This window comes from Magnolia sinica, chromosome 2 (genome assembly GCF_029962835.1).
Source record: "Magnolia sinica isolate HGM2019 chromosome 2, MsV1, whole genome shotgun sequence".
Lineage (NCBI taxonomy): Eukaryota > Viridiplantae > Streptophyta > Magnoliopsida > Magnoliales > Magnoliaceae > Magnolia > Magnolia sinica.
Genome location: NC_080574.1, coordinates 105431159 through 105501934, shown reverse-complemented (window position 1 = coordinate 105501934; position 70776 = coordinate 105431159). Strand labels below are relative to the sequence as shown.

The 70776-nt window shown below is 39.6% G+C and overlaps 1 protein-coding gene and 1 long non-coding RNA gene across 4 annotated transcripts; both read left to right on the top strand.

Annotated features, from left to right (window-relative positions):
- Positions 1-31068: 31068 nt before the first annotated feature.
- LOC131237345 (uncharacterized) lies at positions 31069-36416 on the top strand. Of its 3 annotated transcripts, none has more exons than XR_009167189.1 (5): positions 31069-32036; positions 32373-34309; positions 35111-35728; positions 35787-35817; positions 36266-36416. It is a non-coding gene; the product is annotated as an uncharacterized LOC131237345 (long non-coding RNA). The 3 variants fall into 3 exon arrangements; XR_009167188.1 differs by having other exon boundaries at positions 31069-34068; positions 34161-34309; XR_009167187.1 differs by having other exon boundaries at positions 31069-34309.
- A 15796-nt stretch (positions 36417-52212) lies between these two features.
- Positions 52213-54204, top strand: LOC131237343 (small ribosomal subunit protein uS4m). The gene is given in 2 exon segments (XM_058235050.1): positions 52213-53012; positions 53015-54204. Coding segments are annotated over 2 exon segments (1143 nt in total). The 5' UTR covers positions 52213-52912; the 3' UTR covers positions 54058-54204.
- The last annotated feature ends 16572 nt before the right edge of the window (positions 54205-70776 follow it).

Sequence of the window (70776 nt, the reverse complement as noted above, 5' to 3'; positions counted from 1 at the left end):
CACCGTGATGTATGTGTCTCACATCCACGCGGTCTAACAGGCCGTGGGACCTACCCTGATGTACATGTCTCATCCACCGTCCAGTAGCAAATTGGGACACTGCTGGACAGCAACGGATTAACACCTACTGTTGGAACCTCCCTGGAGTCATCGTGGACGTCCATGCATGCTATCCACGCTGCCATCCGTTTCTACAGCCCTTAAGGTGGACACGTGTGAAAACTCCACACCGTTCATCCATTTTTTTTTCAAATTATTTTAGGGCCTGAACCCAAAGCGAGTCAGCAAGCAGTAAGTGGCTGGCCGCTGGCCCTTGCTGCATGTATTTCATAACCATGTTGTCCAAATACTTGGGGCCCATTGTTAGGTGTGAAGTTCACCACCATGTTGTATGCATTAATCTAGGTTGTCCATCCAATTTTTCCAACTCATCAGGTCGTGGGCCTGGATATGAGCCAGATCCAAATCTCATTGGACCGCACCACAAATAGTAGGGGTTGCCGCCCAACCATTTGGGGCCTCCTTAGGCCCACTGTGATGTTTGTGGGAGGCCCAACGGCCGGCCCACTCCTCTAGGTGGCCCACATCCAGTGGGACTCACAATGATATGTTTTATCCCACCGTCTAGATTGTTGGACCGCCAGCAGGGCCGAGGCGCTGTTGGACTATCTGTCTAGCAGTAGGCCGCCCTAATTTCAACCACGTTGTTCACCTGGTGGGGCCCAACGCGATGTGTGAGGCCCAGGGTGATATATGAGCCCATTAGTGCCTGGTGAGGCCCATGTGCAGGGCCCACATGTTATGTATTTAAGGCCCATATGATGGTCCCCACTGTTTGAACCTGAGGACTATGGGCAAGGCACATTGTGAGGTATTCGTGGCCTATGTGCAAGGCCCATTGTGATGTATATACGGCCCAGATATGAGGCCCATGTGATGTATTTGAGGCCCATGTGCAGGGCCCACATATTATGTATTTGAGGCACATATACAGGGCCCACCTGTGGTGTATATGAGGCCCATTAGTGTAGCCCATTGATGCAACCCACTTGATGTATATGAGGCCCGATATGATGTATGTGGCCCTTGAGTAAGGCTCATTGATCTATATTAGGCCCTTGTGCGAGGCCATGGGCCCACAATACGTTTGGCTCTATGTTTGCCACTTTTTGGGTGCAATGATGGTTAAATGTCCACATCGATGGGCAATGATGGTTGAACGTCCACATTGTGACCTTTCCTTAGGTCTTGTTAGGATCATCCCCATCATTTTCTAGTGGTTTAACCCAAATGATTGGGCCGCATTGATATTGCTAGACCCATTATCGGTCGTCCATCTATGAACCCCGCCTTGCGTCGAGGCTGATTATTGATTGATTCCATTTGTCGTGACTGATTGACCAATTAGCGATCGAGGCCGATTATCGTGACCGATTTGCCGATTCTGATTATCGATCGATTCCGATTGCCGATTTCGATTGACGTGACCGATTTGCCGATTCTGATTATCGATCGATTCTGATTGTCGTGATCGATTGACCGATTGGCGATCAAGGCCGATTATCGTGACTAATTTACCGATTCTGATTATCGATCGATTCTGATTGTCGATTCCGATTAACGTGACCGATTTGTCGATTCTGATTATTGATCGATTCTGATTGTCGTGACCGATTGACCGATTAGTGATTGAGGCCGATTATCGTGACTGATTTGCTGATTCTGATTATCGATCGATTCCGATTGCTGATTCCGATTGACGTGACCGATTTGTCGATTCTGATTATCGATCGATTCTGATTGTCGTGACCGATTGACCGATTAGCGATCGAGGCTGATTATCGTGACCGATTTGCTAAGTCTGATTATCGATCGATTCCGATTGCCGATTCTGATTGACGTGAGCGATTTGCTGATTCTAATTATCGATCGATTCTGAGTGTTATGACCGATTGATCGATTAGCGATCGAGGCCGATTATTGTGACCGATTTGCTGGTTCTGATTATCGATCGATTCTAATTACCGATTCCGATTGACGTGACCGATTTGCAGATTCTGATTATCGATCGATTCTGATTGTTGTGACTGATTGACCGAGTAGTGATCGAGGCCAATTATCGTGACCGATTTGCTGATTCTGATAATCAATTGATTCTGATTGTCATGACTGATTGACCGATTAGCAATTGAGGCCGATTATCGTGACCGACTTGCCGATTCTGATTATCGATCAATTCTGATTGTCGTGGCCGATTGCCGATTTTGATTGACGTGACCGATTTACCGATTCCGATTGTTGAGGCCAAGTATCGAGGCCGATTCCGATTTGTCGGGTCGGTTTCAATTGTCGAGGCCGATTGTCTAGACATATATGATGTACATGCAACCCATAGTTGAGGCCCCTTGTGATGTGTATTCGGTCTGTGTAATGTATATGCGGCCTGTGTTTGAGGCCCAATGTGATGTATATGCAGTCCGTATTTGAGGCCCATTGTGATGTGTATTCAGCCCGTGTTTTAAGGACCTAATGTGATGAATATGAGGCCTATGTAATGAGGCCCATTGTGATGCATTGAGGGCTAGGCAATGGAACCCATTATGATGTATATTAGGAAGATGTGAAAAGCCCATCATGATCTGTATTAAGTTCTTAAGTGAGGCCCATGGTGTTGTATAATTGGCCCTCATGTGGAGCCATGAGTACACTATATGTTAGGCTCTAAGTGGGTCATTCCTTGGGGGCAATGTTGGTTAAATGTCCACATTGTCGAGGTCGATTGCCTATGTCGGTTATTGATACCGATTATGTGATAGCATAACATCATAATACATGCCCATACGCATTATCTGCATGTTTGTTATGAGATGTGGTTGACCATTGCATATGTCATTGGGCATGTTGTTACGAGACTCCCTGATAGGCGGAGATTGTCTCACATGAGCGCACGGTATGCGCAGGACTGATGCATGCCTGGATTATATGACTCATGCATCTTACATTGTGTGTTGTGATTACTGTACGCCCTAGCGATATCAGGGGCGTAGCCTCCACAGGTATTTAGTGGATGGCTAGATATCCCTGAGTGAAAGTCCCTAAACCCTCTTGGTTCCAGAGGTTACTCCAACGTCTAGACCGAGTGGATGCATGAGCGCACGAGGGCCGTATACCGTCAGGCCGCATCTCCCACTGTGTCGTGGTCTGTTGGAATGGGGTACGGCCTTACCTGCCTGAGAGGAGGGGGCAATGCTAGGCTGTCTGACTAGCTTGAGGAATGGGTCCGCTATCGACGAGCTAGGCCCGATATTGGCAGGCGGATAGTGAGGTCTCTTCCACTCACCTTGTTGCGCGCGATGGGGTGGCAATCTGGTTTGTAGTGTAATAGACCCCGGTGATTTTCCAGAGAGTAACCATACTGATATGTGGACTTATTGAGCAGGAATTACATATTCATTCATTCATTCCTTCACTATCCACTCGGGTTGGTGGTGCGTAACTATTTGTTACGTGTACCTTCGCATGACCGGGATTTCGGTTAGGCGCGCGACTAACCTGAGATTAGGAGTTTACCACATTGAGTCCGACTATCTAAATTTAGGTATAGGACTAGTTTGGATAGAAGTCCTTTGTGGTGGTGTAAGTGCTATAGTTTCTATCCCTCTTTGTTGTCAAATTTGTAGTGCCAAAATCACTATTATACTCTGTTATATATAACTTGCATAAGTGAAGCTCTCTCAAGGATCAACATTCATAAACAAGCTAAGCTCACAACAAGCAAAGCTCTCAAGTACAAGACTCAAGATCTTGAATGAAAGAACTGCTCACAAGACAAGACTCTGGAATGAAAGAACTGCTCACAAGACAAGACTCAAGCTGAACTCAAGACTCAAGCTGAAACTCAAGCCACTTTCAAGATTGAGTTACATGAAGAGTTCAACTACATCAAGACTTCAAGACTGATACTTCAATGTCACTTGTTCCTAATGCTTCAATGTCCATACTTCATGATTGAGGTTTGTTTGACCATAGGTTGACCTTAGAAGTAGGTCATTTCGGATACATAAGTCGAATGTTATTTTTCATGTGATTGGTCTGTTCTTTGACTAGTCCTAGGCCTTCTTCGACTAGTCCTAGACTTACTTCGACCAGTCTAAGAAATTCCTTGACTAGTCGTAAGTTTGTTATAAATTCCGGATAAAATCTGTTAGCCTTCGACTAGTCCTGGAATCTGTTCGACCAGTCGTAGGAACAGTGTCGACTGATCTTCGACCAGTCGTACAACCTTCGACTCGAAGTCCAGCGATGGTTTATAGGTTCTTCGACCGATCGAAGGAAACCTACGACAATCGTAGGTGACCTACGACCACTCGTAGAACGGTCAGAGCATATCCCGCCGGATTTTTCAAATATCTGTTGTTGCTTCGACTAGTCGAAGAGCACTCTAGACCAGTCGAAGACCCGATCTTCTCACCTATAAATAGTGCACGAATCTCAGAAGAAATTATCGATTTAATTAAAGTATTCAAGCCAATCTTCGTCGAACTTCTGAGAGATAATTCTATGCTCCATCTAAGCTAAGTGTGCTTATTTAATATTCTCTTTCCTTAGCTTTATTTAATTGATTTTGTTTCTTATATTCCAATCTGATTTGATAAGAGGAATTATTATTCCCTTTCTTTGGAATCAAAATCAATTAAGGCAAGCCCTATTTGGTTTAATTTAAAATCTATTAGAACTAGAACCATTGTAATCGAGTACTGGACAATGAACTTGGACATTCAATCATCTACTTTGATTTGGTTCTACCGGGCTGCTACAACGAAGGAGATTTTCAGGTATTTTACATATTGTAAATTCCTTTCTATTATTTTGGTTTCTTTTAAGATTTGCCAGAAAAATCTTGTTATTTTGGTTATCTGAGGAAAGCCAGGAAAACTCAGAAGTGGGGTTTTTTTAATTGTGTAAGCCCACATACAAAGACACAATTGTAAGGGTTTTGGGTGAACCTGGGAAAACCTATTTTTAGTGAACGCTAATATCCCCTGTGTGAGGATATTAGGAGTGGAGTAGCATTTTGTGTGGCTGTTGTATAACAGTTGGTGAACACACAGGCGAACCACTATAATCTCTTGTGTTGTGGTTGATTGATTTATTCTTCTAATCTTTTAATTAATTTTTGTGGTATGTATGTATAGTGGTGAATGTTATAATTATTTCAAGCTTTGTGAGAATGTTGTAATAGCTTAGAATTTACTTTTTGCTATTCCTTTATAAGCTTGATTTTCAATTTCATTTGAAAGTTGTTCCAGCAAGGTTGCCCTGCCATTTTTATGGTGTATGGCTATCCCTAGAACAATACATCTTTAATTACAAGTTATTTCAATTCAGTTTATATTTATTTTTGTATTCCTCTTCGATTTGAGACTTGATACAAAGACCTTTCTAGAAATAAGGTTGTCCTACCATAAACTCTGTTTTTGGTGTAAGGTTGTCCTTAGAATAACGTTTGTATCAACCTCTCAAGATCTGAATTTTGAGGTTGTTTTTCTTTCCTACATTGTTATTTAATTTGGCTATCATTTTCTTTATTATTCCGCTGTTATAAGTTTTTATTTGGCATTGTCCTATTCACCCCCCCTCTAGGACATATAGCTTGGCCTTTTCAAGTGGTATCAAAGCCTAATAGCTCGTTTTTCGGATTTAATTCCTGAGCTAATGATTTAAGCTATTTAAGATGTCAAATTTTGATAGCCTTTCAGTCACTAGGCTTCCACCCTTTGATGGCTCCAACTATGCTTATTGGAAAGCCAGAATGAGGATCTTCCTCAAATCAATGGATGAAAATGTGTGGCAAGCCACAGTGACTGAATGGAATCCTCCTATCATGGAAGTTACTGGGGTTGATGGTTCAAAATCAATGAAAGCCACACCATATTACCAATGGACCACCCTTCAGAAAAGTGAGAGTAGTGTAAATGCTAAAGCACTAAATGCAATTACTTGCGCACTATCACCGGATGAGTTCAAAAGAATCATTTCTTGTGATACTGCAAAGCAAGCTTGGGATATATTAGAAATGACACACGAGGGTACTACAATTGTCAAAAAATCTAAAGTCCAACTCCTCATAACCAGATTTGAAGAAATTCATATGGAGGAAAATGAAATGTTTATGGACTTCTACACTAGATTGAATGACATTGTAAACTCAATGTGGGGTCTTGGCGATAAAATCCCAGAAAGTAAAGTGTGTGCAAAAATACTACGCTCACTTCCTGAACAGTTCAATTTTAAAGTAACCGCAATCCAGGAACTTCGTGATACGGATAATATGAGGGTTGAAGAACTAGTTGGTTCTCTACAAACCTACGAGTTAAACTTTAAAGCTCTTAAAGGTAAATCTATCGCGCTAAAATCTTCTAAATGTAATTCAGAAGAAAGATTCAGAAGATGATATGGCTCTTTTAGCTAAAAAATTTTACAAAATTTTCAAAAGCAAGAAAAGGGTTGATTTTCAAAAATCAAATGACAAAAAGAAGTTTAGACCCAAATTTTGAAAATCTTTGAAAGATAGTCAATGTTACAACTGTCAAGAATATGGGCACTTAGCAAATAAATGTCCTAAAAGGGACAAACCCAGGAAGAAGGGTATGTTGGCTACATGGGATGAATCATCTGATCCTGAAGGTTCTTCTGAATCAGAAGATTCTGAAACTGAGTCGGGCAATGAGGTCAAAGCTCTTATGACTCTAGCCAAATTCACATTTTCAGATAATGACTCTACAAGTGAAGAAAATCTGAATAGTGAATGTGAAAATGAAGATGATCTTCAAGACGCTTACAATGCCCTATATAAGGAAAGTTGTAAAATTGCTGTCAAACTTAAACTTCAAAAAGAAAAGTTTTCTAAACTCAAAAATTGTTTTGAATCGCTTGTTTTAGAAAAATCACAAATTTCAGATTGTTTTAAAAAATCGAAATGTGATTTGGAATTCAAAAACTCCCTAATTGTTGATTTAAAATCTGAAATTAAGAAACTTACAACTGAAGTATCTTCTCTTCTGAGTTTAAAGGACGCATGGAAATATGCCCAAGGTGATCTAAAGTTAGAAAAACTTTTATCCGGATCTAGAAAATGTGGCGATCGATCCAGGTTGGGCTATGGTAAAAATCTACCTCCTAAACAAAAGTATACTCCTCCTATGTTTGTTAAAGGAGAGTCCTCAAACTCAAAAGGGAAAAGTACTTATCAAGATTTTTCTAAAAATTCAAAAACTTTTCAAAAACCTAGAAACAGCCATGTCAACTTTAATCAGAAATGAAATCCACTAGCTGAAAAGATAGTTGATTTACTCAAGGAGCTATTAAAATCTAACTCTATAGGTCATTCCTACAAATATACACAAAAGAAGACCAACTATGTTCCTAAACCCAAAACAGTTATGAAATGGGTTCCTAAAGTCACCTGCTTGGTTGCTCACACTGCTTTCAAAGCAACAAGTCATTCAAAGTGGTACCTAGACAGTGGATGCTCCAGGCATATGACAGGTGACAAAGCTTTATTCACCGATCTGAAAGATATGACTGATGGTTCAGTCACATTTGGTGATGGTAGCAACTGCAAGATTATAGGCCAAGGTACGGTTCAACTTTTTAATCTTCTGGTGTTTAAAAATGTTTTATACGTTGAAGGCTTAAAACATAACTTGCTTAGTATATCACAAATATGTGATAATAACCATAATGTTCGGTTTTCTAATCAAAGCTGTGAGATAATAAACAATAAGGGTTCTGTAATATTAACTGGACGTAGAACGTCTGAAAATTGCTATATTATTAGTGAATCCAGCTCATCTAATCAAACATGTTACATGGTCCATACAGACGAGACTGATTTATGGCACAAATGTCTTGGACATGTACATTATCGAAATTTATATCGATTGAGCAAACGAGAACTTGTAAGAGGTTTACCCAAACTTCAGAAATTAGATAAAATATGTGGTGAGTGCCAGATAGGCAAACAAACAAAGAACTCACACAAAAAGGTGAATTCAAATACCACATCAAGACCACTCGAACTTCTCCACATGGACCTGATAGGACCTACCAGAACGGAAAGTCGTGGTGGTAAAAAGTATATCTTAGTAATAGTTGATGACTTTACCAGATTTACTTGGGTAGTCTTCTTAAGGGATAAATCTGAAACCCTTGAAGAAGTAAGAAAAGTTCTCAAAAGGATTCAAACTGAAAAATCTTCTCAAATCAGTAAAATTCGTAGTGATCATGGATCTGAATTTGAGAATAGCAATTTTGAGAAGTTCTGTACCGACCAAGGAATATTACATGAATTCTCTACTCCCAAAACTCCTCAACAAAATGGAATTGTAGAAAGGAAGAATAGGGTGCTTCAAGAAATGGCTAATGTCATGTTGAATAGCATGAAGCTCTCTAAAAATCTTTGGGCTGAAGCAGTTAACACAGCTTGCTATATTATTAATCGAGTATACACTAGCAAAGATAATAATAAAACGGCTTACGAATTGTGGTTCAATAAAAAGCCTACTGTTAAATACTTTCGAGTTTTTGGCAGCAAGTGCTATATTTTACGTGATCGTGAAAATTTGGGAAAGTTCGATACGAAGAGTGATGAAGGTATTTTTCTAGGATTTTCTTTATACAGTCGAGCTTATAGGGTCCTGAATAAAAGGACTGGTGTGATTCAAGAATCCATTAATGTTGTCATTGATGATCACTTAAACACACCAATCTCTAATTCAGATAATGATGAAGTACTAATCATTGATAAACCCGATACTTCATCAAATCAGACTGATTCTGAGTTAAGGACTGTTAAAGATCATCCAACCACACAAATTCTTAGAAACCCTCTCACCGGTGTTCGCACCCGTAGACAACTTGAGGATATATGTAATTATGTATGTTTTACATCCCAAATTGAACCATCTAATGTAAAAGAAGCTCTCGCTGATGAAAACTGGATTGTTGCGATGCAAGATGAACTCAACCAATTCGTAAGAAATGATGTTTGGTATCTCGTACCAAGACCTAAAGATAAACACATCATTGGAACAAAATGGATTTTCAAAAACAAGTCTAATGAATGTGGAAATATAATTAGAAACAAGGCTAGACTGGTGGTACAAGGTTATACTCAAATTGAAGGGATTGATTTCGATGAAACCTTTGCACCAGTAGCACGTCTTGAATCTATCAGACTATTTATATCCATTGCATGTTTTAGAAAGATAAAGATCTATCAGATGGATGTGAAAAGTGCTTTTCTAAATGGCGATTTACATGAAGAAGTCTATGTTGAACAGCCAATGGGATTTGAAGATTCCAAAAATATTGATCATGTATATCGGCTTTAAAAGGCACTTTATGGATTAAAACAAGCACCTAGGTCATGGTATGAGAAACTAACAAAATTTCTTTTAACTCATAATTTTCAAATGGGATCTGTTGATAAAACTCTATTTGTTAAGAAACATAATGATCATATCTTAATGGTGCAGATTTATGTTAATGATATCATTTATGGATCAACTTGTACTGACTTGACTACTGAGTTTGCAGATTTGATGAAATCACAGTTCGAAATGAGCATGGTTGGGGAATTGACTTATTTCCTTGGATTGCAAGTAAAGCAACAACCTGAAGGAATATTCATTTCTCAATCTAAGTATGCCTTGAATCTAATCAAGAGATTTGGATTTGAGAATGGCAAGAATTTCGATACTCCTATGAGTACTACCCTGAAACTATCAAAAGACTCTAATGGTAAAAATGTTGACTCAAAACTTTATCGGAGTATGATTGGTAGTTTGTTATATTTAACTGCTAGTAGACCTGATATTTCTCTAAGTGTTGGTATTTGTGCAAGATATCAATCGATCCAAAAGAATCTCACTTGATTCCTGGTCCAGCGAATTATTAGATATGTCGCAATTTTGTAAATCTCGGTCTCTAGTATCCTCATGAAACCAATGTTCAATTAGTTGGGTACTCGGCTGACTGGGGTGGTAATCTAGATGATAGAAAATCAACCGGTGGTGGTTGTTTTTCATTGGAAATTGTCTAGTTTCTGGTTTAGTAAGAAACAAAATTCTATATCACTTTCAACAATTGAAGCTATAGCTGGTAATGCATGTACACAGCTTGTTTGGATGCAACGAATGCTAAGTGATTATGGAATTAAACAGGATTCTATGTTATTACATTGTGATAATTCCAGTGCGATAAATATTTCAAAAAATCCTATTCATCATTCTCGTACTAAGCATATTGACATTAGATTTCATTATATAAGGGAATTAGTAGAAGAAAATGTTATATCTCTAGAATATATTCCTACTGAAGATCAACGTGCTGATATTTTCACAAAACCTCTTGATAAAAGCAGGTTCAAAAAGATGAAATCTGATCTTGGCATGTGCATTTTAAATTGATAATTTATACCTTCTTGTATAATATTGTATATATTTGCTAGATTATATTTCAATTTTTGTAAAATTTACAAGTATATTGAATTTTTGGGGTTTATACGACCAGTCGTGAGTATACATGACCAGTCGTACTACGACCGGTCGTAGATACCCACGACCAGTCGTGGAGCACGGGTTTCACTTCAAATTGGGGATTTTTCACTTTCTTCCTCATTTCTTCTTTCTTCTCCTTGGAGCCGAACTTCGACTCGTCGAACCCATCCTTCAAGTTCTTCAAGGTTAGTGTTCCAAATCCTTTTTTCTTGCATATTTGTGTCAAGATTGCTTCCTTTTCTCTCTTGAAGCTTTCTATCTTGAAAATCATTGAGATTTGGGGTTTGGGTTGTGAAAAATCTGTTTTGAGCAAACCCACTTCTCAATCCTTTGCAACTTCTTTATTCCTTTAATTCCTTGTTGCAAATGGCTTCTAGAAGAAGAAAAACTACTTCATGTGGTCCTTCTTCTTCCTCCAGATCAACCCCTATCTCTAAACGTCATCTTCTTATTCCCAATGATGATCCATCATTTGTTAGGGACATTAGATCTCGTAAGATTATCGTTGAACATCCTGTTGATGTCAATCACATTGTTCCATTTGACATCCTTCCTATGCTTGAAGCTGTAGGTTGGACTAACTTATTGCATTGGGGTGGGCCTGCATACCGGTCCATTGCCCAATCCATGTTTACATGTATTAGTGCATTTTCACAGGATAATTTAACTTTTCAAATTTCTACTAGAGAAGGGCCTTTTGACGTTGATCGTCATTTAATTTCAGCCCTTATGGAAATTCCTGTGAATGATGAGGGTATTCCAATTCATAATTTAACTGATAAACCCTCAATGGCTAAAAAACGCATGCTCACTAGAGACTTGTGCAATATGGATGTTCAATGGACTCAAAAAGGGAATGCGCTCCCCGCAAGGTATTTGTTACCCAAATACAGAATTCTCCACAGAATCTTTGTATCTAATTTGTATCCTCGTTCAGATAATAAATCTGACCTGACTTCATTTATGGTTCGTGTTATCCATGCTATCTCAAATGGTACTCAGATTTGTTTGTCATCCTTAATCTGTCATTTCATTCTTCAGTTTCGACTCCATCCTGGTCATAGTGACATTCCATTTGCATATTTTATGACTGCATTGGCTACTCATATGTTAGTCGATATGCCTGTTGATGAAGCACCAATCCATCATCTGATCTTCAACAATACAAATATTAATAAGATGAAGTTGGATCTGCTTCCTGAACAAGGTGGTGGTGGTGATGGTGGTCCTGAAGTGGTCGGTGTTGACATTAATATGGATGACATTTTTGAGGAACCGGATTCTGACTCAACAAATGATTCTTCTTCTTCATTTGATGCACGTCTGAGTGCATTAGAAGGTAAAGTTGAGAATATAAATGTTAAGTTGGAAAACATGTCTATTGCTCATGATTTGTAATTCAAGTACATGCACAAATATCTTAGGCGCTTGAACAAAGGCATGCACCAACTTGATCCTTCTATTCCTGCTCCATCTTCAAGTTCTAGTTCTGACTAGTTTCTATGAGACTTTTTGTATGTAATAACTTTCTTACTTAGCACTTGGCTGATTTTGATTTGGATTCTATCTATGTTTAATGCTGGATATTTGTTCTTGATGTAATATTTATACTGGATATATGTGATGCTATCTTGAGTATCTCTATAACTCTTTTACTATACTCTATTTCCTCCTTCTGTTTACTCTCATTCCTTTATTTAGTTCTCCCTTGTCATATTGTGACAAAAAGGGGGAGAAGGTTTGTTCTTAATGTGATTATGAGAGGAGTAGCATTGGTTATGTTACTCAGGGGGAGTGGGGAGTCAAGGGGAGTATATGTTTGATCTTGAATATATGTTTGATCCTGTTGAATGATAATGGTTAAATGTTGAATGTTGAATATTGATTTATAGGTATTAACCAGTTGTTTTACTCTTGTTTATCTTGATTATGTGTTTTGTCACTAATTTGACAAAGGGGGAGATTGTAAGTGTTATAGTTTCTATCCCTCTTTGTTGTCAAATTTGTAGTGCCAAAATCACTATTATACTCTGTTTTATATAACTTGCATAAGTGAAGCTCTCTCAAGGATCAACATTCATAAACAAGCTAAGCTCACAACAAGCAAAGCTCTCAAGTACAAGACTCAAGATCTTAAATGAAAGAACTGCTCACAAGACAAGACTCTGGAATGAAAGAACTGCTCACAAGACAAGACTCAAGCTGAACTCAAGACTCAAGCTGAAACTCAAGCCACTTTCAAGATTGAGTTACATGAAGAGTTCAACTACATCAAGACTTCAAGACTGATACTTCAAGGTCACTTGTTCCTAATGCTTCAATGTCCATACTTCATGATTGAGGTTTGTTTGACCATAGGTTGACCTTAGAAGTAGGTCATTTCGGATACATAAGTCGAATGTTATTTTTCATGTGATTGGTCTGTTCTTCGACTAGTCCTAAGCCTTCTTCGACTAGTCCTAGACTTGCTTCGACCAGTCTAAGAAATTCCTCGACCAGTCGTAAGTTTGTTACAAATTCCGGATAAAATCTGTTAGCCTTCGACTAGTCCTGGAATCTGTTCGACCAGTCGTAGGAACAATGTCGACTGATCTTTGACTAGTCGTACAACCTTCGACTCGAAGTCCAGCGATGGTTTACAGGACCTACGACCAGTCGAAGGAAACCTACGACCAGTCGTAGGTGACCTACGACCAGTCGTAGGAGAGCTACGACCAGTCGTAGAACGGTCAGAGCATATCCCGCCGGATTTTTCAAATATCTGTTGTTGCTTCGACTAGTCGAAGAGCACTCTAGACCAGTCGAAGACCCGATCTTCTCACCTATAAATAGTGCACGAATCTCAGAAGAAATTATCGATTTAATTAAAGTATTCAAGTCAATCTTCGTCGAACTTCTGAGAGATAATTCTGTGCTCCATCTAAGCTAAGTGTGATTATTTAATATTCTCTTTCCTTAGCTTTATTTAATTGATTTTGTTTCTTATATTCCAATCTGATTTGATAAGAGGAATTATTATTCCCTTTCTTTGGAATCAAAATCAATTAAGGCAAGCCCTATTTGGTTTAATTTAAAATCTATTAGAACTAGAACCATTGTAATCGAGTACTAGACATTGAACTTGGACATTCAATCATCTACTTTGATTTGGTTCTATCGGGCTGCTACAACGAAGGAGATTTTCAGGTATTTTACATATTGTAAATTCCTTTCTATTATTTTGGTTTCTTTCAAGATTTGCCAGAAAAATCTTGTTATTTTGGTTATCTGAGGAAAGCCAGGAAAACTCAGAAGTGGGGTTTTTTTAATTGTGTAAGCCCACATACAAAGACACAATTGTAAGGGTTTTGAGTAAACCTGGGAAAACCTATTTTTAGTGAACGCTAATATCTCCTGTGTGAGGATATTAGGAGTAGAATAGCATTTTGTGTGGCTGTTGTATAACAGTTGGTGAACACACAGGCGAACCACTATAATCCCTTGTGTTGTGGTTGATTGATTTATTCTTCTAATCTGTATGTATAGTGATGAATGTTGTAATTATTTCAAGCTTTGTGAGAATGTTGTAATAGCTTAGAATTTACTTTCTTTTATTCCTTTATAAGCTTGATTTTCAATTTCATTTGAAAGTTGTTCCAGCAAGGTTGCCCTGCCATTTTTATGGTGTATGGCTATCCCTAGAACAATACATCTTTAATTACAAGTTATTTCAATTCAGTTTATATTTATTTTTGTATTCCTCTTCGATTTGCGACTTGATACAAAGACCTTTCTAGAAATAAGGTTGTCCTACCATGAACTCTGTTTTTGGTGTAAGGTTGTCCTTAGAATAACGTTTGTATCAACCTCTCAAGATCTGAATTTTGAGGTTGTTTTTCTTTCCTGCATTGTTATTTAATTTGGCTATCATTTTCTTTATTATTCCATTGTTATAAGTTTTTATTTGGCATTGTCCTATTCACCCCTCCCCCCCTCTAGGACATATAGCTTGGCCTTTTCAGGTGGACCCCGTAGTCTGCGATACTACGTAATATCATCCCGACTTCACACTCCAGTTTGGTCATTACATTCGCACCATATATTACATTGCATCCGCAGTACTTAGCATTTTGGGTTACTATGTTTCTGCATTTATATGGCCTAGACGAACTTAGCAGGATTTACATCTTGCATTATACCCTCGGTATCTGATATTTGGCTCTCTTTGACTCCTCATTTATACGGCTGATCTGAATTGCGTACTCTGACATCGTATGACTCATTGGCATACCAGTATAATTCTGCTTACTCTGATATCGTATCTTGTCAGTATTTCTATTTATTCCACTGTCTGATTCATGGCAATGTATTGTATACTTGGCACTTACCTTGTGCACACACTTTCACCGCCCTCTAAGCTTTCTATAAGCTTATGCATGATAGATGCGTACAGGTGTTATTAGGTTGCAATAGCGTTGAGCTTGGAGCGTGCAGTTGTCTTCTGGAGCTTTGATTTCGATATATGTATTTCCCTTTCAGCATTGTACTCAAATGATTATATTAGTAGATATGTGATGATGATGTTGCCTTTGTGAATTGGGAAATCTTGTGGTTATGCTTATTATAAGTTAAATGTACAAAAAAAAATCCTCCTTGTAGGATCCCAGGATCGGAATCTGGCGTATGGACGCTAGGAGCCGAGAATGGGGTACTACGGAGGCTGTCGGCACCGGATTCGGTGATCGGGATTCCTGCGAATCCGATTTTCGGGTTTGGGGCGTGACAATATAGCAGTAAGGTGGGCCCCACTTTGTGACAACGATGTGGTCCACTAAATGGACAGCATGAATAAATATCTACATCATCACGGTGGGCCATCAACAAAGAAAAAGAGAGATAGAGAGAGATGTGAGGCGGAGAATCGGTGTAGCCCCTCTTGATTTCAACACATACATCAAAGTGGGTCCCATCACAAGTGGGCCATCAAATTGATAATCAATGGTAGATCACCCACCAATCGGCCTTCTCCTTGGCTCTTATGGCTTCCTTTGTTCCTTGGCTTCCTTTTGATGGTTGAAGATGAAAATTGAGTGACTAGGATGAGAGGAATAGGAAGTGGGCCACACATAGCCTCCTCTCTCACTTGGGAGGCCATGGATGTTAGCTCTCCCTTGGGGTTGCTTGGGAGTAATGAGAGAGACATGAGAGAGTAATGTAAGAGAAGTAATGGGAGAGAGGGATGGTGAGTTATGGATGGATGAACTTATGTATGGGAGAGAGTTGACTTTGGAGTACTTGTGTAAGAGAGAGGATGGTTGCTTATACTTGACATGTGAAGTGATAGATGTGTACTTGATTGATTTATTGATGGGACATTCTCTTGGGATTGCAATCGCGCAGCGTCTTCCTTGAACTGAACGCGGGCCCGCATCTCTTGGTTCGAGTATCGCCTCGGCGCACGAGACGCGGCAACGGCGTAGTCGCAATGATACAAGTCTCGGGCCGAGCCAACTCAGATCGGTAGGATGCAATCAGGGTCACGCGTAACTACCGATAACAGATCGCTGGTCACCGAAATTCTACCTAGAGGATCGCGGAAGCCTATGGAATGGTACAGGCTAGGATACGGGTCTCACAATAGGACTCTGATTCCAGTTGTGCCTCTTGAATTAATTAAGGTAACATCTTGATAGGTACAAGTGGATCCTTACCACCCTAGTTCCCACGTTTAAATTCACAAGTTTTAATCAACCTTATTCATAATCACTTTCAACTATTCTAGAATTCAGATTTAGATCTTCTTCTAGTTATAGTTCTAGTTCTTGTCAGAATACGTACAAGTTTAGTCCCTATGGATTCGACCTCGATCTCACCGAGATTATTACTACATCATGACCCTACACTTGGGGTTGTGAACAAGTTTTTGGCGCCGTTGTCGGGGACTATAACTGCGTTTTTCTAAATTTAATTAGTATTCGAATTAGTTTAAGTTTAGGATTTTCTTTTCTGAACTTGTTTTTAGAATCTAACTTGGTTTTCTGTTTTCTCAGATTTTAACATAGCAATCTCCAATCCGATAACCCCTTTCTAATTCTCTCTCTTAATTTTTTTAAATCTCATATTTGTTTTAGTTTCCCTAGTTTTCTTTCTTAGGTTTATGTTTAGTTACTTGAAGGCTTCGAGTGTTTCATGCCCAAGTGGGTCCATGACAACACTCGACGTCTCTTAAGTGTAGTAAGATTAGTCGAAGGGTTGCCCAATCATTACAGGATTAAACACCACTAGAGATCCTCTGAGTCAATAAAAGTGATGGCTACAAATCAACCTCAACCTTCACTTGAGGAAATTCAGGACGAAATGAGATGCATAATGCACCCCCTGCCTCATACTTTACGAGATTATTTATAACCAGTGGGGGTGAGCACACCTTCCTTTATGATTTTTTTAAAAAATATAGAAAATATGGATATTAACTCAGGGGTAATTCACTTCATTCCAAAGTTCCATGGACTTGAATCTAAAAGTCCATATTTACACATGAAAGAGTTTGATGAAATAATAACCACTTTACACTTTCCTAATGTGTCTGAGGACACGGTCAGGCTGAAAATCTTTCCCATCTCTTTAAAAGAAAAAGCTAAAACGTGGTTGCATTTACTACGTCCACGATCCATTGGCAGATGGAATGCAATGACAAGGGAGTTTATAAAGAAATTCTTCCCATATCATAAGACGAACACCATCAGGAAGTCGATTATGAACTTCACCTAAAAGGAAGATGAGACATTCTTCCACTGTTGGGAGCGGTTCAAGGATCTTGTTAGTTCATGCCTACAACATGGCTTTGAAATGTGGCGCATAACAAATTTCTTCTACGATGCACTGACATCTTCTATGCACCAATTGGTCGAGACGATGTGCAATGGGAAATTCATGAACAAAGATGTCGATGATGTGTGGGATTACTATGACAAACTTGCTGAAAACACAAAGTCATGGGACATCTCCCTAAGACCCAGCACCACTTCTAAGCTTACTCAATCAAAAGAGAAGGGCAGAATATATATATTGAAAGAGGAAGATGATATCAATTCTAAAGTGGTTAATCTCATAAGAAAAATTGAAGCCATGAAACTTAATAAGGATAAGGCTAAGAAAGTTTTTGCGGTATTTGTGCTTGCAACATACATACAACTGAAAATTGTCCAATAATACTTGCCTTTCAAGAGGTATTGAATGAGCAATCGAATGCCGTAAATAATTACCAAAGACCTTTCAGTGGACCCATCTCAAATATATACAATTCTAATTGGAGAAATCATCCAAACTTCAGTTGGAGGAAAGGACAAATTGTTACTCCTTAAGGATTCCCTAACCAATTCTTAAATCAAGGGAAACCTCAAGAGGATCTGGTCTTAAAACATATCCAAAATCAAGAGCTTTTTCAGTAGGGTATGCTTCAAGCCTTTTAAGGCCATACAAAGGCCATATAAGGGCTTGAGACAAGCAAATCAATTGGGGAAAATGGAATCCTTCCGACTTAGCCTCTCCTCAATCTAAAACCATAATATGAAATTAGTGATATAAGCTCTTCAAATCAAATGGAGCAAGCCAAGTTTATCACCACTCTTTGGAGTGGAAAACCAATTAACAAAACTATTCCGGTAAGGGCTGAAAAGTCTAAGGACCTAGAAGAAGACATGAATGATAGACCTAGCATTGCTCCACATAGGTTAGAACTGGAACCTTAAAGCAAGCCGATTGCTCCATTCCCCCAGTGGTTGATTGCATCAATACCTCTAGCCAACTCACAGGATATTCTAAAGGTAAGGGCTGAAAAGTCTAAGGACCTGGAAGAAGACATGAATGACAGACCTAGCATTACTCCACATAGGTTAGAACTGGAACCTTAAAGCAAGCTGATTGCTCCATTCCCCTAGTGGTTGATTACACCAAAACCTTTAGCCAACTCACAGGATATTCTAAAGGTGTTGAAACAAGTGAAGGTCAACATCCTTCTTCTGGATGTTGTGAAACAAATTCCTTCATATGCCAAATTTTTAAAAGACCTATGCACAACTAAGAGGTGGCAAAGTATCAAAAAGAAAATTTTCCTGATAGAAAAAGTGAGTGTTATCCTTGAGTAAAATGTGCCAAAATATAAAAAGATGCTGGTAGCCCAACTATCACTTATATAATTAGGAATTACCAAATTGAAAACACGCTTCTTAACTTGGGGGCGAGTGTAAATATGATCCCTTACTCGGTCTACGAACAACTGGATCTAGGTGAATTAAAACCCACTCGGACCACATTACAACTTGTTGATCACTCAGTTCGTATACTAAGAGGGATAATTGAGGATGTATTAGTCCAAGTTGATAAATTCTATTATCCAGTAGATTTTATCGTTTTAGATACTCAACCCATCACAGACATGAGCACTCAAATCCCTGTCATACTTGGCTGCCCGTTCCTTGATACATCTAATGCTATCATCAATTGTAAAAATGAGGTCATGAATTTGTCTTTTAAAAATATGATGTTGGAGCTTAATATCTTTTTCAACATGAGAAGACAGGCAGAGGATGATGCGAGGCCCAAGACATTAATATGATAGACTCTTTCATGGAAGATAGAGCTCTAATGACGTTATCCTCTGACCCTTTAGTGACGTGCTTAGCACACTCCCCCAATTTGGATGATGACACGATTAGGAAAATGGATATCATACTTGATACTGCATCGGTACTTGAAGTTAACCAGTGGAGGCCACAATTTGAGAAATTGCCCCAAATCGACGTAGTACCTCTACCGTCTAGCCTCAAAGCATCAAAGCTTGATCTAAAACCTTTGCCCACTAATCTTAAATATGTCTACTTAGGTAAGGATGAGACATAGCCGGTGGTGATTTCTTCCCAACTTGAGCAAGAACAGGAGAGTATGCTTATCGCTACTCTCCTTGAACATAAAGGAGCCCTTGGATGGTCAATTGCGGATCTCAAGGGAATCGATACATTGATTTGTACTCACCATATTTATCTTGAGGATAATACGAAAACCTCTCGATAACCACAACGTCGACTCAATCCAAATATGAAAGAAGTGGTTAAAGGAGAAGTACTTAAATTGTTGGATGTGGGTATCATATACCCTATATTCGACAGTCAATGGGTGAGTCCAACTCAAGTGGTTCCTAATAAATCCAAAATCACCATAGTATCCAATGCCGACAATTAACTCATGCCAACTAGAGTTACTACTAGTTGGAGAATGTACATTGACTATAAAAAAATGAATACCATCATGAGGAAGGACCAATTCCCCTTACCCTTCATTGACCAAATCTTAGAAAGGTTAGCTAGTCATTCTTATTACTGGTTGATGGGTATTCGGGCTACAATCAGATAGAAATAACCCTTAAAAATAAAGAGAAGACAACGTTCACATGTCCTTATGGCACCTTTGCTTATGGAAACATGACATTGGGACTGTGTAATGCCTTTACCACATTTTGCAATGCAGTTGAGTATTTTTTCTGACATGGTAGGAGAATATTTAGAGGTCTTCATGGACGACTTCTCTATTTTTAGTCCATCCTTCAATGAGTGCTTGAAAAATCTTAAATGTGTTTTGAAGCGATGTGAGGAGAAGAATTTGGTTCTAAACTAGGAGAAATGTTATTTCATGATTCCCAAGGGAATTGTTCTTAGACATATAATTTCCTCTAAGGGAATTGAGGTGGATAAGGCCAAAATCGATCTTATCTCTAACCTATGACCTCCCAATAACATACGCGACGTGCGATCCTTCTTAGGACACGTCGCATTCTACAGACGATTCATAAAGGACTTTAGTCACCTCTCTTGTCCTTTATGTAATCTACTTCAAAAGGATGTACCATACGAGTGGACTGAGTAATGATAGGAAGCTTTTACTAAGCTCAAAGGCATGTTAACTATCGCACCTATTATGCAGCCACCTAATTGGAACATCCCTTTTGAGATTATGTGCAACACGTCTGATTATGTTATTGGGGCAGTGTTATGCTAGAGAAAAGAGAAGAAGCCCTACGTTATTATTTATGCGAGTAGAACTTTAAATTCTGCCAAATGAACTACTCTACTACGAAGAAGGAACTCTTGGGCATAGTATTCACTTTAGACAAATTTAGATCCTACCTGATCGGATCTAAGATCATAATCTACAATAATCATGTGGCGCTGAAGTATCTTTTTTCTAAGAAAATGATGCTAAGCTCCGCTTGATAAGATAGATCCTCCAACTCCAGGAATTTGACTTTGAAATACGAGACAAAAAAGGAGTAGAGAACGTAGTGGTTGACCATCTCTCGAGGCTTGATCTACTCGATCCCCTTGAGACAACACTAATAAATGACATGTTCCCTAAAGAAAATTTGTTCAAACACTCCCAACTACCTTAGTTTGCTGATATTGCGAATTATCTTGCTACAGGTTTCACACCGACACATTGGACTGCACATGATAAAAGAAAATTCTTTGCCGAGGTACGTAATTTCTTTTGGGACGATCCATATTTGTTTAAATATTGCCTAGACCAAATTCTAAGGAGATGTGTGGAAGAAAAACAAGGTAAAGAATGGATCTTAAGAGACAAAGATTAAAGATTTCAAGGTCCTAAGATTCAAGAAAACCAAGTGGAGAAGGAACAAAGTCGAAAGAACAAGTACAAAATACACATTAACTGTATCATCGAGCAACTGTTTGATGACATCGAGGAAACATTCAATGACATCAAACATGGATTGATGACATTGAATTTATGAAGAAAAATTGAGTTGGTTGTTGGACAGATGTTTTTCGATGACTCAAGAACTTGTTCGATGACTCGAAGCTTTACTCGATGACATCGAATCTTTTATGGAATTTCGACAAAACTCGCTGGACATATTGGGCACGTTTTTCGATTACTCAAAGCACTCCTCAATAACATTGAAGATCTGCTCAATGACATCGAATTTATTGAAGAAATTGGAATAAATCTCTGGACTGTTTTGGCCACATTATCAATTCCTCGAACAATGTTCGATGACATTGAAGGCCTCTTCGATGACATTGAAGGCAGGTTCGTTGACATAGAAGGTCGCAGAGTCTGGATGAAGTTATAAAAGCATGAAAAAGCACATATAAAAGCCACCTTCGATGACATCGAAGTCGGTTCGATGTCATCAAACGGATCGCACGACGTTACGTAGAGTTACGCGAAGTGCATAAATTTGAGGCAGTTTTCAAATTTTTCCAAAGAGGTGTGAAAGGAGGTGTTGTACAACTATAAATAGGAGTCCCCACGGCATCTCTGGGCATTATTTGGGGTTTAAGGAGTGGAACAAAAGCATGGAGAAGTCGTCGCTAAGAGTTTTTCTTCCTCTTCCTTAGTCATTTTTATGCTTTTCTTAAGAGATTTTATTTCAATCATGTCTATGGTTGGCTAAACCTCTTAGCTAGGGCTAAGAGGTGAAGTTGTAGCGTGATAGGATGTTTCTTTTACTTTGATTTATGTTTATGTTGAACCTTCTTTGATTCTAGTTTGATTTTAAAGGAATACCTTCAATTCTTAATGATTTATTGTGACTCAAATTATAGTAGATCAGTAATAGCTTTGAGTATCTTCTTTTCCTGATTTTGAGATTCTGGGATTAGTAAATCCCGTTGTTAGCCATCATCTCATGGGCATGGTTTGGTGATGGAATCTCTTCCAATTATCACAATTCTTCTCCATTGAGAATTAGGTCAAGGAAAGTTCAGATTGATCTTAATTGTATATCTTCCAATTGGATAAGATAGGACTCTAATTCCAATTATGTGACTTGAATCAAGTAAGAGGGCTCCCTGATCTTTACAAGTGGATCCTTGAAAACCCTAGTTACCACCTTTAAATTTCTTAAGTTTTAGTTAAATAATTCACAATTACTATCTCTACACTTCCAAATTTAGGTCTACATCTTCTTCTAGTTCTACTTCTAATTGCTTTCAGAATATTTAGGAAATTAGTCCTTATGGATTCGACCTCGGTCTCATCGAGATTATTACTACATCGCGACCCTACACTTAGGGTTGTGAACAAGTTTTTGGCGTCGTTGCCGGGGATTAACGGTTGCGTGTTCTGAGATTAACTAGTTTTGAAATTAGTTTAAGATTAGGGTTTTTCTATTTTCTATTTTTAGGTTAGGGTTTTTTCTGAGTTATTTTAGAAACTAACTTTGCTTTCTATTTCTAGGTTTAGAAACTTTCCTTCTCTATTTTTAGATTTAGTTTCTAATTTTAGGATAGAAACTTCCTATTTTATTTTTAGAAACTAAATTTTTCTCTTTTTAGAAACTTTCTATTTTCTGTTTTTAGAAACTTTCCTTTTTCGTTTTTAAAAACTAAGTTGCTTTCTTATTTCTTTCTTTTTGTTTTTTAGAAACTAATTCACTTTCCTTTTTCTTTTGTAGGATCCTAACATAGAACCTTCTAACTTGGTAACTTCTTTCTAATTCTCTCTTTCTAATTTTGGATTTCTATTTCCCTTCTTTCTTTTAGGTATAGGTTAGAATATGAAATAAAGGGCTGAGAGTGTTTCATGCCCAAGTGGATCCGTGACAACACTCGACGTCTTTTAAGTGAAGGAGGATTGGTTGAGGGGTTATTTATCCATCAAAGGATTAGACACCACTCGAGAAACTTAGAGTTAATTGAGGTTATGACTGCAAATCAACCTGCAAATCAATTGGTGAATCAGCCGCAACCTCGACTTGCGGAAGTCCAAGATGAGAATGAGGTGCACCATACACCCCTGCCTCTTAGTTTTCGAGATTACTTGCAACTGGCGGGAGTGAGCACCCCTTCTTGTATGATTTTTCCAAGAAACACAGGAAACATGGATATTAAGCTTGGAGTGATCCAACTCCTTCCAAAGTTCCTTGGACTTGAATCTAAAAGTCCATACCTACACTTGTAAGAATTTGACGAGCTTATAACCACTTTATACTTTCCTAACGTGTTTGAGGACACGGTCACGCTGAAACTCTTTCCTTTCTCCTTGAAAGAAAAAAGCTAAGATATGGTTGCACACTACGTCCGCGATCTATTGGCACATGGAATGATAAGATGAAGGAGTTCATAAAAAAATTCTTTCCATACCATAAGATGAACACCATCAGGAAGTCGATCATGAACTTCGCCCAAATGGAAGATGAAACATTCTTCTAGTGTTGGGAGCGGTTCAAGGATCTCGTCAGTTCATGCCCACAATATGGTTTCAAAACGTAGTGCATAACAACTTTCTTCCATGATGGATTGACATCTTCCATGCGCTAATTCATCAAGACGATGTGCAATGGGGAATTTATGAACAAAAATGTCAATGAGGTGTGGGATTACTTTGATAAACTCGTTGAAACCACACAATCATGAGACATCTCCCCAAAATCTAGCACAACATCTAAGCTTACTCAAGCAAGGGAGAGAAGTGGGATATACTTGCTGAAAGAGGATGATGATATAAATAGTAAAGTGGCTAGTCTTGCAAGAAAGGTCGAGGCCATGGAACTTAAGAAGGATAAGGCTAAGGAAGTTGTTTGCGGTATCTGTGCTTGCAACATACCTACAACTGAAAATTGCCCAACGATACCTGCTTTTTAAGAAGCACTAAACGAGCAATCGAATGCTGTGAACAACTACCAAAGACCTTTCAGTGGACCCATCTCTAACACATACAATCCTAGTTGAGCAAATCATCCGAACTTTAGTTGGAGGAATGGACAAACTGCTACTTCTCAAGGAATCCCTAACCAATTCTTGAAGTAAGGGAAACCTCAAGAGGATCTGGTTTGGAAACATATTCAAAATCAAGAGCTTATCAATCAGAGTATATTGCAAACGCTTCAAGACCTTTCAAAGGCCATACAAGGGTATGAGATAAAAAATTCAATTGGAGAAAAAGGGATTCTTCCAACCCAACCTTTCCCCAATCTTAAACTGCAATATGAAATAAGTGATCCAAGATCTTCAAATCAAATGGAGCAAGCTAAGTCTATCACCACTCTTAGGAGTGAGAAGATAATTGACAAATCTATTCCGATAAGAGTTGAAAAGTCTAATGACCTAGAAGTAGATGAAACTAATAGGCCTAGCAACACTCCACATGGATTAGAACTGAAACTTCTGAGCAAGCCGATTGCCCCATTCCCCCAACTATTGATTGCACCAAAATCTCTTTCTAACTCTCAGGACATTCTATAGGTGTTGAAACAAGTGAAGGTTAATATTCCTTTACTCGATGCGGTTAAACAAATACCTTTATATGCCAAATTTCTAAAAGACTTATGCACAACTAAGAGGCGGCAAAGTATCAAAATGAAAATTTTTCTAAAAGAAAAAGTGAGTGTCATCCTCAAGCAAGATGTGCCACAAAAATATAAAGATCCCGGTAGCTTAACCATCCCTTTTGTAATTCAGAATTATCGGATTGAGCACGCACTTCTTGACTTAGGAGTGAGCATAAATTTGTTTCCTTACTCGGTTTACGAATAACTAGGTTTAAGTGAATTGAAACCCACCCGAACCACATTACAACTTGCTGACTACTCAGTTCGTGTGCCGAGAGGGGTAATTGAGAATGTGTTGGTCCAGGTTGACAAATTCTACTACTCGGTAGATTTTATCATCCTAGATACTTAACCCATCATGGATTCCTGTCATTCTTGGTCGCATATTCCTTGCCACATCAAATGCAATCATTAATTGCAGGAATGGAGTCATGAGTTTGTTTGAAAATATGACATTGGATTCGAATATCTTTTTCAATATAGGCAAATGGGTAGAGGATGATGATGATGCCCACGATGTTAACTTGATTGATCTTTCGTGGAGGATAGAACTCTGATGACCTTGTCCTCTGACCTTTTAAAGATGTGCCTGGCCCATTCTCATGATTTGGATGATGATATGATTAGGGAAACGGGTGTCATGCTTGATACTGTGCCGGTACTTGAAGTTAATCAGTGAAGGCCATAATTTGAAGAATTGCCCCAAACTGATGTAGTGCCTCTACCGTCTAACCTCAAGGCACTGAAGCTTGACCTAAAACATTTGCCCTCTGATTTGAAATATGTCTATTCAGGTCAAGCTGAGACATACCCGGTGGTGATTTCTTTCCACCTTGAGCAAGAACAAGATAGTATGCTCATATATACTCTCATTAAGCATAAGAGAGCCCTTGGATGGTCGATTGCGGACCTCAAGGGAATTGACCCTTCATTTGTACTCACCACATTTATCTAGAGGATAATGCGAAGACCTCCTGGCAACCACAACGTAGATTAAATCCAAACATGAAGGAAGTGGTTCAGGTCAAGGTTCTTAAGCTATTAGATGTGGGTATCATATACCCTATATCCGATAGTCAATGGGTGAGTCCAACTCAAGTGGTTCCTAAGAAGTCTGTAATCACCATTGTAGCCAATGCTGACAATAAACTCGTGCCGAATAGAATCATTACTAGTTGGAGAATGTGCATTGACTACAGGAAATTGAATAACGTCATGAGGAAAGACCACTTTCCTTTGCCCTTTATCGATCAAATTTTGGAAAGGCTGGCTGGTCATTCCTATTACTGTTATCTTAATGGATATTTGGGGTACAATCAGATTGAGATAGCCCTTGAAGATCAAGAAAAGACCATGTTCACATGTCCTTTTGGTACCTTTGCTTATCGAAAGATGCCATTTGGGCTGTGTAATGCCCCCACCACCTTTCAGTGATGCATGATGAGTATTTTTTCTGATATGGTGGGATAATATTTAGAGGTCTTCATGGATGATTTCTCAGTTTTTAGTCCATCCTTCAGTGAATGCTTGGAAATTTTGAAAAATGTACTGAAGCGATGTGAGGAGAAGAATTTGGTACTAAATTGGGAGAAGTGATATTTCATGGTTCATAAGGAGATTGTACTTGGACATATCATCTCGTCCAAGGGAATTAAGGTAGATAAGGCTAAGATTGATCTTATCTCTAACTTACCTCCACTTAAGAACATACGAGATGTGCGATCCTTTTTAGGACACGCTAGATTTTATAGAAGATTCATAACGGACTTTAGTCACCTTTCTTGTCCTTTATGCAATCTACTTCAAAAGGATATCCCATACGAGTGGACTGAGCAATGCCAGGTAGCTTTTACTAAGCTCAAGGGCATGTTAACCACTGCACCTATCATGCAACCACTCGAATGGAGCCTTCCTTTTGAACTTATGTGCGGTGCGCCTGACTATGCTCTTAGGGTGGTTTTAGGCTAGAGAAAAGAAAAGAGGCCCTACGTTATTCATTATGCAAGTAAAACTCTAAATCCTGCCCAAGTGAACTATTTTATTGCGGAAAAAGAACTCTTAGCCAAAGTATTCATTTTGGACAAATTTAGGTCCTACTTAATTGGATCCAAGATCGTCATTTACATATATCATGCGGTGCTCAAGTATCTCTTTTTTAAGAATGATGCTAAGTCCCACCTTATAAGATGGATCCTCTTACTAAAAGAATTCAATTTGGAAATAAAAGATAAAAAGGGAGTAGAGAACGTAGTGGCAGACCATCTTTCCCGCCTTGATCTCTCTGATTCCCTTGAGACGACACATATAAATGACATGTTCCCTGACGAACAATTGTTCAAAGTCTCCCATTCACCTTAGTTTGCTGATATTGCTAACTATCTTGCTACAGGCTTCACACTGTGAAAAAGGGAAAAATAAGATGATCAATTTTGAGACGGTTGTGAACCGTCTCTAAAATCCCTTGGTTTAAAGACGGCTATAAACCATCTCTAAAATTTCATACGGCTCTTAACCATCTTTAATATGAACCAAAATCGTCTTAAAATGTTGAACATCCACAAATCATTTAAGACGGTCAAAATCCGTCAGTAACTACTTAGAAAAGACGGTTATTGACCGTCTAGAATAAAAGACGGTCTTTAGCTATCTTATAGGTAGTCATCTAAGATTGTCAAAGACAGTCTGCATTAGAGACGGTCCTTAGCCATCTTATAGTGGTCATCTAAGATGGTCAGAGACTGTCTGCATTAGAGACGGTCCTTAGCCGTCTCATAGTGGTCATCTAAGACGGTGAGAGACCGTCTGCATTAGAGATAGTCTTTAGTTGTATTATAGTGGTCATTTGAGACACTTAGAGACTGTCTGCATTAGAGATGGTCATTGGCTGTCTTTTAGGTGCAAAACTGCCTTACCCTTCCATTGCCATGACTCCCTCATGCAAGGTAGAACATGCCTTAACATGGGGTTACTGTGGGGGCCACCCTGATGTATGTATTACGTATTTAGGCCATCCATTAGTTTCCCACTCTACATCGTTCTTATTTTATTAAAAATCGAGACTTTAGGAAATGAAGTTCGAAAAAATAATAATTTGAGATTAAAAAAATCAAGATTTTGATAAATAATTGATATTCTAAAAAAGAAAATTGAGAAGTTTAAAATTTTTATGAATTTGAAAAAAAATAAATAATAGAGAAGCTTAGAAAAACAATTAACAAAGTTTGAGAAAAATTGAGATTAAAAAAAAAAAAAAAAACCATGACTTAATAAAAATCTAGATTTTGAAAAAAAAAAATTTAGAACTTTGAATAAAGTTTATCATTGTAAAAATAATTAGATTTCCAAAAAAAATGATATTTTGAAAAAGAAAATTGAAAATATTAAAAAATTTGTGAAAATTTTGACAACTTTAAAAAAAAAAAATATTTCGAAAAAGAAACTAAGATTTTGTATTTCGAATTTTTTTTATTTTGAAAAGTTTAATAACAAAAGTGAGATTTTGATGATGTGTTGTATATCCATGCCGTCCATATGTTTCTCCGACCCATTTTTGGGTGGGGTATAAAAAAAGTGTAGATTAAATCTCAAGTGGACCGTACCACCTGAAAAAGTGGTAATATAGTGCCTTGCCATTAAAAATTATAAAGTGCCCGTCATAAGGTTTTAATAGTGTTTATTTGTAATCCAACTTGTTGATTATGTAAAGAAGATTTGGATGAAGGGAAAGTACAAAGATCAAATTAATCCAAAGCTTTTGTGGCCTTCAAAAGGTTTCTAATGGTTATTCATCACTGTTTTGATTGGTATGGCCCACCTGAGGTTACTGAGTTCTTATGATTTAGAATCACATCCTAAAATATGATGGAAAAATATATAGACAGTATCGATATACACAAAATATATTAAGGTAAGCTCTAGACAGTTAGGATAACACCCATGTAGGAGTTACCTAATTAGTGAAATGGTAGTTGATTTCATGGAAACTTCCTGTGAGGTCAATCTTTATGGGCCCCACCATCATGTGTGTAGAACATCAACACCATGCATTTGACGTGTCCCTTTTAGGTTATGGGATACCCCAAAAATTTGTTGTATACGAAACTCAGGTGGGCCATAACATCTAAAACTATGTAAAGACATCCCTAAAGGATATAAAAGCACTTGGTGGGGCCCACATGAGTTTTGGAAGTGGCTGAAATTTGTTTTACCCATCATCCTACGTAATGAATGGGCTGGATCTGTGAACCACATCTAGGTGGGCCCAATAAATGATTATGAATGTTTTAATGGCCGGGAGGGTAACCCCTCTCAACTATCGTATATGGTGTGGCCCACCCAAATCAATGTGCTTTATTTTTAAACCCATGGCCATAATGGAATGGTTCATTTGACTGATGGGGAAGATCCAAAGTTCAAGTGGACCCCATAATAGAAAAGTGTGGGATAGTGACACCCACTGTTAAAACCTTGTTAGGGCCGACCATGATGTTTATTTGAGATCCAACTTGTTTATAAGTTAATATAGACATGGAATAAGGGAAAAAATAAATATTAGCTTGATTGAAAACTTCTATGGCCTAAAGAAGTTTTTAATGGTAGGCCTTCAATCTTAATTGTTTTATGTGGTGGGGTTCACTCAAACTTTAGATCTGTCTCATACTTTGGCTCATACTCTAAAATTATATGGTAAAATGGATGGATGGCGCGGATAAACCACATGCATTAACCTGGGTTATTGTGGGGGCCACCTTGGTGCATGTATTATGCACCCATGCCATCCATTAGTATTTTCAAATCATTATTTAGGAAAGCCAGATTTTTTACTGTGGATGTCCAACCACATGCATTAACCTGGGTTATTGTGGGGGCCACCTTGGTGCATGTATTATGCACCCATGCCATCCATTAGTATTTTCAAATCATTATTTAGGAAAGCCAGATTTTTTACTGTGGATGTCCAATTACTATTGTTTTCGCATTGTATGGTCCGCCCAAGCTTTAGTTCACGCTCATTTTTTGGGATCAATGATAAAATTATGTTAAAAAATGGATGGACGGCATAGATGAAACAAATCGATCATGGTGGGGTCCACAGAGCCATACTAGATCCAAAGCACAATTTACTGTTTCAATTTTTCTGTTTTTCACCGTGAGTTTTGTATTTTATGTAAAATAATGGTGACTTGTTCGTAACAATAGTGGCTAAGATATAGAGTTATCTAGACCATCCAAATAAACGGTCTAGTTGTAAATGGTAAATATTTATACTTTTTATTATATAATACAATCTTAACCATCCAGAAATTGGTCCCATGCATGTACAACCGTTAAGAGTGTTTGTGTTATTATTTAGTGGAAAACTCACGTCATATGAATTTCAAAATTTTATTTTATTTCGAAGGGGATTTCCAAATCCATCCCAAATCGATCGAGCGCCCCTCTTTTCCCTCTTTTCATCTTTCATCTTCCATTGAGCGCCTACATTCAAACGGCCCCTTAGATTTCCTCCATTGATCTCCATGTCCTGTCCTGTGATGGACCCTTCATAGACGCACCTCATCAATCCTTCACTAGCCATGAAGAAGATCTGATCTCTCTCTCTCTCTCTCTCTCTCTCTCTCTCTCTCTCTCTCCGACAAACTTTCCTGGCAAAAGACACGAGTCCTGTAGGATTTCCAGCCTCTGTCACAGAAATCCAGCAGTTAGTCCTGCAAGACTCTTTCAGAAATCCAACAGTTGGTGATGTCCTTCCATCGGCCACCAAAATCTCCATCTCCCATGCAATTCAGTAGCAACCTTCACAGGGCCCCACCTCCTTCAACGCCTTTTGTTGGATTCATGGGCCCCACCATGAAACAAACGGCTTTGATTGTGAAGACAGATGGAGGGGCTGAGTTGGGTGGTCTTGCTGATGGCCCCACTGGTGATGATAGCATCGATAAGCGGGCCACGATCTTCATATCATGCGTTCAAGAGCGAATTAGGCTTGAATGAGTCAAACAAGCTATGAATCTTCATTGATAAAGCTAGCATTAGTCATTTTATTTGCCTATTTTAGTAATATAATCATCTGATCTTTGAAACAAGTTGATGTGGTCCGTTCGTTTTCATGTGATCGAGTCATAGGGTCCATTTCTTAAAAAAATATGGGCATGTTTGTTATTTTTTATAGCAAGAGCTGTTTCTCATGAATAAGAAATCATTTTATGCATTTCCTTGCAAGTGATGATCTGCTACAACGTATTTTTAAGCTTATATGTCACACGTTTAAAACATCTGAACCATGCAAAACTTGGGTTCTGACATGAAGATGGTCCATGTCAGAGATCAGATCGATCCACTCATTAGGTGAGGCGCACCTTATGTTGAATCAGATTCTTGGATATACTTTTATTTTGATGGTGTGGTCCACCTGATGATTGGTTTCTGCAGACACGCTACTGCAGAATGGGCTTAGATGGAATGTTTTGATCATAATTAACGACTTAGATTTAATCAGGTAAGGAATCAAGTGTAAGAAATGCTTCCAATGAGAACAAACAAGTTGGCCCTTCTACACTTGGTCGGCGTATAAGAAAATGCCTGGAACACCTAAAAAAGAGTGACCCCCTCATCACTTTAACTCACACAGGAGACTGTCGGAAAGCCCCTGAGAATTGCAACAAGAAGGATAATTGAAAGGCTAATGTCATACTTCCAGACATGCCTTTATGCTTTATAATAGAAGAGAGTCAAGAGAAGGACTAAAACCACCCATTTTTACATACACACAAACACACACAAGTAAATAAATAAATAAATAAAGTTTTTGAGCTCTGCTTCCTCAGAAATTTCTTACAGTATTAACAGTTGTGTGTGAAATTCTACTATAAAATGAAGTTCATATGTGCAGGGAGGTGTATGAACGTTTTCAAGCTTCCTATAAAGGCAAGGAAGACATCCACACCAGGTTGATGAGGAAGTACATGGACATTCCTGAATGGTGGTTCTACCTGTTGCTGGTGGTGACTGTTGGAATCTCTCTTATCATGTGCACTGACCTAAAAGACTAGGTTCAACTGCCATGGTGGGATCTCCAATTCGCCTGCGCTATTGCCTTTGTTTTCACTCTTCCCATCAGCATTATAACTACCACTACAAATCAGGTATAGAGAGTCTTATCCTCTTTCCTTCTCTTTCTTTTATTCCATTTACACCCAAAAACCAAACCAGGCCTATGTTGGAGGTGCCTTCAATAGTGTATAATCATTCACAAAAAAACCTCAAGATCACAAAAGAGGACTTGAATAGCTGATGCTACTGCAATTCATGTTATCACAACAATATCCTAAGGTTCTAATATATATCAACACTCAAAAGATAATACTGAAATTTCATTTATTGCCATAAATTCCAGTGCATGAAAGTGTCACAAAGGAGTCCTTAAAAATACCAGGATATTTTTGGATGCTCTTATATTTATTGGTACCTTCAATTTTCAGATGCCAGGGCTAAACATCATCATAGAATACATCATGGGTTTGATACTACCAGGAAGGCCAATAGCCAATGTTTGCTTCATAGTGTATGGGTATCTGAGCATGACACAGGCCATCTCCTTCCTTTATGATTTCAAGCTTGGACACTACATGAAGATCCTGCCAAGATAAATGTTCTTAGTTTAGGTATTTTTTTTCTCCATTCAACCTTCTATAACAGTCTATAGGGCATTTAGAAAAGAAACATGGGAATCAAGCAGAGAATGTTAAGATGCTCATATGATAAACCTTACTTTTAGATCAGCATTTGAACATTCGAATAATGGTTGCCAACATGAATTTAGGAAATTGTAAGTAACAGCTAGCTATGATTTGAGAAATAATGAAGGCCAGTGTATGTGTGAGGACCGACCATTCATCATGTAGGCCCCACCGTGTATATACTGTGGCCTGAAAATCAGGCTAGCCTGATCATCATGTGGGCCTCATTCATTTGGATGATAAAAAGGAATAGACGAACAGTCCACATTCTACCTCTGTATGTGCCCACCTTATGAATGGCATTAGTTTCACTCAGAGTTGTTCACATGTGCAGCTCCCAATCCAGAGCTGTTCAAATTTTTGGTCCAAATCAAATCTAGACCATTGCCACCCCTAGTGTTGAAAATAACCTAGAAATTGTTCACTAGCTATAACTATAAGAAAAAATTGGGCATGATAGATTATGTATTTATACTCTTTATAAGACATGAAATATCTATCTTACAAGTTGACAGTAATAGTCTATAGTAATAGTTCAGGCATGCACGAGAGAATGCTGTGATTTGAGGTTGTTCAGGCATCCATCTGATGGGGCTAATCAATACAAAGTAGGATGATACAGAGTACTAATTGCATGATTGCTGGCTATTGAAATTATAGAAACATACATGATCTCTAATACATAGTTATGGTTAATAAAAATGAGATGAACTCATTTATAAGTGACACCCTAACAAGCCTTAAGATTTACCAAGAGAACACACAGTATGCTGACAAACCAACACATTTCTTTCCATTTCCCTTTTAGATACTAGATTCAAACAGAGAAGCAGGTTTTATGGGGAAAAAAAAAACACAAGCCCATTCAATCCACTATGCACTTGGTGGAAGCAGATTTTTTGAATTAATCATCTTAATGCTTTGAAAAGTGGAAACAAATTAGACTTGATTCAATCTCCTTCCCACTCTAAACCATCCCACCATTGCAAAACTTCTGGCAAATCCTTAATTCATCAAATGAATTTTTCTCATTAGGTGAAACATACTTTTCTAGTTCTCCATGAACACAGTAATTTTTGCCTAAAGATAGCTATACTTTCCATTTGCTCATTGATGGTTCCCTGTGGATTAATCTAGCAAGATAATGGTAGGTTTACAAAGGATTTGGTTTGGCCACACAAACACTAACTGAAATGAGAAAAAATGGTTGTTTTCATCCACAAATTAAGTTACTAAGAAAGCTTATCATTTTTTTTCTTTGATTAGGGTTAAATCTTCTCTTTCGATCTACTTCGACTAGTTGGAAATTCAATCGCCCATCCCACCATTCTCACTGTCTAGAAAGGCAGCGATCCGGTGACCGGAGAACTGCACCGGTGTCTCCAGATGGCTCCTATGCATTGCCAAGTGGCACTGTTGCTGTTCTCAAACTAAATGAGTAAGATGATATCTTTATCTTGGAGATGGTTTCTTCAGGTTGTCATTGGAGCTAGGTTATAGCATGTTAACCATTTGACCTTCTGAAAACAGGGTTGCTTTTGAGAGGGAAATTGAGGGTTTACCTTCTACTTGGCATGTCAGCGATCTCCCTACAAAATTGCATTGTCCATTGTGTAAAGAAGTAATGAAAGATGTTGTCCTCACTAGCAAGTGTTGTTTCAAGAGTTTTTGTGACAAATGTAGGTGCTTTGATGGTTGGAACTGTATTTTGAATTTCCTTCTCTAGATTTTAGTGTGCCAACCCCAATTAGTTAGCATGAGGATTAGATGATGATGATCTTCAGATTTTAGTAGCAAGTGCCCAATTTTTATATGATCATTGGTTCTTCTTTTTTTTTTTTTTTGGTTTTTTTTTTTTTTAAATTTTTAATTTTCATTTTAAAAAATAAATCTCAAAGTGAATTGGCAATTTTCGCTGTATCTTTGTTTGCATGGGCAACACCTTTTCCAAAATTGTTTGGTAAGTTCATGGCCTGTTTGGTTGCCACTCGAAAATGAGTTTATCTCATTTTATTTAATATCGATTACACATTGGTTATATTTTTAAATTGTACACATAAAATTGATCTTTAATATATAATTTGTAATTAAATAAAGTGAGACGAAACTTATTTTCAAACGGCAACCAAACAAGCCCTTAGCTTTTAGAAATCAAAACAGGGACATCACAGCGGAAACTGATGGTTGTTATTCACATTGTCTTGTTAAACTGAAACCTAAAAGAAAACTTATTGTGGTATGTGGATTCAGTTATTTTAAAGAATTACTCTTCCATATATTTGGTTTTTCTACTTGCAATTGTTGGGATCTAGATGGAATTAAAATGTGGTTTGAGTGTGTTTTGCATTAGATCCATGCCTTGTGTTTCTAATTATTTGGATTCTTATTTTCTTCATTTTGATTGGTTTATTTAATCTCTAGACCCATAGTTGTTGCATTTTGGAGTTTTGAAATCTATTATTCTTATGCAATTTAATCAGGTATCCGAGACCACATAATTTCAAAGTTCATGTGTGCATGTGGAGCTACAAATATACTTGCAGATGGCGCTTAGGGAAACTATCAACCGCATCTTGGAGTCAACTACCAGTAGTGAAGAAAATGCTGGAAGTGTATTACATGTGTAAGGTTTGTAAGCTGGTGATGACAATCTGGTTTAGTATATTGAAATCAAACATTTCATATAAGTTGAGTGATCTAACCTGTTTTCTTTAGATATGGAGTCCGTTGGTGTTCACTGCCTAAAGCTCCATCCCCTACTCTTTCTGCCACTGCAAAAGAGGAAACTATGACAGATCATTGTGAAGATCATACTCATAATATAAAGGAGACCTTTTCTATACATTGGAAGTTTCCGCTGGAGGGACCCACTGTTCCTATGTTCTTATTCATCCCATTCATAATTTTATTTTAATGTAATTTATTCTATTTGTCTGTGTTGCAGCTGCTGACTTGTAATGGAGAACCCCTCAAGATATTGCTGGTGAAAACCATGCAATGCCTTTTGGCCCTTCGGCGTACAACCCAGATTGGTCTGGCATGCAATGGGGAATGGATGGATATATGGCACCTCTTGCTAGTCCTATGCCCTTATATGGGTTATACACCAGGTCCATTTGAGGTTTGTCTTACCTCAAGATCCCTTTGGAGGACAAGGTTATATGATGCCGATCGTTCCTCCTCAAAGGTAATCTAGGCACTTCCAACACTGTAATCACTGTATTAGATTACAACACTTGAAAAAGAGAAAAAGAAATCACTGTATTAGATTACATGGACACACCATGTCTTGTTTGAATTTCAATGGCTACATAACACTTGCAGTCACTCAAATGTAAAAATTCAAAATGGTTATACCATACACTGTCCTGCATAAAGTTGAATGGATATTCAAATTTCATGTTTGGATGTCAAAATTTAGAGTTCCATAGATGTTAAGATTTCTTTTCGTGTTTGGATGACAGTCTGTCGAAGTCTCATGATTCCTAATCCAAAAGCATACTGCAGGAGCATACATGGAATAGGTGAGTAGTGGAACATGTGCTCATGACTCATGTGCAAGAGATTTGAGCTATTTACTAAGTGTCCTGAAATGTGAACAGACTATCTTAACGGGTTGTTTATGTTTTGGATAGGGCTGCAGTAGGGAAATATTGTAGAGAGCACTGTTTAGTGGCAGTAGGAAAAAACAACATCTATTGCTTTAGAGAATTGATAATGTGCATGCCTGCTTATGCTTGTCTTTTTGGGTCTTTAGTAGCGCTTTTAACCCTCGGTAAAGGTTGGTTTTCTTATAGTGACTTTAAAAATAAAATAAAATTGGTATTGTGCTTTTATGAATGGCTAATTTTATTTTATTTTTATATTGGTATTGTACTTTTATGAATAGATTAAAATGAATGATTGTATTTTATTGAATGAATGAATGATTATGCATAGGTTTATGAATGTATTAAAATAAATGATTTAGCCTCAATTGTTAAGAATTGAGGTTAAAAATTGAATTTAACCTCAGTTGATGCCAATTGAGGCTAAATTTATCTTTAGCCTCAGTTATCCAAACCGAGACTACAACTCCCGTAGCTAAAGACTTTAGTTTTGATTGTTGAGAACCGATGTTAAAAATAGTTTTAGCTTCAATTGGAGGCAATTGAGGTAAAAATTTAGATTTAGTCTCGGTTGGAAATAATAGAGGCTAAAATTTTGATTTAGCATCATTTCAAGGCAACTGAAGCTAAAAAACTTCTTTTAACTTCACTTGAAAAACAAAACTTCTTTTAACTTCACTTGAAGAACTGAGGTTATAAAAGTTTTTTAGCCTTGGTTGCTAAAACCGAGGCTAAAGCCTTTAGCCACAGGGGTTCCAACCTCGGTTAGGATACTTGAGGCAAAACCAAGGCTAAATGCTTTAGCCTTAGTTTTTAACCTTTTTAGCCACGATTTTGAATGAAGGCTAAAGCCTTTTTTTCTTGTAGTGGTGGCTAGTGATTTAGAGGTCTATAACGGGTTATGGAAGCTATTATGGATTGGACTTTTGGCTATAGAAATGTTAAAAGTTGATTTGGCTAAACACTTGCCAGTAAAATTAGTTTGCCAATATCATGAAAATAAATTTCCAAAACTTTATAAATGCTTCATGGTTGCAAATTCACGTGGACCACAGAACCCATGAATTTAATAGCCTTTTGTATTATGATACTAGATTTTATAATGTCATTATATTAAAAGTTTGTAAACCGTGAATGCCATCTTACTAAATGAATATTGTTGTTTCTATTTTTTTTTTTCAAACACTTTTTTAATTCATTGATCAGTTTTCATAAGATTGTACATATTCTGTTGCAAAGGAAAATAAAAGGGCTTGATTAGTTTTTGAGCTCTTCTAAGCTTCCTTATCATTCATGTATGGCAGTGCAAACCTTTGCTAAACTGTAGCTCTAATCTGAACTTTGTGTGCAATCTAATCAAGTACATTAATGGTTCAATTTGATCAAGTGCATTAACATCTAATACTATAGTTAACATTTAATACTATCCTATTTCTTTGTAGGATAACATTGTCGTATTTATGTACCCTTTTGCTACAATTCTTATTATCATCATCATTAGACTCTTATGCATGAGAATCAACGAGGTAACCCTTTAACACAAGTCTCTTTTTACAAAGCTTTAATTTTTGTTGTTGTTTCTAGTAACTTGAATTGGAATACTTTTCTTTATTATTTCCTTGTCCACTTAAATGAAGCTTCTATTTAAGCTTAACAATTCTTCTTAATTCTAAATTATAACCATGTTTTGTTGGTTAAATATTTTTTTATTAGATGAAAGAACCACAAAAAGAAAGTTGCCCCTGTTTTTTTTTTTTTTTTTTTTTTTTTTTAATGTAAGAAATTTTCTGAGGCTTTAGGTCACCTATATTTTCCAAAATATTGAAATCTAAGATGGTCCATAACCGTCCTTTTATTAAGACGTTAAATGCACACTAATGACGGCCATAGATTGTCAGTGTTTTAGACGGTTTGTAATTGTCAAACATCAGAGACGATCCATAATTAACCTTTTATTGTCCATCTTTAATGACGGTCCATGACTGTCCTTCTTTACAGATGGTCCATAATTGTCCTTTTAACATCCATCTTTAATAACGGTCCATGACCGTCCTTTAACTAATATGACGAAGCAAAATAGGACTGCCCATGTGACGGTTCAAAATCGTCATTTATCGAGATTTGAGACAGTTTTCGGCTATCCTTTTTTTACTATTTTAGCGTAGTGTCACGTCGATACATTGGACTGTACAAGATAAGAAAAAATTCTTCATTGAGGTACGCAAATTCTTCTGGGATGATCCATATTTGTTTAAATATTTCTAAGACCAAATCTTAACGAGATGTGTGTTAGACAATGAACACTAAAGTGTCATCTCCTTTTGGTCATTCTCTAGCCTACGGTGGTCACTTTTTTGCCAAAAAGACCATGGCTAAAATTCTACAATGCAGTTTTTATTGACCCACTATGTTCAAGGACACTCGTGAGTTTTGCAAAGCGTGTGAGCGTTGTCAGAAATTGGGAGCATTATCCCGTTAAAATATGATGCCCTTAAACTCCATTCTAATCATTGAAGCATTGGATTGCTGGGGCATCGATTTCATGGGACCATTTTCCCAATCTTTTGAGAATTTATATATTTTGCTCGCTGTAGACTGTCACTAAATGGGTTGAAGCGATTCCATGCCGGAATAATGATCATCAAGCGATCATTAAATTCTTAAAAGAAAATATCCTTTCCTGGTTCGGAACGCCTCGAGCCATCATTAGTGATGGAGGTTCATATTTTCGTAATAGGCCATTTGCGAACTTAATGAAGAAATATGACATCTCCTATAAAGTGAGCACTCCATACCACCCACAAACAAGTGGGCAAGCTGAGATTTTCAATAGAAAAATTAAACACATCTTGGAAAAGACGGTTAACCCTGACCGTAAGGATTGGTCAATCCAATTGACCGATGCCTTATGAGCTTATCGTACTGCATTCAAAACTCTATTGAAATGTCGCCTTTTAGACTTGTCTATGGGAAGACTTGCCACTTGCCTGTGGAGTTCAAACATAGAGCCTACTAGTCTATAAAAAAAATTTGAACTTCAACTTCGACAATGTTAGCTCGCTATGTAAACTTCAGTTGAATGAACTTGAAGCAATTCGGAATGATGCGTATGAGAACTGGAGAATTTATAAGGATAGAATGAAGGTGTTACATGACCAACACATTTTTCGAAAATCATTCACACCAGGTCAGAAGGTTCTCTTGTACAATTCTCGGTTACATCTCTTTCCGGGTAAACTCCGATATCATTAGACCGACCCTTTCACTATTACTAATGTCTATCCTCATGGGGTTATCGAGATAAAGAATCCAAACAATGGTAATGAATTTAAAGTAAATAGACATCAATTAAAGCCATTTGTTGAGAAATTTGATTTAGAGGACATGTCCATACCTCTGAGTGATCTATTTACCAGGATTGATCTCCTAGTCTAATGGAGGTATAGGTAGGTATATTGCTTTCATAGGACTAGGGTAGTTTGCTTCCGCTGTTTAGGATAGTTTCCTTATACTACGTTGAGTTTTGTTTTATGCTAATCCATCTTTACACTGAGATCATTGGAAAAGCCTCAGAATTCCTTCTTCAGGTATTACCTTTCTATCACTTCCCTCTTCTTTTCATTGTCTCTTTTGCATTATATGCTTATTTCTTTTACATTGAGGACAATGTAGAATTTTTGGTTGGGGATGGAGGATTAGGTAACTTAATTAGTGTTTTTTCAGTTATAAGTAAAAATTTTAAAATTTTTCAATGATTCAAGTTGAAATCTGTTTAGGAAGCGATGAACTGTTTACTTAAGAATGCTTTAAGTATGATAAGATGGAGATTGAATCTTGAATTGTTGGAATCTAATCATCTAAGTAACTTATCACCTAAGTGCTTGCGCTCAATTAGTTAAGAGGCAATTTGAATATCATGTTAATCTAAATCACAAAACGCATTTAATTTGTCGTCTATAAGACATGCTAGAAGTTCTGATTGTTAATATGTTAATCATTGATAGATTGTGAGAATCAAGTCTAGAGAATTTTATCCACCTTAAAAGAAGAAAAAAACCAGTTAAAAAACAGGAGATCGACAAAGAGGTCATGAAGAAGAATGAAAAGAATGAAAAAGACTGGAAAAGAATGCAAAAATAAAAAGAATGACTAAAAATTAACCGTCGGTATAAAATTAAAAACTAGAAAAAAGAAGAAAAAGGGACAAGTTCGGAATCAGTACTCAAGTTTCAAACTGATCTTGAAAGTGATGAGCATAACTAATATGATGAATTATTAGTATTCGTACGGGAAGTAAATTGACTTTCATTGAGCATATTGAAAAACTTGATATATAAATTATGCTTCAATTTAATAGACAAAGAATTTTTTTGATTAGTTGCTTATGTGATTAAGTTCTAGGTTTTCAAAATCTCACTTTCGTATCTTAATTCTACTCATTTATTCTTGAGTGCACAAAAAATTGTTTTCTGAAAAAGATTCCTGACATTAAGCATTGAGATTTATTTTACGCATACTTTGCTCGGGACTAGCAAATTGCCGGTTGGGAATTGTGTTGAGGGTTAAATATTACATATTGGACCCCATTTATATCTTGGTTTTACGAACATGATACTGCTTAATGTCCTATTTTACTCATTTTTGTGTTGTAAGGTGAATTTGAGAGCTTGGATTGGAAAAGGTGCTAAAAGCATGGACTTGACGCTCAAAGATCACTAAGGCAAAGAATAGATCTTAGGAGACAAAGATTGAAGATTTTAAGGTCCCAAGATTCAAGAAAACCATGTGAAGAAGGAACGAAGTCGAAATAACAAGTGCAGAATACACATTGACTATGTCATCGAGCAACCATTCGATGACATCGAGGAAACATTCGATGACATCAAATTTATGAAGGAAAATCGAATTGGTCGTTGGACAAATTGAAGACGTTTTTCGATGACTCGAGAACTTGTTCGATGACTCGAAGCTTTGCTCGATGACATCGAAGACCTACTCGATGACATCAAATTTTCTGGGAAATTTCAGCAAAACTCGCTGGACATATTGGGCACCTTTTTCGATTACTCAAAGCACTCCTCGATGACATTGAAGATCAGCTCGATGACATCAAAAGTCTCTTCGATGACATCAAATTTATTAATGAAATTAGAATACCTCTCTGGACTATTTTAGACACATTATCGATTCCTCGAACAATGCTCGATAACATCGAAGGCCTTTTTTATAACATCGAAGGTAGGTTCGTTGACATAGAAGGTCACAGAGTCCGGATGAAGCTATAAAAGTGTAGAAAAATCACGTATAAAAGACACCTTCAATGACATCGAAGCCTGTTCGATGTTATCGAATAGATCACGTGAAGTTGCGTAGAGTTACGCGGAGTGCGTAAATTTGAGGCAGTTTCTGAATTTTTCTAAAGAGTTGCGAAAGGAGGTGTTGTACAACTATAAATAGGAGTCCCCAGGGCATACCTGGGTATTATCTGGGGTTTAAGGTGTGGTGCAAAAGCATAGAGAAGCCATCACCAAGAGTTTTTTCTTCCTCTTCCTTAGTTGTTTTTATGCTGTTCTTAAGAGATTTTAGTTTAATCATGTCTATGGTTGGCTAAACCTCTTAGCTAGGGCTAAAAGGTGAAGCTTGTAGCGTGATGGGATGTTTTTTTTACTTTGATTCATGTTTATGTTGAACCTTCTTTGATTCTAGTTTGATTTTAAAGGAATACCTTCAGTTCTTAATGGTTTATTATGACTCAAATTACAGTAGATCTGCAATAGTTTTAAGTATCTGCTTTTCCTAATTTTGAGATTGTGGGATTGGTAAATCCTGTTGTTAGCCATCGTCTCATAGGCATGGTTTGGTGATAGAATCTCTTCTAATTGTCACAATTCTTCTCCATTGAGAATTAGGTCAAGGAAAGTTCAGATTGATCTTAATCGTATATCTTCCAATTGGATAGGATAGGACTCCAATTCCAATTGTGTGACTTGAATCAAGTAAGAGGGCTCCCTAATCTTTACAGGTGGATCCATGGAAACCCTAGTTACCACCTTTGAATTTCTTAAGTTTTAGTTAAATAATTCACAATTACTCTCTCTACACTTCAAGATTTAGGTTTACATCTTCTTTTGGTTCTACTTCTAATTGTTTTCAGAATATTCACAAGATTAGTCCCTATGGATTCGACCTCGATCTCACCGAGATTATTACTGCATCGCGACCCTACACTTGGGGTTGTGAACAATCAACCGAGTAATCTGTCACTGAAGTTCTTGCACTTAATTAACAATGAGAAGTTTGAATATCATGTTGATCTAAAAACACAAAGCACATTCAATTCATTTTCTATGAATTATGCTAGAATTTCTAATTGTTAGTATGTGAATCATTGATAGATGTTGAGAGTTTAATCTAGAGAATTTTATCCACCTTAAAAGATGAAAAGAGCCAGTTAAAAAACAGTGAAATCGATAAAAAAGTCATGTATGATAAAAAGACTGAAAAAAGTTTGAAAAAGAATGAAAAATTTTGAAAAGAATCTGAAAAGAATGAATAATAAAAAAAAGTGACCATTGACATAAAATTAAAAACTGAAAAAAGAATGAGAATGAGATAAATTCAGAATCAACACTTAGTTTTTAACTACACTTGATATGATGAACATGGCTAACATTATGAAATGATATTATTATCATGGGAAGTAATTTGATTTTCACTGAGCACATTGAAAAACATGATATAAGAACCTATTTGATTGAATTCTTATGTGATTCAGCTTTAGGTTTTCAAAATCCCACTTTCTCATCTTAATTCTACTCATTCATACTTAATTGCATAGAAGATAGTTTTCTGCAAAAGGTTTGAACATTGAGAATTGTGGTTCACTTCACGCATGTTTTGCTCGAGACTAGCAAAATGATGGTTGGGAGTGTGTTGAGTGTTAAATATTGCATATTCTTCCCTATTTATATCTTGGTTTTATGAACATGATAATGCCTAATGGTATATTTTATACATGTTTGTGTTGTAAGGTGAATCTATGAGCTTGGATCGAAAAGAATGATAAAAGCATGGATTTAATGCTCAAGAATTACCAAGGCAAAGGTTGGATCTTAGGAGACCTAGAATGAAGAATTCATAAGTCAAAGATCCAAGGAATCCAAGAACAAAGGATGAAGAAAGGACTTGAAAGACTTCAGAATTTGTAGCAAAAAATAGACAAGTTCGGTCCAACTGAACCCATGTTCGGTCCGATCGAAATTGCAAAAAACAGTCTAGCAGCCAACGATGAAATTCAAAAGCTAATTCGGTTCGACTGATAGACAATTGGGTCCAACCGAAACCCAGTTCGATCTGACTGAAAGGAGGATTCAGTGCGACCAAAAGTACAAAAAAAGCTCCAACGAAGAACTATAAATTTTAGAGTTAATTCAGTTCGACCGAAGATTAATTCGGTCCGACCGACAGCTTAAGTTCGGTCTGACCGAACATAGCTTGGTCTGACTAAACACAGCTCGGTTCGACTGAAATCGGGTAACTGTTGAAACAAAATCCTTTCCAAGTTCAGATTCAACTTCGGTCCGACCGAAGGTGACTTTGGTCCAGTTGATGCATAACGCGACTATGTAAATCGAGGCAGTTTTGTGATTAAATTGCTAAAATTCCTAGTCGATGCGTAAGGTGAAGCTTCACAACAATAAATAGGAGCCCCTAGGACATTCTTAGGTATCATCTAGGGTTTTAAGGAGTGGAGCAAAAGGGTGGAGTGCCGCTGCCAAGAGTTTTTCTTCTTTTTCCTTAGTTGCTTTCATGTTTTGTTTAAGAGTTCTTAGTTCAATCATGTTTGTGGTTAATTAAACCTCTTAGGTAGGGCTAAGAGGTGAAGCTTGTAGTGTGATTGAAATGTTCATCTTACTTTGATTTTTGTTTATATTGAACTTCATTGATTTCTAGTTGATTTTTAAGGAATATTTTTAGTTTTCATTGGTTTATTATGACTCAAATTACAATAGACACCATGTTAGCGTTGAATATCTTCTTTTCCTATTTGAGAATATGGGATTGGTAAATCCTGTTGTTCACCATTGTCTCCTGGGCATGGTAAGGTGATAGAATCCCTTCCAAATCTTCACAATCCTCATCCATTGAGGCTAAATCAATGAAAAGTTCAGATATTTGATCATCTCTTCTTACAATTAGATAAAATAGGACTCTAATTCCAGTTGTGCCTCTTGAATCAAGTGTGGTAGCATCTTAATAGCTTAAAGTGGATCCTTGGCACCCTAGTTCCCACCTTTAAATTCATAAGTTTTAATCAACCTTATTCACAATCGCTTTCAACTATTTTAGAATTCAGATTTAGATCTTCTTTTACTTATAGTTCTAGTTCTTTTCAAAATACGTACAAGTTTAGTATCTGTGGATTCGACCTCAGTCTCACCAAGATTATTACTACATCGCGACCCTACACTTGGGGTTGTGAACACCTCGCTGAATTTCATGTTTGCCTTGCTCAATTTCCTTTAATACTCATTCAATTTTCTATTTACCTTGCTTAATTTCATGTTTGTCTCGCAAAATTTCCAGTTTGCCTCACTGAATTTCATGTTTGCCTCACTCAATTTAATGTTTGTCACTCTCAATTTTAAGTTTGCCTCGCTAAATTTCTAGTTTGCCTTCCTTAATTTTGAGGTTGCCTCACTAAATTTCTAGTTTGCCTCGCTCAATTTCCAGTTTGCCTTGGTCAATTTCTAGGTTGCCTTGCTGAATTTCATGTTTGTCTCGCTCAATTTCCAGTTTGCCTCTCCCAATTTCCAGGTTGCCTCGTTGAATTTCCAATTTGCCTCGCTCAATTTTCAATTTGCCTCACTCAATTTCTAATTTGCCTCACTGAAGTTCCCATTTGTGTCGCTCAATTCCATGTTTGCCTCGCTTAATTTCCTCTTTGCCTCACTTAATTTTCAGTTTGCCTCGCTGAATTTTTAGTTCGCCTCGTTGAATTTCCAATTTGCTTCGCTCAATTTTCAGTTTGCCTCGCTCAATTTCTAGTTTGCCTTGCTCAATTTCCTTTGAGGCTTATTGAGTTTCAACACTAACTGAACACAATGACTACACAACTCCACCCAGACTGATGTTAGATCAGTAGGGTTTGCGTCAAACTGAACCCAATTTACACCCCTATTTCCTGGAAATCCAGCGAATCTGCTAGAGTATCATGGCTAGTGTCAAGACATTCAAATCGAATCCCCTACTCACTTTATACTGTGCCCTTCAGTTAAAAAGCCATGTTCGGAAAAATAACAAGTATGTAATGGACCGACAAACAACCTGCATCAAGGCAACACCAGACTGAGAATAAATGTGGGTGCAATGAAGTTCCACATCAGACCAGGTCTACCAGGTTACCAGGATGAATTGACTATTGACAGTACCATTGACCATTCACAGAACTCAACCTAGATTGATGTTGGCTCAATACGGTTCAGGTCAAACTGAACCCAAGTAGCAGCCCTATTTCCTGCAAGATAGGGCAAACACACAAGGCTTGTTCATTTTTATTTGAAGTTCATTCAATTTCATGTTAGCCTCGCTCAATTTCCTTTGATGCTTGTTGAATTGTATGTTTCCCTCATTGAATTACATGTTTGCCTCATTGAATTTCATGTTTGCCTCGCTCGATCACATGTTAGCCTCGTTGAATTGCATGTTTGTCTCGCCCAATTTCATATTTGCCTTGCCCAATTTCATGTTTACCTCGCTGAATTTCATGTTAGCCTTACTCAATTTCCTATTTGCCTCACTCAATTTCCTTTGATGCTCATTGAATTGCATGTTTGACTCACTCAATTTCCTTTGATCCTCGCAGAATTTCATAATTGACTCGTTGAATTTCCAGTTTGCCTTGTTGAATTTCCAGTTTGCCTCACTGAATTTTCAATTTGCCTTGCTGAATTTCTTGTTTGACTCACTTAATTTCCTTTGATGATCTTTGAATTGCATGTTTGCCTTATTGAATTTCATGTTTGCCTCGCTCAATTTCTAGTTTGTAGCGCTCATTTTCCTCTCTGCCTTGCTCAATTTCATGTTTGGTTCACTCAATTTCCAGTTTACCTCATTCAATTCCCTCTTTGCCTCGCTCAATTCATATTAGCCTTGATCAATTTTCAATTTGCCTCCCTCAATTTCATGTTTGCATCGCTTAATTTCTAGTTTGCCTCGCTCAATTTCCTATTTGCCTCACTCAATTTCATGTCTGCCTTGCTCAATTTCATGTTAGGATCGCTAAATTTCCAGTTTGCCTCGCTCAATTTCATTTTTGCCTCACTCAATTTCCATTTTTCCTCGTTCAATTTCATTTTCGCCTGGCTCAATTTTGAGTTTGCCTCGCTCAATTTCCTGTTTGACTTGCACAATTTTATGTTAGCCTCGCTCAATTGCCAGTCTGCCTCGCTCAATTTCATGTTTGCCTTACTGAATTTCCAGTTTGCCTCGCTCAATTTCTAGTTTGCCTCGCTTAATTTCCAGTTTGCCTCGCTCAATTTCCTATGAGCCTGCTCAATTTCAAGTTTGCCTTGCTCAATTTCATGTTAGCCTTATTCAATTTCCAGTTTGCTCGCTCAATTTCATATTTTCCTCGCTCAATTTCTAGTTTACCTCCCTCAATTTCATGTTTACCTTGCTCAATTTTCTCTTTACCTCGCTCAATTTCTAGTTTGCCTCAATTTCATGTTAGCCTCACTCAATTTCTAGTTTGCCTTGTTGAATTTCATGTTTGCCTTCCACAATTTCCTCTTTGCCTTGCTCAATTTCATGTTTGCCTCGCTCAATTTCCTGTTTGCCCCACTCAATTTCTAGTTTGCCTCACTCAATTTCCAGTTTGCCTCCCTTAATTTCCTTTGACCCTCGCTCAATTTCAAGTTTGCCTTGCTCAATTTCATGTTAGCCTTGTTCAATTTCCAGTTTGCCTCAATGAATTTCATATTTGCCTCACTCAATTTCCAGTTTGCCTTGCTCAATTTCATGTTTGCCTCGCTCAATTTCCAGTTAGCCTCGCTTAATTTCCAGTTTGCCTCGCTGAATTTCCATTTTGTCTCGCTCAATTTCATATTTGCCTCGCTCAATTTCCTCTTTGCCTCTCTCAATTTCATGTTAGCCTCACTCAATTTCCAGTTTGCCTTGCTCGATTTCACTTGAGGCTCATTGAATTTCATGTTTGCCTCGCTCAATTTCCTTTAAGGCTCGTTCAATTTCATGCTCGTCTTGTTGAATTTCATGTTAGGATCGTTGAATTTCATGTTAGGCATGTTAGGCTCGTTGATTTTCATGTTAGGGTCACTCAATTTCATATTAGGCTCGTTCAATTTCACATTAGGCTCGCTCTATTATCCATAGTTAATCTAGACTATCCTATTTCCAGATAGATGTCCCTATGAGCGACCACGCTGATCTTTTCTTATCTGTTTTGCTGTCCTTCCATAATATCCAAATTCGACTTTCCTCCCCATAATCATAATAACGAATGAAAACCCATTTTCTTACCCACCTTCTGTAATTGGTTTGAATTTATCACAGGCTCTAGAATGGCCAAGAACGACAAGCCATATTGGGTCCTGGAGGACTGACAGGACGAACTGCCAGTTTTTAGATACGAGATATCCATCCTAGTCACTATGGTCGTATTTGCACAATTGACACGTCCGAAGGAATCAATGTTGGACTTATTGGATCCTTAGCTATTCATGTGAGGACTAGTCATTGGGGGCATTAACCCTAACTATAATCGACATTGGTTCCACCATATTCTTGTACCGTACTCCCCTGGGGGGATTCTTCCTTTACCGTTCGAAGTTTGGCTTGGCTTTCCATAATATAAATTTGTTAGCCCGTACCAAATGGGAATGGTAAGGTTTATGTTTTGGGAGTCCTGTGCTGAGGATTGGGCTTATTTAGAACAAGTAGCTAATATCCTTTTGAATCAGTATGGTGATGACGTGATTATTTTAGCTGAGGCATTAATGCTCAAGTATTGGCTTCAATCATGTTTATCAATGAATAGGGAGCCGAACAACCGAAGTACGGGTAGCCAGGGCTGACTAAGCTGTTTTCATCTCTGGGAACATGCTCAAACTCAATTTCTTTGAACCACTTGATCAGGTGCTCAGCTAGTGCTTGATAAGGCATGATTCTAGGTTCCTTTTGTCATGGAATATTTATGTATGAAGAATAAGTCAATCTTCCTTAATCTAAAATAGATTCTATGTTTGGACCGTAGGATCGATCAATCTATTTTATATAGAATATACTTTATTTATAAGTATGTAGCGTAGAATTCCAATAGAGATTGAAACTCTTTTATTTTATGTGCAGCCTAATACCTAATTGGTTCAGTAAATCCTCACATGAAGTATTTGGAGTTACGAAGGTGTGGCCGAGGCACATATTGTGTTTTCTGGTTTGTGCTTCGTAACAGCTATTTGACATTGGGTATATTGGGACCTAGAAATATTCTGTGATGAATGTATGGGAAAACCCTCTTTGGATTTTCCCATGATCTTTGGAATTCATTTATTTCTATCAGGGGTGGCTTGCTTTGGGTTTAGCATGGTGTGACCCAATCCCTGTTTTGCAAGTTTTCTAAGTGACCCCCCCCCCCCCCCCCCAAGAAAAAAAAAAATAAAAATCTAAATATCTAAATGATAAGAATTTGACTCTTGACAATGATATATATTGTATATGTAAATCCTAAGTGTGAAAATAGGTAGAAATCTCGCTATAGAAGAAATGGCTACGGTTTAGATCTTTAGCGATAGAACTAATGGCTACGAATTTAATGAAGCATTGGCTATGATACCAATGGCTAAGGTTATAATCCGTAGCTAGGTGTGTGTAAACGAACCGAGCTAGCTCGGTTAGCTCGCTCGACTCGACTCGAAAAAGCTCAGTTCGAAGCTAAGTTCAAACCATGTCGAGCTGATTTTTTGAGCTCGAAAATGAGTTCGAGTAGGCCCCAGCTTGACTCGACTCGGATCGAATCCAGCTCAAATCGAACTAGTTCGGTGACTCGGTTACTTTGCCATTGATGTTGCTTACCAACAGTTTGATAACATGACTCAACAAAATGTGGCTGGTGGGAAGGAAGGTTTGGCTGGTGGTAAGGTGGCAAGGAAGGTTAATACATGAATCAAATACCTTTTTTCTCTTTGTTTTTTTTTTTTGGTTTTTATGTTACTTAGAAGGTGTTTGAGAAAATACTTGTAAAATCATTGCCTTTATTTGTAAAACAATGGGTTTTTGAAGTTGCAGTTCAGGTGTTTGCGGAAATGCCTCAATGGCGAACTCAGCTCAAGCTGCTGATCGAACCGAGCCAAGCTGGCCAGTCACGCTCGAGGACCGAGCCATGTTGAGTTCGAGCTGAGGTTAGCCACTGTTCGATTCGAGCCGAGCCGAGCTGAGGCTAGTTCGACTCGGTTCGACTCAATGTACACCCCTATCCGTAGCCATAGGTCTTTAGATACGGCCTTTGGCCCCTTTTATCGTATTAGACGGTTCCATTGTGATATCCATGGTGGCACCGTGGACAAGACAGTGTTCCACGATGGCATCGTGGATATCACGGTGCCACCGTGAATGCAAGGGTATTTTCAAGTACATCTCATAGAGCAAGGGTATTTTCATCTTCAAATAGTGTGTTAGTACATAAACGGTTTAGTCTTGGAAGTAAAGTTTGGGGGCGTTTACAAAAGCCGCTGGGTACAAGGTGGGGTTTACAGTGGTAAAAATCATTATTTTCTATGAGGTCGACCTCATAAAGAGAGAGATGGTTCTATGAGGTTGACCTTTGACCTCATGGGGAAGTTCCCATGAGGTTGAGTTGTGTGGGCCCCACCGTGATACAAGTCAAACATCTACCCCATCAGTCATATGCTACATTCTATAGTGGGCAACATGTTTAAAAATCAAGTCAATCCATGAGTTGGTTGGGCCACACTACATACAACAATTGAGAGGAGTCATCCTCCCATTAAAACACTCATAATCATTTATTGGACCCACCGAGATGTGGTTCACAAATCCAGCCCATCCACTGTGTGTATACCACTTGGATGAGGGGTTAGACAAAGTTTCAGTCACATCCAAAACTCAGGTGGGCCCCACAAAGTTATTTTATATGTTTTAGACATGTCTTCATATAGTTTTAGATGGTATGACCCACCCAAGTTCCGTATACAACTAATTTTTGGGATATCCTATAACCTGAAGGGGACACATTAAATGCACAGTGTTGATGTTCAACTTACATCATGGTGGGGTCCACATGGGAAGTTCCCTCGAGTTCAGACCTCATAGTACCATTTCCCATATATATATATATATATATATATATATATATATATATATTGGGTTAGCTTGTTAGTACACACCCATGTCAGTACACACATTCCATGTTAGCCACCCCCACTAGGGATTGATACCAAGACCTCAAGTGTTGAAACGAGGTATTTCCCATAGATACATATATACATACATACATACATATATTCTATTTAGTGACACAGAATTGGACAAGGGGAAAAACAAGTATCAGCTTATCCAAAACTCTTGTGGCTCATAAGAAGTTTTTAATGGTCAATCACCACTTTTCCCGTGGTGTGGTCCACCTGAGATTTGGATCTCAATTTTTGAGATCATACCCTAAAATGAGCTGTCAAAACAGATGGACAACGTAAACAAACAATACATACGTAAAGTAGGGCCCCACATTCAAAGCATCACCATGTTGGGTGAGGCCCTCACCACCTAATGCGCTCCCATCACACCGATAGCATGGTGACCCACATAGCTTTACTGTTGCACGCGCTCTATAAAACAGGTGTTGAGGAGGGTTCTATCCGAAGCAGTTTTGGGCAGAGTTGGAGGATGTTAGAAATCAATGGGATTTTCCTTGGTGTGTTGGCTGCGATTTTCATGTTATTTAGTTCTCGCATGAGAAGAGAGGGGGTTGAGATACTACTGCTAGTATGAGAGGCTTCTCTGATTTTATTGGGAGAAAGAAGATTGTGGACTTGCCGTGTGGTGGGATCTCAAATCTATCTATAGGCGCTAGCTATGGCGGGGTTTGCATGCAGTTCCGAAGTTTGGGTAGGTTAACCACAACCACCATGTCCCCCATATCCATAAAATCTTTAGCCAAGGTCTTGCTAACCAGGCACCTCCCCCCTTGGGCAAGCTAATGACTCGAGAAACGAGAAAGTGAACCGTCACGTGTGGATATCTTTTTGTCCGTTCGTTGCGTTAGCCATGATGTTAACATAGCACACCCAATCGACTTATATAAAAAAAACACTATGAAAACCAAGTTCCATAAGCCTTTATTTGATATTATCGAGCGGATAGCTGTGTGTTCACGACGGAAGAGTTTGGAAAGATCTTCATGCGTACGTTGGATGTTTCGCAATGTCCAACTATGCACCTTTGGTCGCTTGACTAAGGAACGTTGTATAACGGTAAGCTTATTCGTTAACTGGTTTTACGCATGTCGGCATAAGGGAGGTTGGCTTCACGTGGCTTTATATGTGATCTACATAGAAGAATGGAGCTTAGAGATGACATCAACGAACTAGACGATCTATATAAAGAAATATCAAGGATTGTTTTATTCTTTCGTTGAAAGCATAGAAAGGAGGGAGAGTATGAGTATCAATAGATCAGCGGCACAGTAGAGTGATTCTGACTGAGACTCCCTATTTCAAGGCCTCCTAGCTCTAGGCTAGGTATAGGCCTATGACGAAGTGGTTGGAGGAGAAAGGGGAGTGGAGGCGGGCCCTTTCCACCATTCTCATCTCTGGTCCAAACTATCAAATAACTACCTTTCCTCGTTCCCATTACTCCACGGCCCATCTACCATTTCCATTGTCAACCCCAGCAACTTATGACTGAAGCTTTCGGGGCTACCTAGTTTAGGGCTAATGTATAATATAAAGGCGAACAGCCCTCTTAGGGCCTATTAGTTTGAGGGCTGCTCGCCTTTTGAGGAAGTGGGATAGCGGGGGTTATTTCGGTAAACCGATGCATGAGCTGAGGCTCCCATGTCCCGCCGACCCTCCGAAAAAGTCAGGTCGTAAAACGGCTCATAGGGAGTCAGAAGCAAGCAGAGTCAAAGGCGGGTCAAACTCTAATAAGCAGAGGGGGAGACACATTCATGAAAAGTGAGAAGCCGTGCCGTGGGGGACTGACTTTATATGAATAGATCGTCACTTACGGGTAACAGTAGGAACATCTATTAGTCCGTATCGTGGGTCTACTTGTTACAAAAGGCGAACATCCCCATTCCAAAACATTCACATAGGTCCTCCGGCGGCATCGAAAAGGGGACGAAAAGAGTCTATTTACCTTGACAATATTCCGGAATGTATCACGGCCCTATCTATTCATCTTTTTCTTCAAAAAAAGAGTTCCGCATCTCTCCGGGGCCCGGGGAACAAATAGGCGTGGGGAAGAGGGAGAGGGGGGCTACGAGCCCTCTCCCGTTGCTGTTCCCGGACCACCCACCCCTTCCTTCCCCTTCGCCCGGCCCGGTGAGGTCCGAAGAGATCAGATCTCTCGAACGAAGTGAAGTGATAGGAAGATAAGACTGCTGGCGGGAGATCTATATTCATTACACCCGGCCCGGCGGGTATGGATCGAAGTAGGAAATTCTCCATCCGCCCGCCAGCAGCAGAGGGGGTTCGATTCCCGTTATACGCGATGTGGCGAAAAAGACTGATTCAACGAGATATGCCTTGCCTGCATTAAGATTTAAAACTTGTCGTCCACTTCCAGGAAATGTTCGGAACAGAGAACTGACAATAATACAACGCCGCATTCTCCGAAGATTGAGGAACAAGAAGAGATCTAAAAAGAGAAAGATTTATCCGAGAGAAAATCTAAACAGTTACATCAAATCACAAACTACACGAAAGTTGCCCCTTTTTCATGGGGATTTACCCATCACAGAGATGCACAGAGGAACAGAACGAACTTCATATATCCCTTTTCCACTCAATCCAGAAACAAGATCGGACGTTATTCCGGTTCGTCTCCATTTTCGTGAAACTATTCCTCAAGCAAGGCAGCCGATAAGTCATCGAAGGGTTTGTGTGAATAATGGAATGGTAAGCATTACTCATTTGAAAGTGTCCCACGGTGATCTAATCTCTTTTCAAGAAAATGACGCGAGAACCTGCGGTGAAGAAATAAGGAGATCTTTCTATATCGACATATCAGTTGAAAAAATCATAGGCAAATTCCTGCCGGTCAGAATGTGGAGAAGAACCAAAACAGAATGGTTCCGCCTACTCAAAACTCAGAGGGGGTGCCGCCTACTACTCAAATCCCGGTTTTTGCAACAGTTGCGTTCTTCTATGCAAGAAGAAGACTTAGAAAGAACAAAGAAGTTTGGATCCGCAAAAGTATGCTTAGGCAGTTCCTTCGCGGAGCACAACAGAATGAAGAGGAATTTGTATCATTTCAAATTCATATTCTTATCGAAGAGAAGGAACGAGAAAAACCGAAATCTTCCTACTCGAACAAGAAGTCCTTTAGTTAAAAACTCATATATATATAGTAATTCGACCTATTGCTCCGGATCCCCCCATCAGTTTACTAGGAAGAGAAGAATCAAAAGGATCGAACTACCTACTCATTATTCGGAGGTGAATCATAGAACACCAAAAGCTGTGGTATCTTATGGACCTAACATAGGTCACATCCCTCACGACATAAGATTGAAAGATCCAAACCTTCCTCTTCGGAGCGGAAACGGACGTGGCCAAAACATATAAGAAAAGATCGGCGTAGTCGCTCATAGGGACATATCTATCCGGAAAGAGGATAGTCTAGATCGATTCATAGATAGATCTCTCTCCATATAGATAGGTATCTCCGTGGATAGAGATAAAGATAGGGATCCATCTAGATCTTGAGAAATTTCTTTATATATTTTTTTTAGATTTTCCTCTGATTGATTGCCTTTTTTACGACGACGTTTTAAATCTTAATGAAGGCAAGGAAACATCGTTTTTCAATTATGACTTGCTTGATCGGAGAGTAGATGAGTGAGCAAAGCCTAGGAAATAGGGAAGCCCATCATAGAGCAGTTGACTAGAAGTAGAAGACTGCTGGCCTGAGAGAAGGTGGCCTCTCTCGGGAAACATGGCTTCTTTTTTTTCTCTTCTTTCTTTTTTTTTTTTTTTTTTCATGTGGGATTGAGATGAGACTATAACGTCTTCCTCTCATCAGGAAAAAGATCATGAAAATCTTGTTACCGTTATCTTTATGTATATGTTGTCTATAGCATCACTTGTTTGATGGTACTTTATTAAGTCGAGACTCGCCTCGATCGATTTCGATCCTTTGCCTCTTATCACTTCACTCCTACCTGTGATCATTTTCAGGTTTTGGAGTGTCCTAGACGATGTAGGGGACGATGAAGATTTGGTTTTGAAGATGTTCGCCGACCAGCTTTAAAACTTATGCGCGCACTAGTACGTTTTACTTTAGTAATAAGCTTTGAAGCCAGCAAGCAACGACCACGTAGTAGAGACTATCTATTTAAGTCAAAGGTGCTAGTGCCTTTGACTATATAAGCATTTTTCAGCTTGCTCCCCTCAAGCCTGACGTGACTTTGTACCTTCACTTCTTCTACGATTCGATTGACGCCTCTTCCACCATAACGATCGGTGGAGAGCCTTTCTTATGATCTATCTCATACCTATTTCCTCCACTGCCTCTCCAAATGATCCCCGATTATTTGAAGTCCCTATCTAACTTTTGAAAGAAAGAAGTTCCATTTTTCCACTTCTTTGTGTCAACACGACACGTAGTGCTTTCGTCACGTTGTGCAATGGAGAGCTTGTCTTTCTATATACAGCTTTCCTTCCTCTTCAACCTCCCATTTCCCCCAAAGTGTCGAAGTGGTCCTCTTTTCTCCCATGCTTCGCCTCGTTTTTGCTGAACCTTTAGTCCCCCACCCACATTTCGTGAATCTAGCATTGACTCTCTTACTCGAATACACCTCGCTTTGCTCTGGTAGCACCCTATTTTGTTTGGCTTCATTGGCTTTGCTTTTCACTCTGTCCATTCCTTTTTCTGCCAAATAGCTCGTCTCCCTGCCTACTTAGGTCCTTGTCTCTCGTTAACATAAGACTCCTCCCACTTCTGTGGTTTAACCTCCCTGGATCTCGGTAACAACCGATTTCTCAATTGCCCTTTCTAAATTCCCCCTTTGTTTGTTGTGGGTCACTCCATCACTCACTCCACTATAAGAATTGAGTAAGCCGATCCCAACTTCTTTTAGACTGGGTTGTTAGGATTTGCTCGCAAACAAATGTCGCTTCTTACCCATGTACTGGGTATCCCAGAATCTCAAGACTCTTCTTGATCTGTCTCATTGGAGCCTCCAGCTCGATTCTGCCTCCTTCCCTTTTTGCTCTACATTGAATGGCATTGGCTCCCATCCCAGCCTTGGGAGTCACCTAGTCTTTGTCTTTGGTTGGAATAAACAAACTAAACTGCAATAGGCACATTCCCCTTAACAACAAAACCCTAGCTTCATGGGACCGAGAAGGAGTCCTTCGTTGTCCATGGCATCATCAGGAGCACCTTCCCTTCACTCTAACTGAATCAGTTATGCCAGCAAATCAACTGTAACATCCCGAAAAAATTTCATGCAAAGACCCGAGCACCACCTCAATCAGGATTCTCTTAGGACTCAATCATTTAGAAGTTAAATGTGAATTAACTAGCGCTAAACTTGATTGCCTATGAAATTAGCACCAATCACTTTAAATTTGATCTGCAAGACCCAAAACCTGTAGAATCGTTAGCGCTATGTTACCCTGAAATCTAGGATTCAACGCTAAATCTAGTTGCTCTCGGGAGTACTTGGAAACTTTATATCGGACTGGGACCACGCGTCGAAAGTCCGATAGGGATGATCTTAGACAATTATGATCACTTTATTGGGCTTGACAATCACCTCAAATATTAAGTCCAGATGATGTCCTAAGACGATTTGCTTGAGTTCGGAGTAAAGAGTGTGAGAAAGGTGAAATTATTTAGAAATTAAATATGACTTTAAGAAATCTGAGTCATGTCGCTTACGCGCCGATTTTAAGCATTCTAACTGTCAAAATCTGACCCAAATTTACCCTCGGATCATGGAAGATGGCCCATACATGTCAAAGTGCCGGTGGACCTGATTGCGTTTCGGTGACCGCTGAACTAAAACTGGTCCGCCACGGCTGATCTGTAAATCCGATCGGTACAAAAACTCAGCCTAACCTAGATCCATGGTCAGGGAGCTTAAGTCCGACCGCGCGTGGAAAAGGGACCACTAGAAGTGCTCCGTTGGACCGAAATAGACCCGATTTGGTTATAACCTAAGTATACCTTGGCCCTAGGGCTATTTCCATCAATTTTAGGCCTATATAAAGACCTTAAACCCTCACTCTCAAACTCCATACAAATTTTCCAAACCCTATCTAAGAGAGAGAGAGGAAAAGAGAGAGAAAGTGAGAGAGAAGTTGGTGAATCATCTTGAGATTCTTCCCTGTTACTCTGCGTACCTAAACCATCGCATCTGAATCGTTATTCCAGCGATTCTAAGTTCATTCTTGGGTAAGTCAATCAAACCCTTACCTGTTTTGGAGGTTAGAATAGTCTAAGTGTTGATGTAGCTAATCTAAATCATGCCTTAGGTTATCTAGTCGCCATTGACGAAGACTTATCGTCTGAATCAGATCTGTTGCGCACTTTCTGGTTTAAGGTGCGGACTATATTCGTATAGGTTATGGTTTTCAAGGCTTTCAATGTCGGTTAATGGTTTATTATTGTTGTGGGTGAAATTTCACATGCTAAATGCGATGTTTGTATTGCATTTCTGATATATATGAACTATATTGAGATTTGTGTATTCCATGTATATGTAGAAAGTATTGTATACGTATGAAATACGAGCGTGTGTTTGCCATGATTAATTGTCGCATGTTTGTGCTAGTTGTATGTGTAATAACTCCTTGGCAAGAGGAATTGTCCTAATGTGAGCTATCACCAACATATGTCATGTATGTTGGAATATATAGCCTAAGTGTTTGTAGAAATGTCTGAATGAATAAGTGTGTCATATATTGTACTTTTTATGGGCATTGAGAAGAGATTCTCAACTATCTTAATGATGTGTATGATTTCCTCCATGCAATTTACATTCTTTGTCTGCTTAACTTAAACGCTACTTACGTGTGAATTCATGTTAAGTTGATATTCATTAAATGCTCACATGCTGTATGATTAGAATTGTTGATCCATTACTGTTTTGAATTGCTGGTATGAAAATTTGTTATACTTGAATGTGTTTGGGACTATAAAATAGTCCAGGGAATCGGTAATAAACCTTGAATTCGTGGCCGAGGTTGTTTTCGCCACGTAGGACGTATTTGACGAACCCGAGTCGTATTAGGGTTGTCAGTAGTGGTTTGGCCACACAGAGTATTTGCGCACTTCATGTCGTTCAACTCAACGTGCACTAGTGCTAGTCGAGCTCGTCAAGTAACCCGATTGTCCCGGTGGATGTGCACCATGTATGGACGCTATTGTTTGAATCTTGGGTACCAAACTTACCAGTGCAATCCCGTTAACTATGGTACCTCGATCCGCTAAGACTCATGAGTCGGGCATAGTGGTATGGGACATTGTGGTCGAGCTGTCGGCCAATGTTGGGGTGACGAGCCTCCCTGTAGTGACCAGTGAGCAATTCAGACTCGTGAGCCGATTATGGTGGTATGGGACACTATATTCGTGCTGTCAGCCTACATTGATTGGTGACGAGCCCTTTGTAGTGACCTCGAGCATACCTTGATATTGCATTGAGGCGACGAGCCTTAGGGTAGTGACTAAGGTATGATAGGCATGCATTGATTGGTGATGAGCCCTTTGCAGCGACCTAGAACCACAATATCGTATGAGATTGTCTAGGACTGATGACCCTAGAATGGATCACCATTTGGGAATTGATATGAGGAAGGTACCTTAGCTTCCCAATCCTGCTGTATGAAAAGGACTAATAACAAACAAATGCACCGCATTACATGTGCTTTGGCATCGTAGAGTACTGCGGGAGGTTATCATGCGTACCGTAAGATGAAGACGCTGAGGGAGTGTAGGCAAGGGCATGCATCATTTCTACATACATCCTTGCATTAACAAGAGTAACTAGGACATGTTTGATTGTATTGCCTTATCATTACTACTTGATTGAATTGATAATATTATAACTTTTACTGTATTGTTCCACTAAGTTGATCACTCACTCCCACGTTCTGGGACGCTGTTTCAACACCTACCAGACTCTGTCTTAGATGCAGATGATGATGCGACCCACGAGGCAGAGCAGAAGTATGAGGATGACGAGGATGCGTTTTCCTTTATGCAGTTCTCAGGCGGGTTCATGTGAGCCGTGTCTTAAGCTATGGGGATTCAGGGTTTATTTTGTAATGAGTGACTTCATTTTAATACTTATATTTTGAAACAAACACTTGTAATTATGACCTGGCAGAGCATACATATCTCAGGGACTTATATAGCTATACATATATGTTTCTTCAGTCTTCCGCTTGTAGATTTCACCTATCCCTAGATTATGTTTGCAGTTTGGCTTAATCTACTCCATGTTTTATGCACTCATACAGACAACATACATCCATCATTGCATATCTTGCATAAGTGATGTTTTGAAACTCGGGAGCTGAGTTATACTCGACCCCCGAATTTCAGGGCATTACACCAGCAAATACGAGCCAACAAAGGGAGACCTTCGCACTAGTCAGGTGCTCCACAAGCTAGCTCTTCGATCTTAAAAAGGGGGTGCATTGCAGAAATCAAAGAAATGAGTAAGCGATGTTGCAATTCTTTCCATTCATTTGGGGTGGGGCTCGGAGCTGGGAACAGAACAACTTTCATTGGACCGGAATGGAATGGATTAGTAGCAGGTCAATCATTGTTGCTAGCTTTCCCGGGAGCGACTGTTCCTTGTTGACGATCCATGACAAAGGTATTAAGTTGAAACCCAGATGATGGGATTCTTTTTTCTTTTCTACCCACTTGTCCTATAGATCTCTGTGTTTGTTGGTTGACCAACATCTTAACAAACCACTCAGTTTTCCTGTTCGTGCCCTACTTTACTTATTCCGTTCTGAATTCATCCAGTTATTGGGGGAAAAGAAAAGGGAGAGGGCGTCGGTTGGTTGGCCCTATGCCAAATCATGAGCGGGCCAGCAAGATTGAATATCGGAGGGAGGGGCCAAATGGCTTTCCCACCTAGCTAAAATATGTATGAGGGTTAGCGCCTTTGACTTAAATAGATAGTCTCATTTTGAAGCATGCTTTAAAACTACTGTGCAGCCATTGCTTGTTGGCTGAAAAGCTTATTACTAAGGTAAAACGCGCTAGTGCACATAGTCATTTTGAAGTTGGTTCGATAAGTTTAGCAGTGTTCTTGAAAAATAGGGATACAGAAGAAGTGTAGCAGGTTATTCTCTCTTTGTTAAAAAGACATCAATTGGAATCGTTGCATGACAAATGTCATTTTATGATATAATAATTACAGGAGATGATGAAAGATAAATTATGAAAGTCAAGGAAATTCTTAAAAGAAGCTTCGAAATGAAAGATTTGGGCCCTCTAAAGTACTTCCTTAGAGTTGAGGTTCATAAAACCAGTAAAGGTATGGTTATATCCCAACATAAATATGCATAGTTATGTCTAAATTTTAGATGTTTGAATGCAAGCCAATAGCTACACCAGCGGAGCTCAATCAAAAGATGAGAGCAGATGAAGGAGACCCATTACCAGATCCCTTGATGTATAGAAGTCTATTTGGGGGAATTTAGTACCTCACATTCACTAGACCAGATATAGCATTCATCGTCAATCAAGTGTGCCAGTATATGCACTCAATAAGGAAGACGCATCTTGAAGCTGCAAAACGGATCATGAGATACGGGACAAAAAAGGTTATTCTACTCATCATCAGGTGGAGATGACCTATCATCCTACACAGATGCGGATTGGGCTGGTTGTCCAGACGACAGACGATCAACTACAGGGTTCTTTTTCTTTCTGGGGAAGAACTGTTTGGAGCGGCAAAAAGCAAAGAACGGTTTCCAGATCGAGCGCAGAAGCAGAGTATAGAGCCATGGCGGCAACTGGAGCTGAGGTTGAGATATTTGCTGAATGATCTTGGTATCCAATGCAAGTCCCCAGTCACTATTTAGTTTAGTATAGTATTGTGATAACAAGAGCGCCATCCACCTATCAGCAAATCCTATGTTTCATGCTAGAACCAAGCACATAGAGATAGACTCTCATTTTTTCAGCCTAAGTCGGAAGGAGGGTTGGGCCTCAGACGTTTCTAATCCGTCCCGAGTGGCGGCGTTGCGTATTCGAAACATTCTGCCAGCCATCATCTCCTAGATTTTTCATCATGGGCCGTCCCAAAACCAGCGGCTAAACGGTTTTGGAAAAGAAAAGATTGACTTGCTTTCGAAAACCCCACGATTACACAGACGATTAATCGTGAGCGGCAAACACGAGCGCATGCTACGGAGGATATGGTCGGATAGAAGACCATCGGTCCCCATTTCGGCCGCGGAGCTCTACGCTCTCAGGCAACCGACCCTCCATTCTCTCTACCTTTAGCTTTCGTCAATCCCTTAGAATACAATACTGGTTTGGACGCGCCCTTTCTCACGCCGATCAGGGTCCCTACATGGCCTGACGCAAATGTAGCCCTTCTTGGAAACCTTTTCGACTATTGCTCTTGCTTTGACAGATTTTGACGACTCCGTGCAATGATTACTCGGATTTTCGCTGCGATGCTCTTTTCCTGATGCGCCTCCACATAAGATTTTCCTTGAGGAGGAGAATTTCTTTTGATTGATTTATTATTATTCATTCATAGAATTGTCCCGCTACCTCACCAACCGATCTACCTGAATAGGGATGAGCGCCTCTTGGACAAATGGCCAACTCCCCCTTATGGGTCGAATCGATTCATCACTGAGGACGACATGATGTTACCCAACACTTTCCACTTCTTTATCGACGGTTCCGCTCGACAACCCCTATTCCTGATCAAGTGACGGGGGTGGGGGCCCAGCCTACATTTCGATCACTTCCCACCGTGTTGTTTGAGCGGTTATTATTATTATTATTAATTGGTTCAGTGATTCGAGAGTGAAATCCAGATTGATGGTGCGAAACGAAAGAGTGGGATTGCTGGGAGCGTTAGGGCGTAGCGGCCCACCTTTGCTCCAAAAATCCCGGCCGGGTTTCGTACGGAGATTTCCAGAGCCCCGTCGGTTCTGCATCGTACCGTACTATGGGAGGGGTCCGTACCTCCTTTAGATAGATCCCCGTGCTCCTAATGTAGAGCTAGAACTACTGCTACCGTGGAATCCGCGATCACACATGAGTACCTCGCCTTCCAAAAAAAGCGGCTGCTAATTGGCACTAATGCTAATGGGGACCGTCGATCAAGAAGGATTTCGGAGACTTCAATCGAATTGAGAAAGACATATAGGGCCAACTCTTCTAGTTGCGAGAGGCTTATTGCACGATCCACCCAACCCAGCTAAGCTAATAAATGTTGCATAAGAGAGTGGGAGGCCGGCCCCTGGAGGTGCACACCCATTTAGGAACATATGCCAAAGGCCTTTGGTGGGTAAAGAGAGAAGTCAATGGAGAACTACCAAATCCAATGACTTTGATTTGTTCGTACCATTCTGTCATCGATCACTGCTGGGTCGGTTGGTGAGTCACCCAAAAGCATCGAGAAAGGTCCAGCATATATTATAAATGATATGATCAGCGGTCTCATTTATGCTATGCCCTGCATCGTGTTCGTGTGTGTTTATTGAGCTTCTTTACTTCAGCGCCATGTGCTTTTTTTCACTTTATAGAAGAGAGAGATTGTTGTCTTGGGAGTGAAAAAGCAAGCGCAAGCAATAAAAAGTGTAATGACCCAAAAAATTTCGTGCAAAGACCCGAGTACTACCTCAAATTCTTTAGAAGTTAAATGTGGGTTAACTAGCGCTAAACTCGATTACTTGTGAAATTAGCACCAATCACTTTAAATTTGATCTGCAAGACCCAAAACCTGTAGAATCGTTAGTGCTAGTTACCTTGAAATCTAGGATTTAACGCTAAACCCAGTTGCTCTCGGGAGTACTTGGAAACTTTGTATCGAACCTGGACCGTGCATTGAAAGTCTGATAGCGATGATCTTAGACAATTATGATCACCTTGTTGGGCTTGACAATCACCTCAAAAATCAAGTCTAGATGATGTCCTGAGACGATTTGCTTGAGTCCGGAGTAAAGAGTGTGAGAAAGGTGAGAAATTAAATATGAATTTATGAAATCTGAGTCGTGTCGCTTGCACACCGATTTTAAGTATTCTGACCGTTGGTTGCTGACCCAAATTCACCCTCGGATCAGGAAAGATGGCCCACACATGTCAAAGTGTCGGTGGACTTGATCGAGTTTCGGTGACCATTGAATTGAAACTGGTCCACCACGGCTGATCTGTAAATCCGATCAGTACAAAAACTCAGCCTGACCTAGATCCATGGTCAGTGAGTTTAAGTCCGACCGCATGTGGAAAAGGGACTACCAGAAGTGCTCCGTTGGATCGAAATAGACCTGAATTGGTTATAACCTAAGTATACCTTGGCCCTGGGGCTATTTTCATCTATATTAGGGCTATATAAAGACCTTAAAACCCTCACACTCAACTCCTTACGAATTTTCTAAACCCTAGCTAAGAAAGAGAGAGGAAAAGAGAGAGAGTGAGGGAGAAGTTAGTGAATCATCTTGAGATTCTTCCCTGTTACTCTGCATAACTAAACCATCTCATCTGAATCGTTATTCCAGCAATTCTAAGTTTATTCTTGGGTAAGTCAATCAAACCCTAACCTATTTTGGAGCTTAGAATAGTCTAAGTGTTGATGTAGCTCATTTCATTCATGCCTTAGGTTATCTAGTCGTCGTTGACGAAGACTTATCGTCTGAATCAGATCTGTTGCGCACTTTCTGGTTTAAGGTGTGGACTATATTCGTATAGGTTATGGTTTTCAAGGCTTTCAATGTCGGTTAATGGTTTATTATTGTTGTGGGTGAAATTTCACATGCTAAATGCGATGTTTGTATTGAGTTCCTGATATATATGAGCTATATTTAGATTTGTGTATTCCTTGTATATGTAGAAAGTATCGTATACGTATGAAATATGAACATGTGTTTGCCATGATTAATTGTCGTGTATTTGTGCTAGTTGTATGTGTATCAACTCCTTGGCGAAAGGAATTGTCCAAATGTGTGTTATCACCAACATACGTCATGTATGTTGGAATATGTAGTCTAAGTGTTTGTAGAAATGTCTGAATGATCAAGTGTGTAATATATTATCTTGTTTACAGGCGTGAGAAGAGATTCTCAACTATCTTATTGGTATGTATGATTTCCTACATGCAATTTACATCCTTTGTTGTTTAAATTCAGGCACTACTTATGTGTCAATCCATGTTAAGTTGATATTCATCAAATGCTCACATACTGTATGATTAGAATTGTTGATCCATTACTATTCTGAATTACTGGTATGAATATCTGTTATACTTGAATGTGTTTGGGACTATGAAATAGTCCAGGGAATCGGTAACAAACCTTGAGTTCATGGCCGAGGTTGTTTTCGCCACGAAGGACGTGTTTAACGAACCCGAGTCGTATTAGGGTTATCGGCAGTGGTTCGACCACACGGAGTGTTTGCGCACTCCATGTCATTCAACTTAACGTGTGCTTGTGCTAGTCGAGCTCGTCGAGTAACCCGATTGTCTCAGTGGATGTGCACCGTGTATGGATGCTATTATTTGAATCTAGGGTACCAAACTTACCAATGCAATCCCGTTAACTATTGTACCTTGATCCGCTAAGACTCATGAGCTGGGCATGGTGGTATGGGACACCGTGGTCGAGCTGTCCGCTTACGCTGGGGCGACGAGCCTCCCCGTAGTGATCAGTGAGCACACCAGACTCGTGAGCCGATTATGGTGGTATGGGACACTATATTCGTGCTATCGGCATACATTGATTGGTGACGAGCCCTTTATAGTGTCCTCGAGCATACCATGATACTGCGTTGAGGCGACGAGCCTTAGGGTAGTAACTAAGGTATGACTAGGCATGCAATGATTGGTGACGAGCCCTTTGCAGCGACCTAGAACCATATGATCGTATGAGATTGTCTAGGACTAACGACCCTAGAATGGATCACCATTTGAGAATTGATATGAGGAAGGTACCTTAGCTTCCCAATCTTGTTGCATGAAAAGGACTAATAACAACTTGGTAATCACATTCATACACCACAATGTAGTGCTTTGGCGTCGTGGAGTACTACGGGAGGTTGTCATGCGTACCGCAAGATGAAGATGTTGAGGGAGTGCAGGCGAGAGCATGCATCATTTCTACATACATCCTTACATTAACAAGAGTAATTAGGACGTGTTTGATTGTAATACCTTATCATTACTGCTTGATTGATTTGACAATATGTTAACTTTTACTGTATAGTTCCACTGAGTTGATCACTCACTCCCACATTCTGGGATGGTGTTTTAACACCAACCAGACTCTGTCTTAGATGTAGATGATGATGCGACCCCCGAGGTAGAGCAGTAGTATGAGGATGACGAGGACGTGTTTTCTTTTATGTAGTTCTCAGGCGGGTTCATGTGAGCAGTGCCCTGAGCTACGGGGATTCTGGGTTTCTTTTATAATGGATGATTTCATTTTGATACCTATATTTTGAAACAAACACTTGTAATTATGACCTGACAGAGCATACATATCTCAAGGACTTATATAGATATACATATATGCTTCTTCAATCTTTCACTTACATATTTCACCTATCCCTGGATTATGTTTGCAGTTTGGCTTAATCTACTCCAAATTTTATGCACTCATACAGACAACATACATCCATCATTGCATATGTTGCATAAGTGATGTTTTAAAACTCGGGAGCTGAGTTATGCTCGACCCCCCAATTTCAGGGTGTTACAAGTTGGTATCAGAGCATGATTTGGATTAAACCAGACTTGGGTTATGGTCACACAACGCACGTTGATGCCACCTTAGTGTAGGAGGGTGCGAGATTAATCTAGAATTTGCGTAGGTTTTCCAGTTGCTCTTATCGGCGAAAGTTGACTGAAAATGATCACCGAGATCGAGTCTGTGCACACTCTTGATCACACACAGTGACCCCAACTCTCTTTTACACCGTCCAACTGCTAGAAATCCAGTAAAAGTGAATATGTATCATATTCTATTCAAAGTGACCCGATAAGAGTCGAAACGGACTAAGCGCCCAATCGAGGCATTAATAGGGGACCCAGGGTGGGACCCACATCAATTGTTGACCTAGGGGATAGGAGGACGTCACCCAATTGGTGAGTTCTCGCCGAAATGTCCAGAGACCGGCGATGACCTCGCCGCCCAGCGAGCCTAGCCGGGCGGGCCGGCTCGGGCTGACGTATGTGGGGACTAGTGTGGCCCACTCCTCTACGGTTGCACATTTTTAACTCCCCTAAAACCCTCCTTCCTTCACAAAGCTACCCTCTAAGCTTTCCTTTTTTGGAAATTTCTCTCAAAATCCCACAAAAATCCCTCCCCAAACCCTTTCTTCTTCCATTTTCGTGCATCCCCATTCTACCCATCTCAAAACCCACCTCCATTACTGTTTTTCCTCTCTTTTCTTTCCATTTAAGTACTCAAATCCTTCCTTTGAGTCTTAAATTCGTGGAAGCCTCACCATTCCTCCCATTTCTCCTCTTTTCTCTCATTTTCCATGGCCTTATTTAAGCTTATCACGGCTATATTTTCCATTTCCACCATTCTCTCTTTCATGGGGAAGAAAAGTGCTATCGTTGATGAAGCCGGGCTTATCCGCCCAACCCGTGCATGGAGGCCGAGAGGTGCTGCCGCGAGCACGACCGCCACTCGAGAGTATCAGACAAAGCGGGATCTTGATCCTCAGTCTCCCGTTGAAAGAACTTTATTGATGGAGCTATCTCATGGAGTTTATGAGGGCCGTAGGGTCCTTTTTGAAGCTCATGTAGATCTGCGGCTATTTGGAGAATATCTCTTATTTAAGCCCCTGAAAGGGGCCAGTTGGTGTCCGCTATTCGAGGACGAATACCGCGCCAATGTGGGTACTATTCGAGCTTTCTATGCCCACATTCGAGAACCTTCGCTGGAGCCATTACAGTTCAAGATCCCTAGTGGAAGAGATCGGGAGGCCACAATCAATGTCGCTTTGATATTCTGACTTCTGAACGTGCCGCTTGGCGAGGTTCATGTAAGTGAGAAGAATCTAAGTAGTGCACATGAAAGGGATCGCCGCACGCGGTTCTTGTGTGGTCGTCTGGTTGAATGGTAGCCTAACAGAAGCCTTTTAGCGACCAACAAGACGAACGACTTTCGCTTGCTTCACCACATCTGCACACTCAATGTTTATCCAAGGTGGAGTAACCGCAGTGAGTGTACGAGCCTGATGGTAGATTTCCTATATCAGGTGGGGCAAGGAGAGAAGCTATGTGTGCCAACATACATCTTGCGTCAGATTATCCTTATCGCTCGTTCGAATAGGAGGATCGAATCGCTCCCATTTGGCCGACTCATCTGTAAGATTACACATAAGTTTGGCTACAGACTCGGGACGAAAAAGCCGGTACCTGTCCGTTATGTTAATGAGACGACTCTTAATCAGATGGATATCGGGCCTCGTCGATGACAAGCCTTACTTGAAGAAAGTGAGGATGAGACTGAGAGCGATGAGGAAGAGAGTAATGGCGAAGGTGAAGCTGAAATAGAAGAAGAAGAAGAAGAGCAGGATGAGGAAGAAGTGGAGGCCCAGGACACGAGTGAGAGTTCCCCTCCTACGGCTCCAGAGCAGGGCTCAGATCAGGCTGTCAGGGATGCCCATATAGCTCTACTTGAGGAGGGTCAGGCTGTCCTACGGCAGGACATTATGGATCTTCGGGGCCTCGTGAAACATAAGTTCAAGAAGGTATCTCGCACTTTGAAGTCTATCCTGTGTTGCCTACAGGATAAGGGTGCCCCTCCTCCATCTCCTGATTTCGACGAATAGTTGCAGATGTAGTCGTCCCTTGCTCTGTTTTGTTGCTTGTTATTGTGTGTAGCTGTTATAGGCGTAGTAGTTTAGAAGTTATTTTGTGGTTTGAAGCTTAAGATGTATTAGCTCGCATGCTTTCTTTGTCGCGATCCATGTAATGCTGCACTTCTTATATTGCGACAATTTTATTAAATAAAATGCATGTTGTCTTTCCATAAGTTGTGATGTAAATGCTGTGTGGGTGGATTATGTGGATGTTGAATCTCATAAGTTGCATCCTCTGTTGAATGTAAGGTATGCCTCCTAAGGGCTCAAAGACTTCGGCCCGTCTCTCTTTGGACGAGTCACTTGCCGGGGTTTCCACCCTAGGCGATAGCCAGACGGATCCACAATCAGGCCCGTCTCATTTTGGTGTTGGGCCGGACTCTCAGCCAGCTACTGGCCCCACTACTGGGCCGACTCCTGTGATACTACCCATGGCTCCACCAATTACGCCTTCGGTTCCTGAGCTGAACCGTGCATCTGCGTCGACGCCTTATGCATCTTCGTCTGCTCCGCCTCCTGATAGGCTTGAGCAGATGATGCTATTGATGCAGCAGCAGCAGTCCAGCAGCAGTAGCACCAGCAGCAGCAGCAGTTTTTGTCTTCTATGGCTGGTATCTTTGCTCAGTCGATGGAGGCAACTCCACCTGCTTTACCTATGCACTCATCTGGGAACACTAGTGCTAGCGACACATTTGAGAGATTCCAATGCTTACGACCTCCCACATTTGTGGGTTCTCATAGGCCCAAGGAGGCCGAGTACTGGATTGACCACATCTCTAAGATGCTGAGGCCGCTTCACTGTTCTGAGGCTGAGCAGGTCGAGCTTGCCTCCTTCATGTTTGAGAAGGAGGCCAGTTTATGGTGGGACAGTGTTCTCCGCATAGTTGCGGAGGGTTTTGAGTGGACGTGGCAGGCATTTGAGGCTCGCTTCCACGAGAAATATTTCCCGGTCACTTACCGACACGAGAAGGAGAGTGAGTTCCTTCGCCTCCGTCAGGGAGGGATGTTGGTGACAGAGTATGAGAACCGTTTTATTGAGCTGGGTAGATATGCTCCATTGCTTCTGGGTGATCAGCCGATGCGAATGCGACATTTTTCTGAGGGGTTGAGGCATGAGATTCGATCGAAGATGTGCTATGCTAGCATATCTTCTTATGCTGAGTTGGTGAGCATGTCCCTGCGAGCTGAGCAGGACGGGGACAGGTCGCCCCGTATGCGAGCACCTATGGTTCCCAGACCGCGACCTGACTTTCCGAGTATACCATTTTTTCGCAAGAGGCCGCGGGCAGATTCTCCTCCGAGTCGTGTAGCGTCGCCGGCTTAGCCGATGCGTTCTGACTTGCGCTGTTCATACTGTGGAAAAATCTGACATTCGGATCGTAATTGCTTTACGCGAATACGGGACAATGGATTTACGCCGCCGCAAAGGATCAGCCGTCTGATGCCTCAGGTCATATCAACTCCACCCCTTCGTTCAGCGCCAGCTCACCCATCCTTCAGACCTTCTGTACCTCGCTTCAGGCCACCTCAACGACCCATGGTACCACCGCCGAATCGCCCACAACAGGCTCGAGTTCACGTGCTTACAGTTGAAGCGCCTGGGGCTGACTTGGCACCGAGATCTTTTGAGGTTACAACTCACATTCAAGGTATTCCCGTCTCCTTGTTGGTGGATACCGGGTCCACTACCTCTATTATATTTTATGCGGCAGTTAAGCGCCTGAGTTTGGGCACTGTTACTATGAAGGGAGTGAAACTCACTACGCTTCAGGGACCTCCTCTGATATTACCAAGATTTGTATGGGTTGTTTGATTGATCTAGGGAGCAGATCGATTCTAGTTGACCTGTTTGTCGTACCTCTATATCATTACGATGTCATTTTGGGCATGGATTGGCTCACAAAGATGCGAGCAGAGATTGATTGTGAAGCTAGATTGGTGACAGTCCATGGACCTGAGGGCGAGACATTTACTTTCCCTGTTTAGGTCAGTTACCCTTTCCGTTTTGGTTGTTATACTTCTCTATTGGAGAGTATTGCTGGTTCGGCGCTTGAAAGCACGCCAGTAGTTTGGGATTTTGAAGATGTATTCGAGTCGATTCCTGAATTACTCCCTCGGCGCGAGATCGATTTTACTATCGATCTCATGCCTGGTGCGACACCTATTTCATTGCCCACCTATCGCATGCCTCCGAGTGAAATGGAGGAATTGAGAAAGCAAATAGATGGCTTGTTGAAGTTGGGCTTTATTCGACCTAGTGTGTCCCCTTGGGGAGCACCTGTTCTGTTTGCCAAGAAGAGGGATGGTTCCTTGCGATTATGTATAGATTATCGCAGGTTAAATTAGGTGACAGTGAAGAACAAGTATCCCTTGCCCAGGATCGATGATCTGTTTGATCAGTTGAAAGGGACACGGTACTTTTTGAAGATTGATTTGCAGTCAGGGTATCATTAGTTGCGCGTCAAGGATGAGGACGTGCATAAGACTGTATTCAGGACTAGTTTCGGCCATTATGAGTTCCTTGTGATGTCATTCGGTCTTACGAACGCACCGGCCATGTTCATGGATCTGATGAATAGGGTGTTTTGGCCATTTTTGTTCCGATTCGTCATTGTCTTTATTGATAACATTTTGATATACTCTACGAGTCGGGGAGAGAACGAGGAGTACCTAAGAGCGGTCTTGGATGCTCTTAGGAAGAATCAGCATTTTGCGTAGTACAAGAAATGTGACTTCTGGAAGGAGGAAGTCAAGTTCCTAGGACATGTGGTGTCTAAGGAAGGGATAACTGTCGACCTCGCTAAGATAGCTACAGTTCAGAACTGGAAGCAGCCTTGTTCGGTTACTGAGGTGAGAAGCTTTCTGGGTCTAGCAGGCTATTATCGACGCTTCATACGAGACTTCTCGAAGATAGCTAGACCGTTGTCTCAGTTGACATGGAAAGACTTGAAGTTTGCTTGGAATAAGAAGACGGAAATAGCTTTTCAGGAGTTGAAGGACAAGTTGACGTCCGCCCCTGTGCTAGTATTTCTAGAGCAAGGGGTTAAGTATACGATATATACTGACGCCTCTCGCATTGGTCTGGGTTGTGTCCTTGTGCAGAAGGACATGGTTATTGCATATGCCTCGAGACAGTTAAGGAAACACGAAGAGAATTACCCTACACACGATCTGGAGTTGGCAGCTGTCATTTTCGCATTAAAGCTCTTGATACATTACCTCTACAGAGGAGTTCGAGCTCTTTTGCGACCACAAGAGCCTTAAGT